This window comes from Bufo gargarizans, chromosome 4 (assembly GCF_014858855.1).
Source record: "Bufo gargarizans isolate SCDJY-AF-19 chromosome 4, ASM1485885v1, whole genome shotgun sequence".
NCBI lineage: Eukaryota > Metazoa > Chordata > Amphibia > Anura > Bufonidae > Bufo > Bufo gargarizans.
The window spans coordinates 404,315,778-404,387,866 of record NC_058083.1 but is presented as its reverse complement, the minus strand read 5'-3'; the positions used below and the strand labels follow the sequence as shown (position 1 = coordinate 404,387,866).

General features: G+C 43.7%; 1 protein-coding gene across 1 annotated transcript; it reads left to right on the top strand.

Annotated features, from left to right (window-relative positions):
- The first annotated feature begins 15,509 nt into the window (after positions 1–15,509).
- PPP1R14C (protein phosphatase 1 regulatory inhibitor subunit 14C) lies at positions 15,510–59,820 on the top strand. The gene is made up of 4 exons (XM_044290249.1): positions 15,510–15,958; positions 50,492–50,575; positions 53,823–53,855; positions 58,644–59,820. The coding sequence occupies exons 1-4, from the start codon at positions 15,707–15,709 to the stop codon at positions 58,716–58,718; spliced, it is 444 nt and encodes a 147-aa protein (XP_044146184.1). The 5' UTR covers positions 15,510–15,706; the 3' UTR covers positions 58,719–59,820.
- Positions 59,821–72,089: the final 12,269 nt, after the last annotated feature.

Below are 72,089 nucleotides of genomic sequence, written 5' to 3'. Positions count from 1 at the left end.
ATGTTTTAGTGTTTCCATAGTCTAAGAGCCATAGTTTTTTCAGTTTTTGGGCGATTATCTTGAGTAGGGTCTCATTTTTTGCGGGATGAGATGACGGTTTGATTGGTACTATTTTGGCGTACATGCGACTTTTTTGATCACTTTTATTACCTTTTTTGGGAAGTAAGGTGGGCAAAATTTCAATTTTCTCATAGTTTTTATTTTTTTATTTTTATGGCGTTCACCGTGCGGGTGAATTTTATAGATCAGGTCGTTACGGACGCGGCGATACCTAATATGTGTAGTGTATTTTATTTTTTTAATTTTTATTCAGTGATAAATGTTTTTTTTTTTTATCTTAACTTTTTTCACTTTTTTTTTTATTTTTTTGACCCAGACCCACTTGGTTCTTGAAGATCCAGTGGGTCTGATGTCTGTATAATACAGTACAGAACCTATATAGGGTTCTGCACTGTATTTTACTTACACTGAACAGATCTATGCTTTCAGCACAGATCTGTTCAGCACCATGGACAGCAGGACGCCTGAGCAGGCGTCCTGTTGCCATGGGAACCTTCCCCGTCTGCCACAACTTCGCAGACGGGGAAGGGTAAGGACGGGGCTCTCGGGGGGATGCCTGGGGGCTCTCTCCCTCTCCCATCGGGGGGCTGCAAAGGCACAGCAGCCCCCCGATGGGAGAGGGAGGGAGCTCCATGCACTGTTAACCTTTTCCATACAGCGGTCCATACGGACCGCTGTATGGAAAGGGTTAAACGGCTGACATCGCATCAACGATGTCAGCCGTTTATACCAGGGTGCCAGCAATGTGCTGGCACCCTGGTATATCCACTAGAAACCAACGATTATTCAAGGGGAGGCGGGCGGGGGATCGCGATCCCGCCTGCCGCACCGCCCGCCTCCCGCAATGCCCCCACTGCCTGCGACACCCCAAATCGTGCAGGGGTGCAGGGGGAAGGTGAAATCTTGATTTTAGGCACTCTGAAGTTTCTGATTCAGAAACTGCAAAAAGCGCAGCAAACCGCAGGTCTGAATTGACCTGCGGTTTGCTGCGATCGCCGACACGGGGGGGTCAAATGACCCCCCCCTGCGTTGTTACGGGATGCCGGCTGAATGATTTCAGCCGAAATCCCGTTCCGATTAACCCCCGCGGCGCCGGAATTCAGATTTTAAGTCAGGACGTACCGGTACGTCCTCGGTCCTTAAGGACTCGGGAAATAGGGCGTACCGGTACGTCCTCGGTCCTTAAGGGGTTAAAATCAGATACACTCCCCTCTAACCAATTACTCATTCTGAGTAAACAAGATGGCGAAACGCGCGTCGAGGAGCCAGCGACCACCTTTCTAACCATATAATAGGTACCATCACTTTCTGACATATTTAGCAGTCATTTAGATCAGTAAACTTTTAGATCCATCCAGGGGCTGATCCCATAAGTGAGGATGTTTTTCTCTAGGTGTTACTTCAGCTTGCATTGATTATACTTTTCATATATTATCTAGGACTGCTTGCAAACATTTATTAATTGTAATTTAAGGTGACGTTGTTTATTACATATCTCTACAGGTGTTGATATTGACCATATATTTATTGCTAAAAATGTTATGTGATTTTATTGGCATTATTTAATAAACAGTACATTTTATGGGAATTTAGTTTAGGCTACTTTCACACTTGCGTTTGGGGTTCCGCTTGTGAGATCTGTTTAAGGGCTCTCACAAGCGGCCCCGAACGGATCCGTTCATCCCCAATGCATTCTGAATGGATAAGGATCCGTTCAGAATGCATCAGTTTGGCTCCGTTCCGCCTCCATTCTGCTCTGGAGGTGGACACCAAAACACAGCTTGCAGCGTTTGTGTCCGCCTGGCTGTGCTGAGCCAAACGGATCTGTCCTGACTTTCAATGCAAGTCAATGGGGACAGATCCGTTTGACGTTGACACATTATGGCACAATTGCAAACGGATCCATCCCCCATTGACTTTCAATGTAAAGTCAGGAGTCCCTATTAATATACCATCGGATCAGAGTTTTCTCCAATCCGATAGTATATTTTAACTTGAAGCGTCCCCATCACCATGGGAACGCCTCTATGTTGGAATATACCATCAGATTTGAGTTAGATCGTGAAAACTCAGATCCGACAGTATATTCTAACACCGAGGAGTTCCCATAGTGATGGGGACGCTTCAAGTTAGAATATACTAAGAACTGTGTACATCACTGCCCCCTGCTGCCTGGCACCACCCGATCTCTTACAGGGGGCTGTGATCCGCACAATAAACCCCTCAGGTGCCGCCAGACCCCCCTCCCTTCCTCCCCAGTATTAAAAGCATTGGTGGCCAGTGCGCCCCGCCCCCTCCCTCCCTCCCCAGTATTAAAAGCATTGGTGGCCAGCAGTAGCGTCCTGGCTGCCATGGTAACCGATCAAAGCCACTGGCCTCCAATGCTTTTAATACTGGAGAGGGTGGGGGGGGGGCACACTGGCCACCAATGCTTTTAATGCTGGGGAGGGAGGGGGGGGGGGGCGCACTGGTCACCATTGCTTTTAATACTGGGGAGGGAGGGGGGTTTGGCCCCTGGTGCCTGCCAATTAATTGTGCGGATCACATCCCCCTGTAAGAGATCGGGTGCTGCCAGGCAGCAGGGGGCAGTTATGTACACAGTTCTTAGTATATTCTAACTTGAAGCGTCCCCATCACTATGGGAACGCCTCTGTTAGAATATACTGTCGGATCCGAGAAAACTCAGATCTGAAAAAGCTTTTATGCAGACGGATCCGCACTGAACGGATACCACAGTTTGCATTTATAGGTGCTGATCCGTCTGTGCAGATACCAGACGGATCCGCACCTAACGCAAGTGTGAAAGTAGCCTTACTTATTCTTTGTTGCGTTCAGATATTAGTTTTTGAGTATCCCAGTTACTGCGGTAATTGCAGATTTAGACCTTATGGTGTTATATTAATTGTTGTCACTAGTGTTGATCGAGCAACCGCAGTGCTCGGGCCAAACACATCGGGAAATTGATGGAAACACCACCGAAATGGTTCTGAAACAGCATGGGGAGGATGTCTGGATGCATCTTGTACTCACAGGTCGCTGCTGGGAATGATGTTGTCCGAATAGTACGGCACTTTTACAGACTGACAATAATACGCACAAAACTGAAGAAAAAAAAAATCGATTTTAGAGGAAAAATTGTTAGGAAACGTTTTTTCCTGTATATTTACTTGTATATAAAGTGCAAGTGCTGCCAAAAATTACAAGGAAGAGGCACTCCGATACAACCTGTATATCACATAAAGGAGGGCCTCATTCACATTGTGGTACAATTTTTCAAGTAGTGGGATTACTACACTCATAAAGCCTATGCACTAAGTGAAAGGGCTGCCAAAAATTACAAGGAACCGGCAACAACACATTTAAAGTGCCTTTATGTTCAGCCGCTTTCGTCTGGTGGAGTCAAGAAGTCATAGTGAATCCAGGCCTTGTTCATTTTTATAGGAGTCAATCTGTCAGCATTTTCAGTTGACAGGCGGATACGCTTATCTGTTATAATGCCACCAGCAGCACTAAATACCCGCTCAGACAAAACGGTGGTGGCAGGGCAGGCCAGCACCTCCAAGGGGTAGAGTGCCAGTTTGTGCCACGTGTCCAGCTTGGACACCCAATAGTTGGAGGGGGGATCACTGAGGACTCTGACACGGTCTGCTATGTACTCCTTCACCATCTTTCAAAATTGTTCCCTCCTTGTGACACTAGGCCATGCATCAGGTTGAGGGTGCTGGCAGGATGTCATAAAACTGTCCCAGGCCTTGGAGAGTGTTCCCCTGCCTCTGTTGGAACTGCTATGTGTTCCCCTCGTTTCCCCTCCTCGGTTGCCCAAGGAACTACATACTCTGCAGCCAGCGTTGTCAGCTGGAAATTTTTGGAGTAATTTTTCCACAAGGACCTTCTGATATTGCACCATTTTGCTCGTCCTCTCCACCACAGGAATGAGAGATGAAAAATTATCTTTGTAGTGGGGGTCGAGAAGGGTGAACAACCAGTAATCAGTGTTAGCTAAAATTCGTACAACGCAAGGGTCACGGAAAAGGCAGCCGAACATAAAGTCAGCCATGTGTACCAGAGTCCCAACAGACAAGACTTCGCTGTCCTCATTAGGAGGAAAACTCTCAATCTCCTCATCCTCTTCTTCCTCTTCTACCCATCCACGCTGAACAGATGGAATAAAACTTCCATAGCTATCACCCTGTGTACTGTCTTCCCCTTTTCCACCTCTTCCACATGCAAAGCGTCTGCCTTAATTGTGAGCAGCGAGCATTTGAGTAGACACAGAAGTGGGATGGTTACGCTGATAATAGCATTTTCGCTGCTCACAATCTGTGTTGATTCCTCAAAGTTGCATAAAACCTCAGAGGTCAGACATCAATGCCCACTCATCGCTCTGGAAGAGCAGAAGCTGAATAGAAAGGCGACGACCATGTTGCAGCTGGTATTCCACTACTGCCGTCTGCTGCTCACAAAGCCTGGCCAACATGTGGAACGTGGAGTTCCATCGCGTGCTCACGTCGCACAACAGTCGGTGAGCTGGCAATTGCAAGCGCTGCTGCAGCATTGCCAGACTGGCGGAAGCTGTCGATGACTTGCAGAAATGGGCACACACGTGGCGCACCTTCACCAGTAGCTCAGGCAAATTGGGGTATGTTTTAAGAAACCTCTGAACCACTAGGTTGAACACGTGGGCTAGGCATGGTATGTGTGTGAGCTTGCTGAGCTTCAAAGCCGCCACCAAGTTATGGCCATTATCAGATACAACCATGCCTGGTTGTAGGTCGAGTTTCGAGAGCCACAGCTCAGTCTGGTCCCTTATGTCCTGCCACAGTGCTACACTGCTTCCAGCTACTGACTGATGTCTGACTGGTGCTGCAAGAGGATAATTCAGTGGTAGAAGTGGAGGAGGAGGCGGAGGAGGAGAAAGGGGGTTGCAGCCACTATCGTAGGTGCTGGCGGAAACCCTGATCGACGTAGGGCCCGCAATCCTTGGCGTCCGTAGCACCTGTGCCATCCCAGGGTACGACTCGCTCCCGGCCTCCACAATGTTCACCCAGTGTGCTGTCAGAGAAATGTAGCGTCCCTGGCTAAAAGCACTTGTTCATGTGTCAGTCGTTAAGTGGACCTTTCTGAATAACTGCGTTGGTTAGGGCACGGGTGATGTTAAGGACACATGCTGGTGTAAGGCTGGGACTGCACACCATGAAAAATATCAGCGGCTGCGGACAGAGTAACACGGGACAGCCACCGCCATCAGGCTGCAGAAAGATTCAGTGTCCACAATCCTAAATGGCAACAATTCCAGGGCCAGCAATTTGGAAAGGTGTGCATTTAGTGCTATGGCCTGTGGGTGGGTGGCTGGGTATTTGCGCTTTCATTCAAAGGCCTGGGATACAGACATCTGTACGCTGCACTGGGACACAGAAGTGGATGTGCTAGCTGATAATGCTTGCGAAGGTCCAGGTGCATGGCGGGAGGCATACGGGCCTGCGTCTTAGACAGGGGATTGGCCAGCACGTAACACAGGGGAAGAGAAGGCATTGTTGTGACCCGCAGACACTGATTGTGGACCCAGGCGTTCGGCCCACCTATTATGGTGCTTTGATGCCATGTGGCGGATCATGCTTGTGGTGGTGAGGTTGCAAGTGTTCATGCCCCTGCTCATTTTGTTATGGCACAGGTTGCAAATGAAAATTATTTTATCATCCTCACTTTCCTCAAAAAAGTGCCAGACGGTGGAACACCTACCCCATGGCAAGGGAGATTGCCGCAAGGGGGTGCTCCGGGGAACAGTTGCGGGCCTGTTTGGCCTTCTTCCTTTTGCCACCCCACTGCCTCTTCCAGCCTGTTGCAGTGCTGCAGATCCCTCCCTCTCTGTACTGCTGTCCTCGCTTCCCTTGCCACCTTCCCAGGTTGGGTCAGAGACTTCATCGTCCACCACCTCCTCTTCCACTTCCTCACCCTGGTTATCCACCTGACTTGTTGATCTAACAACAACCTCAGTTATTGACAACTGTGTCTCATCCTCATCATCAACCTCTTGAGTCACTAATTGCGGTTGACTTATTGGAAACTGTGTCTTACAATCATCATCCACCTCGTGAAACACTAATTACTGTTCCCCACCGTCATCTTCTTGAAGAGTTTGGGAATCAGTGCACAATATCTTCTCATGTCCCTCTTCAAGCGGGCTTGTCAAGAGGCCCAAATCAAGGAATGGCGATGAAAAGAGCTCCTCGGAATATGGGATCACTTGTTTGCCAAGACTCTCCATGGTGGGAGGAAGGAGGATCAGGGTGAGGATTCTGTTGACCAGACTCTTGGCTACTGAAACTGGACTTTGTGGAAGAGAGGGTGGTGCTTAACCGACTGGAAGCATTATCTGCTGCAATCCAACCGACTACCTGGTCGCACTGGTCTGACTTCGAGAGTGGTGTCCTGCGCCACCCTGCAAACTGGGATATGAAGCTAGGTATCGTGGATGAGTGCGTTTGTTGTGCTCTGGCAGCAGGCACAATTTCACCGCACCCAGGGTCAAGGCCTCTGCGTGCACCATTAGCATCACGGCCACTTCACTGTCCCTTACTGCTTGCCTTGCGCATATTAAATGGTTAATATGCTTGCAAGTATGTCACACGTACAGTAGCGCAGGTTTTGTAAGTGTATGCGTAAATAAAGTACACAGAATGTCACAGATATTAATAGGATGCGCAAACGTTAAAGAGGAGATGTAACACAGATAATGCCACTGTCCGCAGCATCTATGAAAAAAGTACACTGATAATTTTAGGATGCGCAAAAGTTATACAGGAGGTATAGCGCAAGTAATGTCGCTGTCACCATCGCCTAATAAAAAATTAACATTTGCCCATCCTAAATATCAGTGACATTAATTCAGTGTAATTTTTTATTAGGTGTTGGTGACAGCGACATTACTTGTGCTATACCTCCTGTATAACATTTGAATTAATGTCACTGACATTAATTAAAACGTTATACAGGAGGTATAGCACAAGTAATGTCGCTGTCACCAACGCCTAATAAAAAATTACACTGAATTAATGTCACTGATATTTAGGATGGGCAAATGTTATACAGGAGATGTAGCGCAGGTGATGTAACTGTCCGCAGCGGACACGTCTACAGATATTTTTAGGCTACGCATACGTTAGACAGGAGATGTAGCGCAGATAATGTCGCTGTCTGCAGCGGCCAAACAATTGCAAGCTATTTAGCGCAGGTTGCGCTTAAAAAGTATATTGCTGCCAGATAAAACTATAGTCCTTAAAAGGACTTTTGGGTCTCTAACAATTCCACGCAATTTAGCGCAGGTTGCGCTAATAATTATATTGCTGCCAGATACAACAATAGTCCTGTCACGACAGAGGGGAGGGATAAGTGCTGCCCTGAACTCCACCCCACCTCTGTTCCTGCCTACTTGCCTAACCGACGGCGTATAACTTGGCGGCAGTCCCTCGCTTAGATATGTGCAGGGGCCTAAGAAGGTAAGAGGAATACCGTAGCAAAGTCAGGCAAGTCAAAGCCAGGAGGACACGCAGGTACACAGGCAGCAGTACAATAATGAGGTCAAAACACAATCCAGAGTCAGAAGCCAAAAGGTCATGTCAAACCAAGGAGGTCACAAGGTCGAGGTCAAACACAGTGCCGAGGTCAAAACACAGAGTACACAATATACACAATGCAAGTAAGGGTAGCAAGACCAATCACAGGCAACCTTTGGCCAGCAGGCTGCCTGTTTAAATAATCCCTACAGGTGAGTCACGTGACGTGGCCAGCGTCACGTGACTCTGATTGCTCCTAACACAGCTGAGCGCCGATTCATTAATATCGGCGCTCGGATCCCCTGCTGCTTGTTGTCTAGGGGACGGAGGACGCCAGCCACGCTGAGGAGTTCTGCGTGGCCGGGTTCTCCCCGCTCCCTGGAGCTGAGGACGCCGACCGTGTCCTTGCTCTGCTGTATGCACGAGATGCCGGCGGCGCGCTCTTCATTCGCAGCGCTGCCTGCATCCCTTAAAAGGACTTTTAGGTCTCTAATATGTTTTTTTCAATAAAAATATTAGCATTTGACTCCCTACACTATCTGTCCCTTCTTCAGCACAGCTCTCCCTGACTAAGACTGAGCCGAACACGTGTCATCGGGTGCTATATAGTACCTGATGACGCGTTCCGGCCAGCCAATCACTGTAATGCCAGTAGCCAACATGGCTAAGATATTACAGTGAATGGCAGTACTTACCTGCACGTGTGGGGAGCAGACTCGAGCACACGCAGTGTTCGGCTCGAGTAAAATTAGTGTTCAGGCGAGCATGCTCACCCAACACTAGGACTCAGTACTTGGTTTAGGCCCTTTTGTATCAATTACTGCCTCAATGCAGCGTGGCATGGATGCTATCACCCTATGGCACTGCTGAGGTGTTATGGAAGACCAGGATGCTTCAATAGCAGTCTTCAGCTGTTCTGCATTGTTCGGTCTCATGTCTCTCAGCTTTCTCTTGGCAATGCCCAATAGATTCTCTATAGGGTTCAGGTCAGGCGAGTTTGCTGGCCAATCAAGCACAGTAATCCCATGGTCATTGAACCAGGTTTAGGTACTTTTGGCAGTGTGGGCAGGTGCTATGTCCTGCTGGAAAATTAAGTCACCATCTCCCTTAAGCTTGTCGGCGGAGGAAGCATGAAGTGCTGGTAGACGGCTGCATTGACTCTGGATTTAATGAAGCACAGTGGACCAACACCAGCAGATGACATGGCTCCCCAAATCAACACAGACTGTGGAAACTTCACACTGGATTTTAAGCATCTTGCATTGTGTGCCTTTCCATTCTTCCTCCAGACTCTGGGTCCTTGGTTTCCAAATGAGATGCAAAAGTTGCTCTCATCCGAAAAGAGGACTTTGGACCACTGAGCAACAGACCAGTTATTTTTTTCTTTAGCCCAGGTAAGACGCTTCTGACGTTGTTTGTTGTTCAGGAGAGGCTTGACGAAAGGAATACGACATTTGAAGCCCATGTCCAGGATACGTCTGTGTGTGGTGGCTCTTGATGCACTAACTCCAGCCTCAGTCTACTCCTTGTCAAAGTCCCCAACTTTTGAATGGCCTTTTCCTGACAATCCTCTTCAGGATACGGTCATCCCTGCTGCTTGCACACCTTTTTCTTCCACACTTGTCCCTTCCAGATAACTTTATATTAATGTGCTTTGATACAGCACTTTGGGAAAATCCAACTTCTTTTGAAATTACCTCTTGAGGCTTTCTCTCCTTATGGAGGCTGTCAATGATGGTTTTCTGCACAAATGTCAGATCAGCAGTCTTTCCCATGATTGTGATTCCTACTGAACTTGACTGAGAGACAATTTAAAGGATCAGGAACCCTTTGCTTAGGTGTTATGGATTAATTAGCTAGTGCATGACTTTGAGCCTAGAATCTTGAACCTTTTCACAATATTCAAATCTTCTGAGATTGTGACTTTGGGGTTTTCATATGCTGTAAGCCATAATCATCCAAATTATAACAAATAAAGGCTTGAAATATCTAGCTTTGCATTAGATGAGTCTATCTTATATATTAGTTTTACCTTTTAAATTGCATTGCTGAAATAAATAAACTTTTGCACAATTTTCAAATTTTTCGAGTTTCACCTGTATACAGTTGCAAGAAAAAGTATGTGAACCCTTTGGAATTATATGGATTTCTGCACAAATTGGTCATAAAATGTGATCTGATCTTCATCTAGCAATAGACAATCACAGTCTGCTTAAACTAATAACACACAAATAATTAAATGTTACCATGTTTTTATTGAACACACCATGTAAACATTCACAGTGCAGGTGGAAAAAGTATGTGAACCCCTAGACTAATGACATCTTCAAGAGCTAATTGGAGTGAGGTGTCAGCCAAATGGAGTCCAATCAATGAGATGAGATTGGAGGTGTTGGTTACAACTGCCCTGCCCTATAAAAAACACACACCAGTTCTGGGTTTGCTTTTCACAAGAAGCATTGCCTGATGTGAATGATGCCTCGCACAAAGGAGCTCTCAGAAGACCTTCGATTAAGAATTGTTGACTTGCATAAAGCTGAAAAGGGTTATAAAAGTATCTCCAAAAGCCTTGCTGTTCATCAGTCCACGGTAAGACAAATTGTGAATAATAAAAGCAAAGAAGGGGCACACTCAAAAGGGCTCACTTGAAAGAACAATGATGCACAATTTATTTAACCTAAAAACATATCCCCTAAAATAAAATGTACATAAAATGCAGGCTATATACAGATATATGACCTCTATATAGATAGGAATGAGTCCGGTATATCAATACACCCATCCCAGGGCGATTCCTATAGCATGTATGCCGGCTGTGACAAAAGTCACCTGGTACATTCATAATGCCATAATGGGTGCTCCCCAGGAGCTGGGTCTTACCCGTCTTCACTGCCTCTTTTGCAGCGCTGATTCCAGGCAGCCGCACACCAGCAGCATCCCATGTGGTGTGCTAGACCTCAGCGTGGCGTCCCACGTGACCTGGTTACTTAGGAGACCGGGTAAAGCTGAGATGACGTCTCTAATAGGCGACCGCTTGCTCAGAATCCGGACAAAGTTGGACTTTAACTGTGAACGACCAGAAGTCATTGGCATTAAGTGCTACACAGCTTTTACCATCACACCTGTACATGTGCTGTATGTCCATTGATTTACATCTGGCTGCGGTATACTGACACATGTGCCACATTCCCAGTGCTATATAGCCGGCATATATGGACCATCTTTTCTATTGATCAGCACGGGCCTCATTTCAACGGTATACAGCCGGCATACATGCTATAGGAATCACCCTGGGATGGGTGCATTAATATACGGGACTCATTCCTATCTATATAGAGGTCATATATCTGTATATAGCCTGCATTTTATGTACATTTTATTTTAGGGGATATGTTTTTAGGTTAAATAAATTGTGCATCATTGTTCTTTCAAGTGAACCCTTTTGATTGTGCCCCTTCTTTGCTTTTATTATTCACGTTTTCACTTTGGTCCTTAGGGTGGGACTTGTAGGTGAGCACCTTTTTTATATGGTGAGAGGTTGAGCCGCTGAGCTTTCTGGTATGACAAATTGTCTATAAATGGAGAAAGTTCAGCACTGCTGCTACTTTCCCTAGGAGTGGCCGTCCTGTAAAGATGACTGCAAGAGCACAGTGCAGACTGCTTAATGAGGTGGAGAAGAAGAATAGAGAGTCAGCTAAAGACTTACAAAAGTCTCTGGCATATGCTAACATCCCTGTTAGCGAATCTACGATACGTAAAACACTAAACAATAATGGATTTCATGGGAGGATACCACAGAGGAAGCCACTGCTGTCCCAAAAAAAACATTGCTGCACGTTTACAGTTTGCACAAGAGCACCTGGATGTTCTACAGCAGTACTGGCAAAATATTCTGTGGACAGTTGAAACCAAAGTTAAATTGTTTGGAAGAAACACACAACACTATGTTGCTGCTTTGATGCATCAGGGCCTGGACGGATTGCTATCATCAAAGGAAAACTGAATTCCCAAGTTTATCAAGACATTTTGCAGGAGAACTTAAGGCCATCTGTCCACAAGCTGAAGCTCAACAGAAGATGGGTGTTGCAACAGGACAACGACCCAAAGCATAGAAGTGAATCAACAACAGAATGGCTTAAACAGAAGAAAATACGCCTTCTGGAGTGGCCCAGTCAGAGTCCTGACCTCAACCCGATTGAGATGCTGAGGCATGACCTCAAGAAAGCAATTCACACCAGACATCCCAAGAATATTGCTGAACTGAAACAGTTCTGTAAAGAGGAATGGTCAAGAATTTCTCCTGACCGTTGTGCACGTCTGATCTGCAACTACAGGAAACGTTTGGTTGAAGTTATTGCTGCCAAAGGAGGTTCAACCAGCTATTAAATCCAAGGGTTCACATACTTTTTCCACCTGCACTGTGAATGTTTACATGGTGTGTTCAATAAAAAACATGGTAACATTTAATTCTTTGTGTGTTATTAGTTTAAGCAGACTGTGATTGTCTATTGTTGTGACTTAGATGAAGATCAGATCACATTTTATGACCAATTTGTGCAGAAATCCATATTATTCCAAAGGGTTCATATACTTTTTCTTGCAACTGTATGTGTGTATATATATAATATATATATATATATATATATATATATATATTTTATATATACACACACAACTTTATTTATTATACGGTATAATAGATGCAGTGGTTACAGATATATAGTATAGCAGCAGTGTGGGGAGGGTAACAAATATCCCTGACCAAGTGATTAGGCATTTTTGTGATCCACTTTTATTGCCTCTTGTATTAATGGTGTACATAGGGGCATGACCAAGTAGAGCAAAATTTACTTTGGCAGTGTGCATTGTGCACCATTATTGTTATGCATTGTCATATGTGGCTGGTGGGGTTTGTGTTCCAGGGCTGTTTAGTAATCCCAGATCATCCCTAATGGCACACAATATAATACGCAGCAGCAAACACAGTTCATGGAGCAAGTGGAGGGGCTATGAATGGGTAGTGGGACAGGCCATGAATGGGGCATGGGGGCCCAATTTAGATTATTTCTATGGGGCCCAATGATTTCTATGTACCCCCTACTCATGAAGTATATCCATACAGACAACCAAGGTTCCTGTTCCTGGCTGCCAGAGGAAGAAAGACAGTGGCTAGTACACAGCACTGATTTGTTGGATTTCGGGTATTTCTTTCTTTCAATACCATCAGGAAAGGACAGGTTAGTAAAGATAAGCAAATTTATTTCTCCCTCTTAGAAGTTTTCTCTTAAGGGAGATTCAATCCAAACGTTTTCTATGTCATTGGTGACGTCTGTGAGTTCAGCTCTTCATTTATTTTCAAAACTACAGGGTGGGTCCTCGAAATCTAGAACCGGTGGAGGTGAATAAAACACTGAAGTTTGAGAAGTATTTAACTACCCATTAACACTTCCACAATCAGAGCACCAGGGTTGTATCCATAACCCTTCACTACTTTAGACCACCAAAGATGTTCCCACAAACTCCTTCACCGGGAATGTGACCATTAAAGGGATTGCTCATATTGGACGGTGGGGACATATGGCTAGGATATGCCCCCAATGTCTGACAGGTGAGGGTCCCATCTCTGGGATCCGCACCAATCTTTAGAACGAGACCTTAATTGGGTTATATAATATCATAAACTTCCCCCCCATATGTCGGGCCCCTCACATGGAATATACTTACCCCGCTCTCTGCGCCACTCCTGGTGCCCGCACTGCTGCTTCTCCCCGTGCGCTGATAAAAACATCCGGTGTTTAGCCAAGGGGGAAGCAGCCAATGGAAGGTGGGGACGAGCCTTCCTAGTGTCATACGTGATGCTAGGGAGGCTTGTTCCCGTCCCTGCTTGCCTCCCCCCCCCCCCCCTGTATGTTTTCATCCGCGCATGGGGAGATGCAGCAGCGGCGGTGCGGGGACCAGGAGCGGGGTAAGTATATTCATTGTGAGGGGCCCGGCACATGGGGGGTAATTTATGGTATTGAATAACCCCTTTAAAGTGACGTAGGGTGCACCTCGCATGCGTGGCCGCTCTCCATTTACTCCTAAGGGAGTGCTGAAAACAGCCGAGCAGTGCGGAAGTCCCATTGAAATGGATGGGAAGTGCACCACGCAATCGCAGCCACCACTCCATTCACTTTTAGCCCCCCTCCCCCAGTAATTTTTTCGCAACCCCTTCCTTTCATGCCGCCCCCATTCCTGTGGCTAGCAAAGATCGCTCTCTCAGACCAGGCCCGGCAGCTGTTCCATCCGTTTCCTACACTGTGCAACGAGCAGGACACTGGTACAATGCAGTGGGTCAGGATTGATATGTGTATAAGTTTATAGTTTGTTTGTGGCGCCAATTGCAGCTTGCGCAGGTACTGTAGCAGGGCCCTTTAAGATATTATAACTCACGTACCAGGTGAGGAATGCCACAGGGGGGTAATGTCTCTGTATAGCAGATATGGTAGTGTCAACGGTGTCTCCTACCTTGGTATGGCTGGACTCCTGAATCCTGGCTCACTTGCAATAAAATTGAGTGTGGTCAGTAGGAGTAATTGAGGAATGATGGAAATCCAGACAGCAGATATAATCCAACTTATCTTTACTGAATGGCTACAGATATCCATACGAGTTACAGCTTTAGTCTTTAGGTCCCAGCAGGTATTGGCAATATGTGGCAGGAATCTATATATATTCTGCTTCTTGTCATATGCCTAGAGAATCTGGCAGGTATCTATCTTCTGCTCTATCTTCTGCTTAGTATGGGCCTGATTAACTGAGGAGGAATTTGGCTTCTCCTGGACTCTGGATAAGTACTCACAGGACTGCTCGCAGGGAATGGCTTCCTGAAGATCTATAGTTCTGGAGGTTGTTGCTTGCTTGTCACCAGCTGAGGTAGATGACTCAGGCTTGGAAGAGTGATCCTTGCCTCAGCCGAGGCTGGATCCTAGGTTGGTATCCTTGGTTCTGGGAGCTCCTACTAACACAGCCTGCCCCTGGCAAGGGTGGCTGGTACACTAACTTAACTTCCTTCTCCTCCTCATGAGACAGGACATGGGAACAGCCCACTTCTGCTCAGACAGGTGAGACTAAACTGGAATGAACTATTCCAGGCCTAGATATACTAAACTGGCTATATACCTGATCACACATTGCCGCCACCTGCTGGTGTACAGGGAAATTACAGCATGGTATATGAAACAGGCATAGAAAAAAATAAATAAATATATCTATCTATATATATATATACACACACACAGGGAAATGCAATGTTAGATTACACAAGATGACAATAAATATACACCTGACATGTTGTAGCAGGGAGACAGAGTTTAGTGTCATACTCTGGGATGTTACAACTGTCTATACTGTCACTGTATATCATTTCATTATGTAATACTGTTGAGGGGGCCCTGACAAAGTCTTTTAGTCCTCCTCCTGGATGGGCCCCTTCTGGGTCAGGGCCCCAGAGCAGCCTCTTCCCCTATAGTTATACCCCTGAACACGACCCCATTCCCTCAGTACAGTATCACAATGCTATATAGGGGCAGTGTGACACATGTATGGGGTTTGCAGTGCTATGTACCATGTCAGACACTCTGCAGTGCTATAGGGTTGAGTTAAATCTGTGACTTTACTCCCCCTATACATAAGGCTCCACACTCAGGTAATGAAGCCTATAGGAGTTGCATGACAGCTGAGCCCCCGTCCGCCATTATCCAGTAATACACTGCCCCCTGTATCTTCAGGTCGGCTAGCGGATACATTGGTCTCCAGGTCTCGTCTCCTCCCATGTCGCTAGTTTTTTGGGAAGCAAGGACCTCCCCTTGAAATAACAGCGAACCAGAAGCGAGCGGTGCGCGGGAGGAGGGAAGACAGGTGCGAGGTGAGCAGACGGCGGATGACAGGCTGAACACAGACGACGAGCCGCGACCGTGCGTTATATAGAGAGGGCGGACTAATACACGGGCTGTGGTGATGAGGCAGTAGAGCGCTGCGGTATCAGCACACAAGTCCTGCGGGGATTACTGCGCGGTCCTCGCATCCTAGCGTACCCGGCTCCACTCAGGGAGATGTCGGCAGTGAGCGGCGCGGAGCCCAGCCCTGCTGCAGCCGCGGGCAGGGTGTTCTTTCAGACCCCGCTGCCTTCCCCTGGAACCCGGGAGGACTCCCCGCAGGTGTCGGCTCAGCAGCACAAGCAGCAGCAGCAGAGGAGGCAGCAGCAGGGGAAAGTGACTGTGAAATACGACAGGAAGGAGCTGAGGAAGCGGCTGATACTGGAGGAGTGGATTGTGGAGCAGCTCAGCGAGCTCTATGGCTGTGAGGTACCGTCTGCATCCATTACCGGCCGCATCGTGTGCACTGTGGCATAGCTTTCCATACCTGCCTAGATGTATAGTGACGTCACCTACTTGCTGTAGTTAAAGGGACACCAAACCTAAACTCTCCATTTCCGACAAGATCTATAGGGATCCCTGTCATCAACCATCACAGACAGCGGAGAGCAATGGGGGAAGTCCTGCAAAATGTCTGCCCCATGATTACTACTTTACCCCCCCCCCCCCCCCCATCTACATATGTGACTGATACCTGCAGCTATTAACCTTGTCTAAGTTGGGGGGTCCTATATTTTGTGCCCCTTTTAAATGTCTAGTTTTGTAGCCGTTCTGTCTGGTTTCTCAGTGATTGGCGTCTCATCTGTAAGCGGTGGTGTGCTGTATAGGGTTTATTGGGGTGTGTGTTCACTATGTTCCTGGTGATACGCTGCGTCTGGGTCACCTTCATGTAATCCCATTACTGTCTGGCTATTGTGTCTGCTCCTCCAGGAGCCTTCTGTGCATCAGATGTAGGAAGCCAGAAGTTATTTCTTAAGACCCACTTGTGTTTGTATTATGAAACTGTATCTAATTCTTCTTATTTACCAAACTGACTGTGGAAGTGAATAGGGAGTGAGGGGCTGGGGAGGAGGTTGTTATATACCATGGTCTTCTACTCCAGTGGCATAGTAATCAGGATTGCAGAGGTGGTGGTCACACTTGTGCCTGGGCCTTCCTGCCACATCAGTACTGGGCACAGTGATATAACACTACTATCATCTATAACTCCTGTATAGTTTATTAGAGGGACTGAACAAATCTCAGGATCTAGATATCCAGTCGGCGATAAAATCATCTGCGTATCCCAGGGTTTTCACCCGGACCTGTTCTAGGGTTAGATAAACCATGAGCAGGATCCCCCTCTATGGGTTTGTGAGAGGTCCGTGCGGTAACCATGCCAAGAGTGGAAATTCTTCCAGCAGAGGTGGCCGTGCTTGCACACTATAGAAAAAAAGTATAGGCCCTTGTACGCTCCTACGGTTCTGGCCACCAGAAAGGCCAGTGCTTTTTTTCTATAGTGTGCAAGCATGGCCTCTGCTGCTGGATTACAGGGTGGTGGTAACCATGGAAACAAGCAGTGTATAATGCAATAAAAAAATTAATCCAGCCAGCAAAGGAGGCAATATGGACAATCACAATACTTTAGTAAGTGGCTTGTATTCACTTTCTCTACATAGAAAGACCCTTTAAAGATGGCATTTATTATCTCTTAGCTCTTTTCCATATGTTCGGTGCGGTATCTGGAAGTCATGGACGCGGCTTGCTTTGGTCTAGTAACTGGAGTGGAGAACAGATCCAGAGACTGGTGGTTACATTTGTGAAAGGGTCAGGCTTACTATGGCACAGTTTTGATGGATCTCAAAGGACTCTTGTTAGATCTTTCTTCTGGGCTCCTTACCTTAGTGTAGTACTGCCTTTCTTTTTGTGTATTAATCCAAGGAGTCATATATGTAAATTTCCCAGCTTTGACATACAGTACAGACCAAAAGTTTGGGGACACCTTCTCATTCAAAGAGTTTTTTTCTTTATTTTCATGACTATGAAGATTGTAGATTCACACTGAAGGCATCAAAACTATGAATTAACACATGTGGAATTATATACATAACAAAAAAGTGTGAAACAACTGAAAATGTCATATTCTAGGTTCTTCAAAGTAGCCACCTTTTGCTTTGATTACTGCTTTGCACACTCTTCGCATTCTCTTGATGAGCTTCAAGAGGTAGTCACCTGAAATGGCTTTCACTTCACAGGTGTGCCCTGTCAGGTTTAATAAGTAGGATTTATTGCCTTATAAATGGGGTTGGGACCATCAGTTGTGTTGTGGAGAAGTCAGGTGGATACACAGCTGATAGTCCTACTAAATAGACTGTTAGAATTTGTATTATGGCCAGAATAAAGCAGCTAAGTAAAGAAAAATGAGTGGCCATCATTACTTTAAGAAATAAAGGTCAGTCCGAAAAATTGGGAAAACTTTGAAAGTGTCCCCAAGTGCAGTCACAAAAACCATCAAGCGCTACAAAGAAACTGGCTCACATGCGGACCGCCCGAGGAAAGGAAGACCAAGAGTCACCTCTGCTGCGGGGATAAGTTCATCCGAGTCACCAGCCTCAGAAATTGCAGGTTAACAGCAGCTCAGATTAGAGACCAGGTCAATGCCACACAGAGTTCTAGCAGCAGACACATCTCTAGAACAACTGTAAAGAGGTTAAGAGGAGACTGTGTGAATCAGACCTTCATGGTAGAATATCTGCTAGGAAACCACTGCTAAGGACAGGCAAGAAGCAGAAGAGACTTGTTTGGGCTAAAGAACACAAGGAATGGACATTCAGACCAAAGCACAGATTTCCACTGGTCTAGTCAAAATTTGAGATTTGGTTCCAACCACTGTGTATTTGTGCGATGCAGAAAAGGTGAACGGATGGACTCTACATGCCTGGTTCCCACCGTGAAGCATGGAGGAGGAGGTGTGATGGTGTGGGGGTGCTTTGCTGGTGACACTGTTGGGGATTTATTCAAAATTGAAGGCATACTGAACCAGCATGGCTACCACAGCATCTTGCAGCGGCATGCTATTCCATCCGGTTTGCGTTTAGTTAGACCATCGTTGATTTCTTTCAACAGGACAATGACCCCAAACACACCTCCAGGCTGTGTAAGGGCTATTTGACCATGAAGGAGAGTGATGGGGTGCTGCGCCAGATGACCTGGCCTCCAGTCACCGGACCTGAACACAATCGAGATGGTTTGGGGTAAGCTGGACCGCATAGTGAAGGCAAAAGGGCCAACAAGTGCTAAGCATCTCTGGGAACTCCTTCAAGACTGTTGGAAGACCATTTCAGGTGACTACCTCTTGAAGCTCATCAAGAGAATGCCAAGAGTGTGCAAAGCTGTAATCAAAGCCTAGAATATGACATATTTTCAGTTGTTTCATACTTTTTTGATAAGTATATAATTCCACATGTGTTAATTCATAGTTTTGATGCCTTCAGTGTGAATCTACACAGGGCCGGCCTTTGGGGTGTGCGGGCTGTGCGGCCGCACAGGGCGCCATAGCAACAGGGGCGCCGGGCGGCCGACAGCCCGCAATGTAATATGGGCAGGCGAGGCGGCACTTATGTTTTCCCAGGGGGCGCCCGGCGCCCGTTGCGGTAAAAAAAAAAGTTGCTTATATAAGTTGGGGGCGGCTGGCGGCGCCCCTCATTCTGCGCCGCCTGAGTGGCTTGCCGCTCTAAAGAATCCTGCCTGCGCCTGTTAATGTAGCGTGGCCGAGCTCTGTTAGGTCCGCGGTACAGAAGCTTTTGTTTCCTGTACCCGGCCGGACTGACAGGAAGTGCTCACTTAGTGTGCACTTCCTGTCAGTCCGGCCGGGTACAGGAAACAAATGCTCCTGTACCGCGGATCGAACAGAGCTCGGCCACGCTACACTAGAGGTACACTAGAGTGACAAGGGGGGAGGAAAGAAAGAGAGAGAGAGTGACAAGGGGGGAGGAAAGAAAGAGAGAGAGTGACAAGGGGGGAGGGGGGAGGAAATAATGAGAGTGATGGGGGGGGGGGGAGGAAATAATGAGTGATGGGGGGGGGAGGAAATAATGAGAGTGATGGGGGGGGGGAAATAATGAGAGTGATGGGGGGGGGGGAAATAATGAGAGTGATGGGGGGGGGGAAATAATGAGAGTGATGGGGGGGGGGGAAATAATGAGAGTGATGGGGGGGGGGGAAATAATGAGAGTGATGGGGGGGGGGGGGGAAATAATGAGAGTGATGGGGGGGGGGGGGAAATAATGAGAGTGATGGGGGGGGGGGAAATAATGAGAGTGATGGGGGGGGGGAAATAATGAGTGATGGGGGGGGGGGAAATAATGAGAGTGATGGGGGGGGGGGAATAATGAGAGTGATGGGGGGGGGGGAAATAATGAGAGTGATGGGGGGGGGGGGAAATAATGAGAGTGATGGGGGGGGGGGGAAATAATGAGAGTGATGGGGGGGGGGAAATAATGAGTGATGGGGGGGGGGGAAATAATGAGTGATGGGGGGGGGGGAAATAATGAGAGTGATGGGGGGGGGGGAAATAATGAGAGTGATGGGGGGGGGGGAAATAATGAGAGTGATGGGGGGGGGGGAAATAATGAGAGTGATGGGGGGGGGGAAATAATGAGAGTGATGGGGGGGGGGGAAATAATGAGAGTGATGGGGGGGGGGGGAAATAATGAGAGTGATGGGGGGGGGGAAATAATGAGAGTGATGGGGGGGGGAAATAATGAGAGTGATGGGGGGGGGAAATAATGAGAGTGATGGGGGGGGGAAATAATGAGAGTGATGGGGGGGGGGAAATAATGAGAGTGATGGGGGGGGGAAATAATGAGAGTGATGGGGGGGGGGAAATAATGAGAGTGATGGGGGGGGGGGGAATAATGAGAGTGATGGGGGGGGGGAATAATGAGAGTGATGGGGGGGGAATAATGAGAGTGATGGGGGGGGAAATAATGAGAGTGATGGGGGGGGAATAGTGAGAGTGATGGGGGGGGGGATAATGAGCGTGACAAGGGAGGGCGGGTGGAATAATGAGTGACAAGGGAGAGGGGGGATAATGAGAGTGACAAGGGAAGGGGGGGGGGGGGGAGAATGACAATGGAGTCCCCAGAGCCAGACTGCAGCCAGAGTCCAGATCATCTTATTGTCCTGGTGGTAAGTAGACAATGCAATATGTTTATTATTTAATTGTTTAGTTATTAATACTACATTGGAAACAAATTTTCTCAGCTGGACACCGGCCGACACTGTGCATGCGCTGGGAGCCTCACCAGCGTTTAGGGTAGGGAAAAAGCACTGGCCCGTACGTAATTTTTCCCTTCCCTAACCGCTGGTGAGGCTCCCGGTGCATGCGCAGTGTCGGCCGGTGTTCAGCTGAAAACATCCATCCGATCACTGCGCATTGGCCCATAGTTTTTCCCTACCCTAACCGCCGGCGAGGCTCCTGGCGCATGCGCACTCTGCTGTGAAATTTCCCTAACCTGTCGTTGTGCGCCTGCGCGGCGCTGCACACCTCCTCACGTCATGTCCGGTGCGACCGGAAGTGACGAGGGTAGGGAAATCTCACGAACTAGGGAAGTATAACATTACACCGGCCTTTGGGGTGTGAGGGCTGGTAACTACTTGGTTGGATAGTCAGCCAGCCTATGCCATGATGCCAGCAACAAGCAGTGTTTTTTTGTTTTTTTGGGGGGGGGGGGGGCGCGCCACAAGGTTAGCTCGCACAGGGCGCCTGAACACCTAAGGCCGGCCCTGAATCTACAATTTTCATAGTCATGAAAATAAAGAAAACTCTTTGAATGAGAAGGGGTGTCCAAACTTTTGGTCTGTACTGTATATGAAAATAGGAAGTAACGAGCAAAAAAAAGTGGTTGTGTACTACATGGGTCCACTGGATATGTCCGGGCATGGTGCCCCTGAGGCATCTAAAGGAGGATATGTATAAAGTTGTCTTGATAACTCTTTGATTTGTGTACTCTTAGGTGGACACACTAGCCCTGTGATGGCTAACCTCCAGCTGTGGTATAACTGACTCCAAAGATGAACACATGGCTGTTCTCAAAACTCCATAGAAATGAATAGAGCATGCTGGGAGTCGTAGTTTCACCACAGCTGGAGGTTAGCCATCACTGCTCTAGGGCCTTTTACTATTACTGTTACTTTTAAAAATACTTTGAAGCTCAGCACCTTCTGTATATAACAAACATTTAATTTGATGAATCGGGAAGAATGTAATTCATAGTAAATTTAGGAGTTGACAATTGACAGACTGGTATCCAGCTTTGTGGTTTAGTACGAGATGGAAGTTGCGGTCTTCTGTTTCTTAAAGCTATGTTCAGACAGAGTATTTTGAAGCGTGAGTTTCAGTGCATATTTGGTATTTAGTGTTTTAAACAGACCAGGTAGATTACACATGGATGCTTCTTGACCAGACGTTTTTATAAACAGTGTGGTGGCACAAAAGCATTATTCCTGTATGTGTGGAGGTGCTCAGAGTACCCAGTGCGGCCTGAACGGTGTGCTGTCTGTACAGGCTTCTAATCGGGACAGAATGACCTGGTCTAAACTGGAGGAAAGAACTTCACTTCTGCTCCTTTTTAGATGCTGGTCCTATTCTTTAATTTGTTAAGGCCTCCTACACACTACCGTATTTAGCGGTATGCAAAAAATACAGATGACGTCCGTGTGCATTCCGTATTTTTTGGAACAGAACAGCTAGCCCCTAATAGAACAGTCCTATCCTTGTCCATAATGCGGACAATAAAAAGACATGTTTTATTTTAATGTTTGTTTTTATTTATTTATTTATTTATTTTTTTATTTTTTGCGGAAAGAAATGTGGACAAACGGAATGCATACCGAGTAACTTCCGTGGTTTTTTGTTTTGCGGACCCATTGAAATTAATGGTTCCGTATAGGGTCTGGGGAAAAAAAAAACAGGACGCACATGGAAAGAAAATACGTTTGTGTGCATGAGCCCTAAGTGTTTATCCAGAAAAATTGACACTCTGTGTGTGTGTGTGTGTGTGTGTGTGTGTGTGTGTGTGTGTGTTCTCATCTATGTGCGAGAATTAACAGGTTATTCCTGGCTTGTTGAGAACATGATTGAAATACAATAAAAATTTTGGTTAAAAAGAAACGGAATCATGACTAGCAGCAGGCTCTGCCCCAGAAGTGACCATCCAGGACCTCCTTTTTCTAGTACAACTTGGTCTTCTATAGAGATTAGGGATGAGCAAATCAACTTCGGATGAAACATCTGGTACCTTGGAACCGAACCAGAGTTCGATAAAAGATTTGTAACAGTAGAAATTAATTTCTAAAGTTATTACCCGAAGTCTCACGAGACTTTGAAGTAATAACTTTGGCTCATCTGAGCCAATACATTCTAATACTGTACGGAGCGCTCGCTAATGAAGTTTTATGCGAATCAACTTCGGATGTTTCATCCGAAGTCTATTCGCTCATCCCTAATAGAGATGTTTGAGTATTGGGGGCACCCCACAATAACTAACACTTTCTTGACTATATTTATGGACAGAGATGGTGTCTGGGAGGACATGCGATAAAGGCATGATCCCACCTCGAGGTCTTTCCCTTCTGCAGAAATGGGTTCCAGTGACCCTATTCGCCAACTCTGTTTCGCTGCTTTCCCCATTGTGTCAAATGGAAGAGGTGCAGATGCCTTGTATAAGTGACCAAAAAAAATGAGTGATAAGGCCTCGTTTGCATTTCTTTTTTTTTTTTTTACAGATTAAATTTTTTTTTGTTTGTTCGCACATCAGTAGTGACTGAGTCAGTTGAAAAATCGGAGACCTGTACTATTTTAGTTTGCGATTTGGACCAAACATGCCCATTGCATGATGGCTTCCATATTCTGTCAGTTTCACCAACCACTGGTAGGAGATTCTCTGGAAATGTTAATTTTCAGCTGAGCAGTGCCCATAGAATATGGATGAGACACGGAAGGCAAAAAAACAGACACTTAAATCAAACGTGGATAACTTCATGGACAAAACGTGTATGGATTTTCGTCAAATGGACATAGAAATGTGAACAAGGCCTGGCATTTTGAACAATTTGGGGTCTGTTGATGAGTGTGCTAATAGTCTTACTTGCATCAGTGCCATTTTCAGTGAAGCTTATCTAGAAGCACACCCAGTGTTTATCAGGGAAGAACACAATTTGGAAACCACCCTTCTAGTTTTTTGCTTAGGTTGCAAGCTGCTTTTCGTCTTGCTCGTGGACAAAGTTGATGTCATGTATTGTTCATGATATTATTCACACACCTGCTCAGTTCAGGAAAAGGGGAGCCCCTCCTAGACACCTCTGGCAGGGTCTTGTATCTTGTGAGAACAAAAGCATAGGACATGTCGAAATCCAACTACTGGATCCTTCTTTACCCTAACATTTGGTGACAATGGCAGCTTCCAATCAGAGCCCCAGCAGTGTAATATACCATGGCAGCCAGGACACTACTGAAGCCTTCAGATCTCTATTAGGGTGAATAGGACAAGGGTTCTAACGCCTAGGGGGTTAATCGTTATTAAATAAAAAAGTAAAAAAAAAGTTTTGAAAAACACCAATACGAAGTCTAAATCCCCGCTTTCCCAAGTTTACATATAAAATATATGAACAATAAAAAAATAAAAAAACATTAGGTATCACCATGTCCAAACTATTAAAATCTAAAAAATTTCCTATGCGGGGAACGTCGTAACGAAAAGGTGTGTGGTTTTTTTTACCTTGTCCCCCAAGAAAATGGATAGGACTGTTCTGTTATTGGTCAGATGTTCCATAAAATGCAGAATGTACTTTTTTATTTCACTGCCGCTGGGGACATGGCACTGAAGTGGGACAGCCCGCAATGGATGGCGTGGAGGGGCTGATCAGATGGCACTGGCCCGACCGAAGCTGATGGCACTGGCCCGACCGAAGCGTGTTGGAGACTGATACGTTTTTATAAAGGAAAACTGTCTAATTATTTCTTATTAGAGTACTCGATTAATTGTAAAAAATTATCAATAGAATACTCTATTACTGAAATAATCGTTTACTGCAGACCTACAAGTAATTTAAAATTTAGTATGGCCACTGATACATTTTATTGACTAGATCTGTAGAGCGCCACCTGCTGTTTTATTTATGTTTTTTATTTTTTGCTTTATGTTCTTTTAGAAGCTGTGGCAGTTACAGGGAGTTTAATGCAGCAGAAAGGACACGCCCCCTACTACCAGCTGCCAGGCTGAAGATAATTTAGCAGAGCAATTGGAGTAGTGAATGTGGAGAGCTCTGCACCCATGTGAGGTGCAGGGCTGGTTTTAGATTTGTTAAAAAGCTATTGTCCATGTTTTATATCAATCATGGCACAACCCCTTTTAATGAATACACCGTATATCTGTTTCTTTAGTGACCCCCCCCCCCCCCTCGTCATGTGACTGTACCCTAATGCAGGTTACTCGGTGCGGTTTTTGCATCCATGAGAACCCTAACCTGAAGCCGAGTTTTCAGTCTTGATTGGGCTCGGTCAGTGACTAGTGATTCTGCATTGTATGCGGTGAGCGTGCCGAGAAAAATGTTAATCTCCCAAGCACCATGTAATTTTCCTATTGTTTCTCCACAAACCTCTGCGCTGTTTCAGATCATAGGGTGCAGAACAGAGGACATTGTTTCATCCTATGTGTCATAGGGCAGTCTCTGATTTCCTCCCGGTACCTTCTTGCAAGGCATGTATTTAATTTACATATCCATATGCTTTATGCACTATAAATGTATACATTGTGTTGCCCAAACCCCCCCCCCCCCCCCCCCCTTCCCCAATGTACATAATTATCCTTTCCTCCAAGGAAATCAAGACCAGTGGTTTTCACATCTTGTATGAAACTACCCAGAGTGACATATTAGGCGGCTTTCCCACCACATTATAGAAAAACTGATGCATTTAAGGTACCCGATACATATGCAAAAGCGCATGTTTTCTTTATTGTGTTTCCCCTCAATATTTTAATTATATTTTTGTGTGTGTGGGGCGAAAAATGCAGGCGTCTCATATTTCTTCCAGCAAAAAAAAACCTTTATTTTCCAAACTGATCTAAATGGTTTCAAGGGGGGGTTTGTAATGGTCATAATTTTGCATCCGTTTTTGGGTTAATCCTTTTAAAAAAAAAAAAAAAAAAAAAAAAAAAAAGAAAATGATTACGGTAATTCCTTACCTCAAACTAAAAAGTGTTTTGAAAGACCTTTTTGTTCACAGTTCAGTGAATAGCCACAGACGGCACACGTACCCATTGGCTTTTAATGGGTTTGTTCACAACATCAGTGGTTTTCCATGATTCTTCCCATTAAAGTCTGTGGAAAAACACTGACCTAACAGGGATGGCATCTTTGCTCTGTCAGTGGTTTTCATGGACCATTGATGAAGATTCTATGGAAGTTAATTATCAACTGAGCAGTGGAATATAAATGATACATGGACGGGTTTTCCATGGATGTCAAACGGCCATGGAAATGTGGCCTTACAAATGCTCACATGCTTAAGTACCCATAAAAAAATCTGACGTGTTTGCCACAGCAGAAGAAATCCAAGACTGACCCCAGATTTCTGCAGCAGATCTGTAATTTGAATGCTGGGTTTCCGACTGCAGATAAGCTCCATTGTTTAGGGCTAATCCCGAGTGGGCGCCCACCGCACCAAGGCTTTCAGTATTATGGGTGGTGCAGGAAGGATAAATTTATTTAAATTATAATTAACAGCATTTCCATTTATAAGGTCTGCAGTTAGCAGTACCTCTTGCTTCAGCCTTTCTCCTAAATTTAGAGCCAGTTATAACTTCTGCCGCTCCTACTTTGTCTATTCTTGTACTGAATGTCATTTGGAATTTATTGACGTTGCAGTGCATATGTGTCGCTTTCCTTTTGATTTTTCTAGACTGCTGTTTTCACGCTAAAGGTTATTTGCTTTCTCACTTTTGACTTTCCCTTGTTATGTTTACTATGCTCCATCTTTTATTGTTCAGGTTGGCTTTTATGTAATACAATGCAAGAAAATTAAAGGTTTTGTCTACTTTCAACAAGTAACTGGACAAGGCTGCCTAAGGGCCCTTGCAGACGAGCGTTCCTCCCGCGGCGAGTCTGCAGCACAGCTCCGGCCTGACCTCCCAGCACTGATGGGGTCACATAGCATTATATTGACTTTTAATGCTATGTAACCCTTACAGTTCTGGAATGTATTAGATGACACTGACCTCATGCTGCCAGTGTTATCCAATACATTCCAGAACTGTAAGGGTCCATTCACACGTCCGCATCCGTTCGGCAATATCAGGGATGGGTGCGGCCCCATTCATTCTCAATGGGCAGGAAAGGATGCGGAGAGCACACTATGTGCTCTCCACATTCGCATTTCCGGAGTGCGTCCCCGAACTTGCGGGCCGTGGCTCCGCAAAAAAAAAATAGAACATGTCCTATTCTTGTCTGCAATTGCGGACAAGAATAGGCAGTTCTATGGAGGGTGCCGGACAGTTGTATTGCGGAGCTGCAATACACTATGGATGTGTGAATGGACCCTAAGGGTTACATATCATCATAAATTAATATAATGCTATGTGACCCCTGTCAGTGCTGGGAGGTCAGGCCGGGAGCTGCACTGCGGACTCGCAGCGTGACACATGCTCGTCTGCAAGGGGCCTAACTGATCCAGTACTCGGGTTTAACTTGACCAGCCGCAGTGGTGGACGTTATGTTAACACGTGACAACACAAGCCTCATTTTTGTTGTATTTGTCTGTGCACTAACAAAAACCACTCCAGTAGTTTCTGGCACCAATTATAGTATCTGTCGAGCTGCAGAACACGATGCACCTCCTCTTAAGCCCCACACCCTATTACAAAAAAAAAAACTTTCAGGCTTTCATGCCCAGAAGCCATTTCTGACTTAATGCCTGCAGAGACTTGTGCCATGCAATAAACCAGTAAGCACATTCCCTTAGGGAGCATTCATATTTGTATTTTTGGTCTGTCATTATTTTGCTATGATAGGCCTTGAGCCTTCAGACTGCCACAGGCTGCCATAGAAATCGGACTGCTCCCGCGATGTGTGGAAGTTGTTCAGTCCCCGGAAACACAGCGCTTCTGGGAAAAGCTCTTGAGCGGGTGCCATCTTTAAAGGGAACCTGTCACCTGGATTTTGGGTATAGAGCTGAGGACATGGGTTGCTAGGTGGCCGCTAGCACATCATCAATACACAGTTCCCATAGCTCTGTGTGCTTTCATTGTGTAAAAAAAAATAAAAAAAAATTTGATACATATGCAAATTAACCTGAGATGAGTCAGAGCTTGAAAATATGACTCTGGTCACACAAGTAAGATATGACTCTTTTATGTTAATTTGCATATGTATCAAATCGTTTTTTTTTACACAAAAACACACAGAGCTATGGGGACTGGGTATTGCGGATGAGCTAGTAGCCATCTAGTAACCCATGTCGTCAGCTCTATACACAAAATCCAGGTGACAGGTTCCCTTTTAACTTCCAACTTGCATGTACGGTGCATGTCATAAAGGAGTTAAAAGGCCTCTGTGGGACAGTGACTTAATTTGCACTTTTCTACTGTAACTATGGCACCCAAAGGAACCCCAGTTACTGAGGAAAGAGCCCCCTATTGGTCTGCTCTAAACTCCTAATCTTCTCAACTGGGAACTCGATGTGCCCCTGATAAATTGCAGGAGCTTTCATCCTGTGCAGGATGTCAATGTCACTGCGGTCAGAAACACAGCTGATCACACAGGCAGACGATCAGTTGTGTTCTTCTCCAGCAGGATGGGGTATGCTGGCGGATTGTGCATTCCTGCCTTAAGTTGTACCTAAACTTTCCAACAATTTTATTAAAACCTATTCTAAATGTCATGAAATTGATTTTTGTAATATATTTTATTACAAAAGCCCTGTACAGATGTGTCCGTGAAGGTTCTCATTCACCTCGGTCATGGAAACGGTAGTAATACGTCAGAGCAACTGGACGTGTGTTTTTTTTTTTTTTTTTTTTTTTTTTTGTCTTGAAGACATTTCACTTGTCGTCATACTGGCTTTCTCACTTAGGATGGCTTGTATGAGCAATCTCCAGCATAAATACTGGTGACTTGTGCTTCAGTCATGGAGGTAAGATGTTGATTGCATTTGCATGACTGAAGCTATTAGGTATAAATTGCCTCGGGAGAGGTGTTAGAACAGCTTTGTAATTGGCAGACAATAGATGGATAGAGGATAACTATCAGATCTGTGGAGATCCAACCTCTGGGACCTCCACCGATCATGAGAACAGGGACTCCGTACTCCCTGCAGACCCCTTGCTGTTCCCTTAAAATGACCAAAGTGGCCAGTCGCACATGTGCGCGGTCGCTCCATTTCTATGGGAGTTCTGGAGATATCTGAGTACCTGTAATCACCGAGAACATTAGGACATGCTCCCATGGTGTCACCACAGATGTGTGTGTAATAAATGGCTGTGTGCTGTATGTAGAGACCATGGACAGCACATGATTCACTGATATGTGAACTCTGCCTTACTAGTCTGGAGACTGAAGGGCGTTTTTCTTCCCAGGCAGAAGAACAGCTTGTGGTGTGTGTGTGTGTGGTCTTATCTCCACTGCTTATACAATATGTCACACTCGAGTGAAGAGATAACTTGCTCTTGGTTCTGCTGCTTCCTTTTGCATGAGTTGCTATATCGAAACCCAGCTCGTAGAGCGGAGTCATCTTTTCTTTCAGTACAGCTTTACTACTTTCCACCCTCCTAGTTTGTGCGGCCCCAGGCCATTGTGTAAATCTGGCATTAGGTTGACAACTAGAATTTGGTTTCTGTTGCCTCATTGTGTAATATTAAGCTTATTTTAGTTTTATGATGCATTTTATTAGAGGCTAAGCATGTGCTCACATTAGCGTTGCATTGTATATGGATTTCTACAGAGTGAAAGTCAACAGATTTGTTCGGGATTCACTTTTGCTCCATTAACAAAATCTCCCTTTGCCCCTTGGTTTTCAGCCCTGAGGATGGTGATCACGCACATGAAACCTAAACACTATTATTGATTAGATTTTATTTATTTAATAAGCCATATAACGTATTGGGCTTCCTTTTAATTGTTACAACCCTTAAAAAAAAAAATCAAACTATAATTAAAGATGTAGGTTAAATGAAAAAAAAAAACTATGCACATTCACCCCACAATTTTTACCTAGGAGCATTACTGAGCTAAAGGTCAAAATTGCACATCTTTAGGGCTCATACACATTACCCTCGTTTTTAATAAACGTGGATTGGATGCAGACCCATTCATCTCAAAGGGGTTGCAAAAGATTATTTGTACAGGTTCATGAGGGTGGTGGTGTTGTAATCCCGCTCCATGGCATCTGTGCATAAGATGTTGTCTTCATGAGACAAGCCTTTTTAAGGCTGTGATTTCATGTCCTGGTACAGCAGCTAATGGTACTGTTTAAGGGGTTGTGCAGCGACGTGATATTTATGACCTGTCCTCAGAATAGGCCATCAATATCAGATCAGTGGGGGTCCAACTTCCGGCACACTAGCCGATCAGCTGGTTGAGGAGGCCGCTGTGCTTGTACATGTTTTGTGTCTTCTTCAGTGTTCACCGGTGCACTGTCTATACAATAGCAGTGGGGTGCAGTATAAGTATATCTTCTCCTGGTCACTGGAATGGGCCGAACAGCTGTAATTACATTACATCGCCTCCTAGATGGTGAGTAGTTAAACACTGGAGAAGATGCAGTGCGCGCATAAGAGCTGTGACCCCTTCAAACAGCTGATCAGCGGGGGTGCCTGGAGTTGGACCACCGAAAATCTGATATTGGTGAACTATCCTGTGGATAGGTCATCCATATCCTTACACTGCAAAATCCCTTTAATAGCATGAACCCAAAACACTCATGTTGTATGGGTGTAGGCTTTGTGTAAAAACAAATGAATAACCGCATAGTAATCTGCACTGATTCTTCTCTCCGATGTCCGAGCCTGTTTTCTTAGATTCCCCATGAGCAGCTGTTTTTGTCTGACTTCATTGCCCTGGATAGTTAAATGTCAGATACAGAAATGGAAGCCTTTAGTCATCGATCTGAATGACGGGTTCAATCACAGTATGTGAGTTTTGATTTTCTCCGGGAGCTTCTTGCATAGGTCATGTCATTAGTAGTAGACTTGTGTATTGGCTCATTGACTCACTAGTCAGGTTTTGCGTGTCTATGAATGTGAATGAGTAATTAGATGCAAATTAATTTACTCTTCAGATAACCTTAAATTTTAGAATGACTTTTATATGCCTTCGTAGCCTATACATCTTTATTTATTCTTTTTCAGGGCACACTTCATATTGTCTCAGTTTGTGATCCTGAACTACAACATGACAGTACGGCAAATATTCCACTGGCTAGTGACCCTGCCTATGTGCCTTTTTAGGATACTGTGGGGGCCCCCTCCTTTGCAGTCAATTACAGCCTGAAGTGTAGAACGCATAGACCTCACCAGACGCTGGGTTTCATCCCTGGTGATGCTCTGCCATGCCTCTACTGCATCTGTCTTCAGTTCCTGCTTGATCTTGGGGGCATTTTCTCTTCAGTTTTGTCTTCAGCAAGTAACAAGCATGCTCAATCGGATTCAGGTCAGGTGGTTGACTTTCCACTTTTCCTTAAACTCTAGTTACTTTTGCAGTATGCTTTGGGTCATTGTCCATCTGCACTGTGAAGCGCCATCCAATGAGTTCTGAAACATTTGGCTGAATATGAGCAGATAATATTGCCCGAAACACTTCAGAATTCATCCTGCTGCTTTTGGCAGCAGTCACATCATCAATAAATACAAGAGAACCAGTTCCACTGGCAGCCATACATTCCCACGCCATGACACTACCACCACCATGCTTCACTGATGAGGTGGTATGCTTAGGATCATGAGCAGTTCCTTTCCTTCTCTATACTCTTCTCTTCCCATCACTCTGGTACACGTGGATCTTGGTCTCATCTGTCCATAGGATGTTGTTCCATAACTGTGAAGGCTTTTTTAGATGTCGTTTGGCAAACTCTAATCTGGCCTTCCTGTTTTTTGAGGCTCATCAATGGTTTATATTTTGTGAAGTCTTCACTCTAGTGAAGTCTTCTCTTGATTGTTGACTTTGACGCACATACACCTACCTTCTGAAGAGTGTTCTTGATCTGGCCAACTGTTGTGAAGGATGTTTTCTTCACCAGGTAAAGAATTCTTTGGTCATCCACCAGTTTTGTTTTTAAAGAATGTTTCAAACAGTTTGATTTGGCCACGCCTAATGTTTTTGATATCTCTCCGATAGTTTTTTTTAGTTTTTTTTCAGCCTAATGATGGCTTGCTTCACTGATGGTGACAGCTCTTTGGATCTCATCTTGTGATTTGACAGCAACAGATTCCAAATGCAAATAGCACACTTGAAATGAACTCTGGACTTTTTATCTGCTCATTGTAATTGGGATAATGAGGGAATAACACACACCTGGCCATGGAACAGCTGAGAAGCCAATTGTCCCATTACTTTTGGTCCCTTAACAAGTGGGAGGCACATATGCAAACTACTGTAATTCCTACACCGTTCCCCTGATTTGGATGTAAATACCCTCAAATTAAAGCTGACAGTCTGCAGTTAAAGCACATCTTGTTAGTTTCATTTCAAATCTATTGTGGTGTATGGAGCAAAAAATGTTAGAATTGTCGCTGTCCCAATAAGTATGAATGGTGCCACACGTCTTAGCAAAGTGTCTTTTTATAAGGAGGTTTATGCTGTGCACAGAGGACTGAATAGACCAGGGTTCAGCAATCTTCGGCACTTCAGCTGTTCTGAAACGCCAAATTCCAGAATCCTCCTTTCATTACTAAGGGAGCCGAGCAAGTGTGCTCACTGGGAGTTGTAGTTTAACAGCAGCTGGAGTGCCGGAGGTTGCGGATCGCTGATCTAGTACAGTTGTATTCCATATGAAGTAATTTTGGGATTTCTCTTAGAGCTCTGAATTGTGCCTTTTTTCTACTGTTATTTCTGCTAAAAACTTAAAGGGAACCTGTCACCGCGAATTTGGGTATAGAGCTGCGGACATGGGTTGCTAGATGGCCGCTAGCACATCCGCAATACCCAGTCCCCATAGCTCTGTGTGCTTTTATGGTGTCAAAAAAACGATTTGATACATATGCAAATTAACCTGAGATGAGTCAGAACTTGAAAATATGACTCTGGTCACACACGCAAGATGACTCTTATGTTAATTTGCATATGCATCAAATCTGTTTTTTTTTTACACAATAAAAGCAGAGAGCTATGGGGACTGGGTATTGCGGATGAGCTAGCGGCTTTCTAGCAACCCATGTCCTCAGCTCTATACCCTAAATCCCGGGGACAGGTTCCCTTTTATTTCTGCTAAAAACTTAAAGGGAACCTGTCACCGGGATTTTGGGTATAGAGCTGAGGACATGGGTTGCTAGAAGTCCACTAGCTCATCCGCAATACCCAGTCCCCATAGCTCTCTGCTTTTATTGTGTAAAAAAAATAAAAAATAAAAATAAATATTGATACATATGCAAATTAACATAAGTCATATCTTGCGTGTGTGACCAGAGTCATATTTTCAAGCTCTGACTCATCTCAGGTTAATTTGCATATGTATCAAATGGTTTTTTTTTGACACCATAAAAGCACACAGAGCTATGGGGACTGGGTATTGCAGATGTGCTAGCGGCCATCTAGCAACCCATGTCCTCAGCTCTATACCCAAAATCCCGGTGACAGGTTCCCTTTAAATTGACACTCGAGGGTGTGTCCCTACTTAGTCTTACATTGTCCAGTCAGTGCTGACTGTAGGGACCCTTTTGACTGACAATGGTAAGGGTATGACAACATGGTTATAAGGGAAAATAGCAGTCTTAATACAAAATGCTTACTAAAATGTTGATTAAGGGGTTAAAAAATAAAATTACTCGCATCATCCACTTATTCGCACTGCCGGCATTGTCTTAAGTAAGCCTTCTGTATTAAGAATGCTATTATTTTCCCTTATAACCATGTTATAAGGTTAAAATAATATCTACAGAACACCAAACCCGAACTTCAGTGAAGAAGTCCGGGTCTGGGTACCACATTCAGCTTTTTTACCACGCGCGTGTAAAAAACGCATTGCACCCGCGAGATAAAAACTGAATATCGCAGTCAAAAACTGACAAATTGCGTGCATGCACACGCGACTCATCCGGAGCAAATCTGGGACGCTCGTGTAAAAGAGGCCTAAGAGGTCTGCTGTGACCTACTGAAAGCCTAAGCTGATACTAGTCACACATGCATAGCAGTCCTTAGTGACCGATACACTACACGCATTAAATGGGTTATACCATTTATTAATGAAAAAATGAGACATACATAATCTAGTACATGGCAATCTTTCTAACAAAGCTAGAACCAGCCCTGTACGCGACATGAATCCAGCAATCTCCTCATTCATTGCTCCAATTTTTCTGCTAGATTTAATTTCCATCTGTAAGCCTAGGCCCTAGGGGCGTGTCCTTTCTCAGGGATTTGTCCTTTCTGCTGCAGCTGGTAGGATTTGAGTAGCAGTTGAAGGATGGAACTGAGCACGTGCTTCCGTCTCAGTGAGCAGGACAGAGAAATGAGAGGGTGAACATCAGGTTCCCCCCTGTGTAATAAGCCTAAGTGCATCAGTTTCCCCCCCAGTGCCATCAGCTTGCTCCCCTAAGGGCCAGTCCGAGTGATGAACCAGGTGGCAGCGGTCCAGAGTGCCCCGGACAGCAGGAGGTAAGTCATCCAGCCATATTACAGAGAAAAAGCGGTGAACCCCCCCCCCCCCCCCCCCCCCCGACAGGTGTCAGTCTCTACTGTAGTTCTAGCATTCTGTTCATGAAGGCAATCTCTCTCAGGTTCAGTCACAATCCGCCTGTGATGAGGATCTCACCCCTGAGCACTGATTTATGGGGGGCTCCCTATAGTAGTTTCCATTCATATTATTGCTGGGCCAGCAGCTCACACCCCAGTGTTTTACATATGCCTCCTCCATGCTGACTGTGGCCCTCTCCAGACTCTTCAGCTTCTTGCTAATTGTCCCATTGACTGCGGAGTGTTAGTGCCGCTCGTTCGCAATCCCGCCACCCAGTCAGGATGCTTTTCATAAATTGTCTGTCCAGGCTCTGGAAGCCCTGAGCTCAGCAGTAATGAAGCTCAAAAGTGCGCATCACCTGCAGTCCCCGGCCGCCCGGATCCTCCTTACCCGCACCATGTCACCCCAGATATCTGTAGTGTGCTCATGGCAGCGTGCGCACTCCTACTGTGCTGTTTCTTGCAGTGAGGTTGTGGACATGGAGTGGGTAGTACTTGACTTTCCTGTAGGGGCTTCACTCCACAGCTCCTCCGTCTTATTCTCTGCGCACTGCACTGATGTCACACCCATCATCAAAAACCTTCCCTTGGCCCATCTTCTTTGTCCAGTTACCGCCCCATATCACTTCTACCATATGCCTCAAAGCTACTTGATTAACATATCCATTCTAAGTTGTCCTGGCACCTCTCTTCCTGCTCCTTCTTTAACCGGCTACAAATCTGCTTCTGACCACTCCACTCGACTAAAACTGCTCTTAACAAAGTCACCAACAACCTGCTAATGACCGAAGCCAAACATAAGGTTACTTTCACACTAGCGGCAGCACGGATCCGACAGACTGTTCACCCTGTTGGATCCGTCCTGCTGCTATTTTGCCGGACTGCCGCTCCGTCCCCATTGAACAGCCTGTCGGATCCGTCCTGCCGCTAGTGTGAAAGTAGCCCTACTCTGTCCTCTAACTTGACCTGTCTTCTGCCTTTGACACCGTAGACCATTCCCTTCTGTTACAAAGTCGCTCATATCTTAGCATTCCTCACAGACCGGACATTAGTGTCTATTCTGACACCACTTCCTAATTTCATTCCCTCTGTTGGTGTTCGGCAAGACTCTGTCCTAGGATCTCTGCTCTTCTCAATCTATGCCTTTGTCCTGGGACAGCTCATAGTCCCATGGCTTTTAGTATAACTTTTATGTTGACTACACACAAATCTACCTCTCTGGTCCAGACTTTGCCACCTTACTATCCTACAATGCCTATCTTCTATATGTAGAATATGTAAAGGCTGTAAAATATCTCATGATAAAAAAATAATAATTAAACTCTGATAATACTGAGGAATAATACAAGCAAACCATAATATTTTATAACCTGTAATAGCAGGGGAGTAATATATAAAATAACGTTCCCCTGCAGAAAGGTGTATGTCTGCTGCACTAAGAGACCCCTAAAAAAGAGGATAGGGGAACATATATGCAATATAGAAAGAAAACATGATGGTCATCCATTGTCCCGTCATTATAATATGAAACATGGAGGGAGTTTTGCTGGTTCCATTTTATGTGCGATGGCAATAATACAGAGAAATAAAAGGGGTGGCGATTACATAAAAGAAATGTCTAGAGCAGAGGCAAAATGGATATTTAATATGGATACATTAATGCTGAATGGTCTGAACGCTGAAATAGAGCTATTCGCTTTTGAATGATGGCCACATTGGTAGATCCGTATAGCAGAGGCACAGAAGGGGTTACTATTAGTAGTTGAGCAATGAGCACATAAATAGAGAGCGTTGGTAGCCATGTAACACTCCCTGATGAACAGCGTCTGTTTGAAACTCGTTGGGGAGCTTTCCTTGGTACCTGTGGTCACTAACTACCACGGAAGTGATGGCACTCGCTGCTCCTAGTGAGCGCAAAAAATTGCCTAACCCCTTCATGCTGCAGCATTGCGCCACGCCAGCCACAACAGAACACTGACAGGCCCACATCCCAGACTCCGGCATCAGTGAATCGGCAATCCCTGACTCCAGGAAGGTGCGACATCCGCATCGAGCAGGAATCCACATACCCAGATACAGGTTCACTGCTTGTTTTAGGAGATAACCGGGTTGGTGCATACTTGTGTGCTACACTACAGGTAGTACAAGTTTTAACCCTGCCGTTCCTCATAACATTTAACTATATCTAGTCCCAGAGTGCGGTATAATTATCTTTAATATTATCTTCTATATCCTCCTTCTCCTCTTTCTTTCTAAAACACGGATAAAACAATATAATCTTTCACCCATCTTACTCCTCCCCCTCTCGCATCTGCCCCATTTCTCAACCAGGAGTCTGCAAAAAATGCTTGTACATGTACTCATCTCTCGCCTAGATTACTGCAACATCCTCCCCTGTTGCCTTCCATTTAGCACTCTCGCACAGCTTAAAGGGACACTGACAGGGCCAATAAGCATATTGAGGTATATATATGGCAGTACAGGTCTTATAATGGGTATTACAATCATATAAGTATCCCCCCTGTCCACATTATATATACAGTAAACTTTAAGTTTTATAACCTGCTCCAACGGTCTTCAATCTGCCCAAGGGGCGGCGTTTCACCTCTTGCGCCCAGCCAGCCTCCCCAACTGCCGCTTTGAAGCGCCGCCCAGCTCATCAATATTCAGTTTGCTAGGCGGCTTCTGCGGTCCCCGCTCTGAAGCGCTGCGCTGAACAGTGCCATGCGCATGCGCCGGATCTTGTGAAGTCGGGGACAGTAAGCGCCGCCCAGCAAAGTGAATATTGATGAGCTGGGCGGCGCTTACTGTACCGGACTGAACAAGATCCGGCGCATGTGCCGGGCACTGTTAAGCGAAGCGCTTCAGAGCGGGGACCGCAGAAGCCGCCTAGAAAACTGAATATTGATGAGCTGGGCGGCGCTTCAAAGCGGCAGTTGGGCGCAAGAGAGGTGAAACGCCGCCCCTTGGGCAGATTGAAGACCGTTGGAGCAGGTTATAAAACTTAAAGTTTACTGTATGTATAATGTGGACAGGGGGGGATACTTATATGATTGTAATACCCATTATAAGACCTGTACTGCCATATATATACCTCAATATGCTTATTGGCCCTGTCAGTGTCCCTTTAAATCTATCCTCAGCTCTGCTGCCCCACTAATCCACCTCTCGCCCCTCTGCCAATCTCTTCACTGGCTCCCCATTGCCCAGCAAATTCAGTTTTAAAATGCTAACAAATACATATAAGGCCGTCCCATCCATACATTTCGGCGTTACTTTCCCAATACATCCCCAAACATAATTCTTTCCTCTGCTCTGATCACCTCTTCCCACAATTGCCTCCAAGATTTCTCCCGTGCATCCCCCATACACTGGAACTCGCTACCCCAACATATCAGACTCGCACCTACAGTGAAATCTTTCAAGAGAAACCTGAAAACCCACCTCTTCAGACAAGCCTACAACCAGTGACCCTGCTGCTGCAACACGCCAGACCTGCAGGGTATAGCGAAGTGAGGTCACGGTTATGGGCAATCGAGGGTTGCTCACTGTATTGGAGAACCCTGGGCAGGCATGTGGCAGTGAAGGAGAGGTAGACACGGTTCCTCTGGGGCACACTCTGTATGTAGGGACCAGGCCTGATGGTGGATGAGGTGCCCTGGATGTTACGGGTATTTTGAGTGCCTGGGGCAAGGTCCCTTTTAAGGTTCGTGACGCCAGTGCCTTTGACGGTGGCACACCGGTTGATAGTTGGAATAAGTGAGGTACACAGGTGGTATAGTGAACCAAACATTGCTTTACTTAACAGTCCAACTTTGTACATACCGATGGTAACAGTCTTTTAGATCACAGCTTTACAAGCAGGCTTATTCCACAAGATGGCAGGTATTAATTATGCAAGATACTCAGAGGGTAAATCCACAATGCACGCAGAAGCAGGTTGTACCTTTCCTCAGAAATAGTGTACACTGTTCTTTCTAGAACTCCTGTCTGGCTTTCTATCCCAAGGCCCGGATGCCTAAATGGTGGCTTAAATCCTTGGTATATCTATATATCTTCCTCTCGTATTAAATCCTTGCTTTGCTTTTCTAAGGCATCTGCCCATCAGTGTTACTTATCTTTGCTTGTAATATCCTGACTGTTCTGGTGAAGGACTGTGGGTTTCTCCCAGGAGGTTCTGTCCTGCTACTGGGGTATCTCAACTGAGCTAAGCTTAGCCTCAGGAGCTTCAGGCTGACGAGGTAACTCCTCTAGTCCCCTGGAATGAACTAACTCTCCCCTGTCTGGGCCTTCCTATATATATCTAGGGCTCCCTAGCTCCCTCTAACGTCTGGGAGGCTAAACTACACCCTGACAGGCCTGACACCCAGATAACACAGGGAAAAACATGCACATGACATTCAATGCAATGAAACACATTAACCTGTGTAGTGCCCACCTTTACCTAGTGGGACACTACACTGCCTCTATACCGCCATGACCAACTTAACCCGCACCTACTGTATCCTTCTCCCATACCTAGTAGACTGTAAGCCCTCGCGGGTGGGGAGCCCTCTCTTTGTACCAGTTTGTATCGCATCTAGTTCATGCTTATTACAATTGTCCGTATTATGTATGTATACCCCTTTTCATTTGTACAGCGCCATGGAATGAATGGCGTAATACTAAAAATAAAAATAATAAAAATAAAATCTGTATGTCCGTATGTGTACACAGTGACTGCCTCAGGTGAGTTTTTGTAAAACAAAACAATTTATCCAATAAATGAGAATTTCTTATTTAGGCTTGGGTTGCTTGAGTGCCAATACATAATTCTCTGGTTTGGTGTTTTTTAAATCCTGTTTGGCAGAGACTGGATACTCTGTGGTATAGATGTACTTGCTACCCAGCATATCCTGTTCCATCTAGTGAGCCATCCATTTTTTATGTATAATTACTGTATTTTGTATAATTATTGGTGTTCTGACTCTTTACACTGTTATAATCAGTGGCGGTCCAACATCCAGGGTTTGCACGGAAAGGAAGAAAGATCCAGCACCTTGTTTTTCTTGCTTGACATTTATTCCACAAACCAAATGTACAGCGGTGATAGAAACCTCCAAAAATAAGCCCCAGTACGGTCTACATGTTTCGAACCAGATGGTTCTTAATCATGAGGCCATGATTAAGAACCATCTGGTTCGAAACATGTAGACCGTACTGGGGCTTATTTTTGGAGGTTTCTATCACCGCTGTACATTTGGTTTGTGGCATAAATGTCAAGCAAGAAAAACAAGGTGCTGGATCTTTCTTCCTTTCCGTTCAAGTTTATATGCTTGGGTCTCATCCCATCCGTGCACTCTTAAAACTGTTGATGCAGGTGAGCTGGACTTTTACTATTATCCAGGGTTTGCACCCATCAACTGTTTGAGGAGGCTGTGGTGTTCAGATGAACGTGGCGTAACGTACAGCTCAGTCTCATTCAAGTGAATAGGTAGTAGTAGTCTTTGTCTTGTTGTTGTGTGAGTGAACATCGCTATTTCAGCACCAGACTTTTTAGCCTATAGAGCTGCGGACATGCACGGCTAGATCGCCGCTAGCATGTCTGCAGTATACCGGTCGCATAGGGCTGTGTGCTTTTTATTGTGTTTAAAATTTGTATAGATATGTAAATGAGCCTGGTAAGGAGCCGAGGGGGCTATACTAACCTTCTTGGAGCCCAGCACCGCCTGCGTCCTCCGAATCTCCTCCTTGCTCACGGTTAGATCGCCGTAATCTCGCAATGCAAGTGCCGGCATAATGTTCCTTCCCTGTGCTAGCATCGGCCTCAGGGAAGGAACCGCACATGTGTGAGCTTGCGCATCGCAAGATTGCGGCGATCTAACTGTGAGCAAGGAGGAGATTTGGAGGACGAAGGCGGTGCTGGGCTTCTTCACAGGGGGCATGGCTGGGCTCCAGGAAGGTTAGTACAGCCCCTTGGGCTCCTTACCAGGCTCATTTACATATTTATAAAATCTTTTTTTAAACACAAAGGCACACAGCTCTATGGGACCAGTATATTGCGGACATGCTAGCGGCGATCTAGCCGTCCATGTCCGCAGCTCTATAGGCTAAAACGAGGTGACAGAATCCCTTTAAGGTGGAGGTTAAAGCCATCGGGTCACCAATCAGACAAATTTCGGAAAGTTAACTAAACATTTAGCCATTGATTCTAATATGGGACACGGCCAGGGTAAATTTTAGTTGTTGACTTTAAGTACATAAGTGTTATACGATCTGCAGCACGGTGTCTGACCGAGCGGTTTACCTTTATAGCTTTATCAGATCTCTGCTGCCGTCTGCTTTTATATCTGTGTGGAAGAACAGATTTAACTAAACACGGATGGTGGCTTAATCTATTCTTGTGTCACTATTTAAGAATTGCTGATGTGTGTAGGTTGCACATAATGCCATGTAAATGTACAAAGGCTTACATGGCAAATAATTTAGACAGTGGATGTAAGACTGCATAATCTGCATATTATACAAATACAATATATTCATATTTGCCATCATTTAGACCATAAAGGGTATGGTGTGGCAGTTCAACGTTTTAAATTGCACTTTACTTTGCAGTTGTCTTCAGTTAATACCAACGTGTGTGTGTGTGTGTGTGTCCAAAAGCAGAGTATCTTCATGATGTGGCTTGCCCATGGCACGGTATGGCTGATCTGTACAGCGAACCTGTAATATGGTTGGGTTTGTGAGCCTTTAAAGTTGTATTTCGGTTAAACAGGCTATGGACTATTAGATCTCCAGGGTTTCTAGCCAGTCATTGGCAGTAGTTGTGACCACATCTGTCCAGAAGTTTGGCCAGGGATTGGAAGACCATAGACAGAGTGGCAAGGGGCAGATGAGTTGTGCGTTTTTTTTATTTTTTTTATTAACCATAAGGTACAGCAGGCTGGTATTCAAATTTAAAGTGCACAAAGCTTGAAAAAGTAAGATGCACTTTTATTTAGTATTTTTGGAATAGTCATGCTTAACATTATTTTTGTTAAACAGAATCAATTTATTGATAATTAGAATATTGTGTTAGTATACTGTTGTACATTTTCTTTTTGCTTTAAATACACTTAGAGGTTTCCTTTTTTGAGTAAGAATTTGGCAAAGAGCAGTTAGTTGATAAAAAAAAAAAAAAAAAAGGCACCAGTGCAATCCTCGACGGAAACGGCTCTTCTCCTCCAGTTGTCCCCACTGGTCACTACTTCTCTGCAGTGATGATGTACTGTACGTGTGGCAGATCACTGACCTGTACAGCTCATGAATGCTTGTATCAGTCACGTCTAAGTTCATGATATCGTCAATTAGCTCGCCGATTTAATCTGTCCATTAAAAGGTACTGCAGATCACCTGATGAAAGAGCAAATTGCTCTTTCATCCGGTGAATTAATCTTCAACGCAGACACTTCCATAGTTTCTAGGCAGCAAATTGCGCTGTAAGAACAGAACTCTGCTGCCAAGAGTTTGTATGAGGACAGTAAGTGTCAGAAGCCTTTGCTTACCCTTATACAGTGAAGGTGATTGCTGCTTATGAATGCAGCTCTTCATCTCCACTGGCAAGCAGTGCGTTATTGGGAAGAAACAGTCCATTCCTAATTTTCTGCTCATTGAGGCAGTGTAAATGCACTTTTACTTTTAACACAATTTGCTTAAATCAGTAGTACAAGTGACCACCACAAACTTTGCAATATATCTGATCAGTGAAGTCCAGTTATCAGCTGCTCCCCCTTGCTAATTGCTTTTCACTTTTAAAAATGACTTAAAACCCTTCAAAGACTGGAGCAGCTCCACAGGAGGCTCATTTTAAACAGGTCAATACAAGTCTATGGAGGGGGAAGAGGGAGTAGGAGCACAGAGACAAGCAGACTGCTGGAGCTAAATGGACTGAGATATAAACTTCCTAAGTGCTATATTAACCAACACACAAGACAGTAATGTCCATTTTCTTGGAGCTGCTTCTGATTAAGAGCATGTTATGACACAGATTCTCCTCTACGTTGTGTCCACTGGATGGCAGGTAGTCTCCACCCACACTGTGAAAGAATTGTAAACTAGACCTTTAGCAAGCGCAGAAGAAAACTGCTAAAATGCCAATTAATTCCTCATGTACACGCACTGTACTATTGATTAATGCAAAGTTTGGTTTTAAAGGTTGTGTATGCTATAAATATTGCTCTTGTAGTCATGTAGGCAGTCTGATTCAATGACTGACAACTATCTCTGTATTCATACTTGCACAGGAAAGGTGAGTCATTAAGCTTGCCTAAATGAGGTTATTGGAGCACAGAGAGGCTGGCTGAGCCCTCGGAGCACCAGTTCGACACTCCCGCCTCCGCCATGATTGACAGGGCATCTTGCCTCGCCCATTGTTCCTGCATTTTTGCCATTGGTCTGATTATCAATGCATGCACAGAGTATCTGCTGCAGCGCGAATGCCCACTGCATGTGTCAGTGACGTCGGCATACACCCGGAAGTGGAGGTGGCTGCTTTGGACGGCGAGTCAAGCAGAACCTCTGTCTAAAGCTGCCACTTTTGGGTATCCATTGATGTAATCGACCCCATGTGCAAGCAGGTATCTGCACTGCTCAGGGAGCAGCAGCAGATCCTCAACATGTGCGCCGATAATTGGACCAACGGCAAAAGTGCAGGAACATAGGGCCAGGCAAGATGTCTGGAACTGCAGGGTGGTGACTGACTAGTGCTCCGAGTGCTTGCGCCAGCCCCTCAGTGCTCCAGCAACGTCATTTGCATATCAAAAAGTTAATTTTCCTGGGAATGGGGCAACACTGCAGCATATAAGGCATTGTTTAAATCGGCATGGTCAACTCTACCAGACACTATGCCAGGTTTAATAAGTTTGACTGTATTGACAGATCCTCTTTATCTGGATATAAGTCTGCTCGCCTCCTTCTGTCTGCAGATCAAATGTTTAACGTGATGGGTTCCATTGACTACGTTGAGGTCATCGTGTGTGTGTATATGGCACTTCATGACGTCTAGACCTGTGGGAACTTGAACCAGTTTACTGCAGCTGAGCTCTTTCATGACACACAAATGTAACCCTCTGCTTCTCGATCCATACACTTCATAGTTATCGGTGCATGTAGTTAACTGAGGGGGGTGACTTGTTGTCTTCCTTTTGGCCTCATGCACACGACCTTATGAATTTTGTGGACCGCAAAAGACTGATCTGCAAAAAATACGGATGACATCTGTGTGCACTCCATATTTTGCAGTATGGCCCGTAATAGACAGTGCTATCCTTGTCTGTTATGCGGACAATAATAGGACATGTTCTATTTTTTTGCGTAACGGAAATGCGGACATACGGAATGCACATGGAGTAACTTTCTCATATATATATATATATATATATATATATATATATATATATATATATATATATATATATATATATATATATATATATATATATATATATATATATATATATATATATATATATTTGGGGGGACCCATTGAAATGAATGGTTCCATATATGGCTAAATGGTACCAATAAAACTGCCAACACCAGCCGTGTAATTCATGCTGGGGGTGGGGGTCTGACACCCGGGACCGTCGCCGATCAGCTGTTTGAGAAGGCACCAGCGTTTTTGTGAGTGCCGTGGCAGTCTCGCAGCTTACCAAACACTGCGCTGTACGCTGTATAGTGACTGTGCTTTGTATCGTGCTCAGCCCCATTTAGTGTCCTTTTTAAAGGGATTCTGTCACCTGGATTTTGATAGAGCTGTGGACATGCGCTGCCAGATCACCGCTAACACGTCTGCAATATACAGTCCCCATATCTGTGAGTGTTATTTTAGGCAAAAAAAGATTTAATATATACAGGTCCTTCTAAAAAAAATTGGCATATTGTGATAAAGTTCATTATTTTCTGTAATGTACTGATAAACATTAGACTTTCATATATTTTAGATTCATTACACACAACTGAAGTTGTTCAAGCCTTTTATTGTTTTAATATTGATGATTTTGGCACTACAGCTCATGAAAACCCCAAATTCCTATCTAAAAAAATTAACATATCATGAAAAGGTTCTCTAAACGAGCTATTAACCTAATCATCTGAATTAACTAATTAACTCTAAATACCTGCAAAAGATTCCTGAGGCTTTTAAAAACGCCCAGCCTGGTTCATTACTCCAAACCGCAATCATGGGTAAGACTGCCGACCTGACTGCTGTCCAGAAGGCCATCATTGACACCCTCAAGCAAGAGGGTAAGACACAGAAAGAAATTTCTGAACGAATAGGCTGTTCCCAGAGTACTGTATCAAGGCACTTCAGTGGGAAGTCTGTGGGAAGGAAAAAGTCTGGCAGAAAACGCTGCACAACGAGAAGCGGTGACCGGACCCTGAGGAAGATTGTGGAGAAGGACCGATTCCAGACCTTGGGGGACCTGCGGAAGCAGTGGACTGAGTCTGGAGTAGAAACATCCAGAGCCACCGTGTACAGGCGTGTGCAGGAAATGGGCTACAGGTGCTGCATTCCCCAGGTCAAGCCACTTTTGAACCAGAAACAGCGGCAGAAGCGCCTGACCTGGGCTACAGAGAAGCAGCACTGGACTGTTGCATGTCATTCGGAAATCAAGGTGCCAAAGTCTGGAGGAAGACTGGGGAGAGGGAAATGCCAAAATGCCTGAAGTCCAGTGTCAAGTACCCACAGTCAGTGATGATCTGGGGTGCCATGTCAGCTGCTGGTGTTGGTCCACTGTGTTTTATCAAGGGCAGGGTCAATGCAGCTAGCTATCGGGAGATTTTGGAGCACTTCATGCTGCCATCTGCTGAAAAGCTTTATGGAGATGAAGATTTCATTTTTCAGCACGACCTGGCACCTGCTCACAGTGCCAAAACCACTGGTAAATGGTTTACTGACCATGGTATTACTGTGCTCAATTGGCCTGCCAACTCTCCTGACCTGAACCCCATAGAGAATATTTGGGCTATTGGCAAGAGAAAGTTGAGACGCAAGACCCAACACTCTGGATGAGCTAAAGGCCGCTATCGAAGCATCCTGGGCCTCCATAACACCTCAGCAGTGCCACCGGCTGATTGCCTCCATGCCACGCCGCATTGAAGCAGTCATTTCTGCAAAAGGATTCCCGACCAAGTATTGAGTGCATAACTGAACATAATTATTTGAAGGTTGACTCTTTTTGTATTAAACACTTTTCTTTTATTGGTCGGATGAAATATGCTAATGTTTTTAGATAGGAAATTTGGGTTTTCATGAGCTGTATGCCAAAATCATCAATATTAAAACAATAAAAGGCTTGAACTACTTCAGTTGGTGTGTAATGAATCTAAAATATATGAAAGTCTAATGTTTATCAGTACATTACAGAAAATAATGAACTTTATCACAATATGCTAATTTTTTTAGAAGGACCTGTATATAAATGAGGCACGCAAGGAGCCAAAGGGGCTGTTACTAATGTTTCTGGAGCCCAGCACCGCCCGCATCCGCCAAATCTCCTCCTTGCTCCCGGACGTCACAAAGTTAGTGCACTGTAATCTCGCAGCTAGTGCATGCACATGCGCAGTTCGTTCCCTGAGGCCGATGCCAGCCGAGGGAAGGAACACCATGCCGGCACTGACATGCCGCATACTCGTGCATGCGCGAGATTATGGCGCTCTAACTTGCGGAGCAAGTAGGAGATTCAGAGGATGCGGGACAGTGCTGGGCTCCAGAAACGTTAGTAACAGCCTCTTGGGCTCCTTACTTGCATAAATATAATATATATATTATATTATATTTATGCATGCGCATCACTCACAGCTATGAGGAATGTATAGTGCGGATGTGCTAGCAGCACATGTCCAAAATCCAGGTGACAGAATCCCTTTCACTTAGATTGTGAGCCCCATTGGGGACATCCTTGATGCGAATGTCTGTAAAGTGCTACAGAATATACTGTAGTAGTGCTATAGAAGTGCATCAAATAAATAAATTAAGAATATTATTTAGTGTCATGGCTTCTATTTTTAAGTGAGGTCTCTTACATCCTAAACATAAGAGACCTTAGTTTTAGTCAAGGTCACCTACATTTGAGAAAATTAATTGTCAATTTCCCCGTAATTACCAGTATTTCGACTAGCGACACCTGTTGATTTTCTTAGGGGTCAATGGCTAGAGTGATCCTGTCCCAAGGCATACTTATAAGGTCCTCCAATGAGGCTTATAAGGACACACTTGAGGAATCTTTCATTGGCATGCAATTTAGGATACTTTCACACTAGCGTTAAAGTTTCCCGGTATTGAGTTCCGTTCTAGGGGCTCAATACCGGAAAAAAACGCATCAGGATGTCTTCAGTTCAGTCACTTTTACGGTATTTGGCCAGAGAAAATACTGGGTCATGCTGCGGTATTTTCTCTGGCCAAAATTCTGGAACACTTGCCTGATTGGCGGACCCGGCATTAATTTCCATTTAAATGTATTAAGGCCGGGTCTGGTACTAAGTGGATCCGGTTTCCTGGTCTGCACATGTGCAGACCTTTAAAAATGTGAGAAAAATTAAATGCCGGATCCGTTTTTCCAGATTAGAGAGATGGATCCAGTATTTCAATGAATTTGTCAGACGGATCCGGAAACACATGGTATCCATTTGCGCACGGATTTCCGGATCCGGTGGAACTGCCAGCCAAATTCCTTTAATGCAAGTGTGACAGCACCCTTAGGGCTGTTTCACACGAGCAAGTCCATTGCGGGAATTGCGCTCCATGTGCGAGTGTGATCCTCCGCTCTGGACACTGAGCGTGATTCCCGCAATGGACTCGCTCGTGTGAAACAGCCCTTAGAAGGACTAATTTCTGAACAATTCCTCCTCAGACAGATACTGATCCTTTTGGGATACCTCTAAGTCTGCTAGTGGCAGTTCTCCCTTTTGAGGAAGCTGTTCTTAGAAGTTGGCCTTCTGAAGTCCCTGGTACTGATAGCACCTTCAGCCCCCTTCTGGTCAAGGACATCCAGAAACTGTAAGGACAGGTCCTGTATTTCACAGGTAAATCAAAACATTGAACCTTGATGAAACTAAACAGGCTTTGCACAATAGAGATGATATAAAACAGTGCGCTACCTGACAAACTCCATAGTGTGCATTTATTGTTTGGTTTTCCGAGGTTCCCTTTTTTTTATTCCTAGTGAACACACATTAAGTAAGTTGGCTAAAGGTCATTGACCTCATTCTTGCAGTACAGGTTGCTTTAGATAGCCAAGCCAACAGAAGGCAACACTTGATACCATCCAGGTCTCCTGCTGCTCTGTACGTGTTTATTTGTTCACATACTGTAGGTGGTGGTGAAATGTGTGAAGCTTCTCAAAACGAATGCAGTGTAAATTGGGGGGATCTTGACGTTAACTTTTTATGTATGGATTGGTCAGGGATGGATCTTACTACTGTCTGGATCCAGCCTATGTGTCCTTCTATTGATGGAGTGATCATGGGGAGTTGTCTGAAGTCTTCAGTTGTGTACACAAGACCAGCCCTCAAGGCAACACTGTCATACAGTTTTAAGACGTTCCTCGCAGTGATAGTGTTACTTCTGATTATATTCTGGGCCAACTGGATTTTCCTCAAGTGTTAATTTCCGAATCCAACCATCAATTGTCCTCAAAGCTCCTTTATGTCCTAGAATACAGACTAAAGACTCATGCACATGAACGTTTCCTGTTTTGTGGTCCACAAACTGCGCGTCTACAAAACGCTGATACCGGCTGTGTGCAATTTTGTGGAACGGAATTTCTGGGCCATAATAGAACAGTCCTGTCCTTGTCCATAATGCTGATAAGAATAGGACATGTTCTATATTTTTGCGGATGCCACAGAATGGAAGTATGGATGCGGACAGCGCACGGTGTGCTGTCCACATCTTTTGCGGCCCTGATGAAATTAATGGGTCTGCACCCGATCCGCAAAAAATGTGGCTAGGATGCAGACCAAAAAATGTTTGTATGAGCCCTAAACCTACCAAAGACAATTTGGCTTTACTATGGCGGCAGACACACTGGTACTGTGCTGTTGGGAACCTCAGAGCAGCTTGTCGTGAATTTCCCTCTGCACACTGCTATTTATAATTTTAAGTGGTTGTACTTCTACATTCTGCACGCAGTCTGCTCACTTGTAATTTTAAATACAATACAAAGCTATGCGAACCAGTGTTTTCTGCCATTGCGTCAAGCAGTGCCTATTAGCCTACATGTTCAGCATTTGGATGGTCTGCTTCTTAGGTTGAATCTCAGTCCTAGTAAAGGAAATCTCTGATGGCGCCTGAATTTTGTATTGACTAGGAAATGTAGTTATATTTCTCCCGGGAAAGGAGTTTCTATATATCAATATGAATAACAATTGAAAAAAAAATAAAAAATTTCCCCACCGTGTATTTAGTTAGTTGGGTGAATGGCTCCTTTGTCCATCTCTCGGCCTTCATTCTCCCTCTTTGGAAATGGAATAAGAGCTTTTCCCTGTATCTGATCTATTTTAACGTAGGCATACTTGAGAATTTGCTTCTGTTCAGCCTCCCCAGCCACGCTGGTTCCCATGTAGTCCAGAGAATGAATCTGTTGTGTGTAGCTATGCCATTGTTCTTAGTTATGCTAGTATTTTTTTGTTTTTATGGCATTCAGTAATGACCGTGCTAAAAGATTCCCTGGCCCACCAGAAGGAAAATATATAAATGGTTTGACATACCGGTAACCATAGTGTGATGCTTAAAATGGCTTTCGAGCTCTAGAACACTTTTTTACAATTGGATTTCTGCACCATTAATGTGCCGTTGGTCACGTCTTCGTGCTTGCATTGCAAGGTAATGGTGACACTTTTTAGATCTCTGTAGGCCATGGCCAGGGTTCCACCACAAAAGTTCAGATATTTGGTTCAATACAGCACTTCTGGAAAATCTATGTATGAACACTACCTTATTTCATGTAAAAAAAAAAATGTGTTCTGTACTTTGAGGGAGAGTTATCAAACTGGTTTAAAGGAAAACTGTCTTAGTTGCCCAAAGCAACCAATCAGACTGTACTTTCATTTTTCAGAGCATCTTTGGAAAGTGAAAAGGTGGAATCTGATTGGATGCTTTGTGCAACTAAGCCAGTTTTACTTTAGAACAGCTTTGATAGGTCTACCCCATTGTGCTTATAATAATTGTGGTATTCAGGGCTGAGGTAATAGGTATTTTTATGCCATATCCCTCCTCCCCTTCTTTGGGATCATCTTCCTTCTTCCTTCTTTTTTTTTTTTTTTCTGAAAGCCTTTTTAGGTCCATGATGATGTACCATAGTTTTGAGCTAACACAACCCAGATGAGCAGGACAAACATTATTTTTGTGATAACTTTTTACCAGAAATGGCATGCATATGCCTTTTTACTCTGCCGGACACCAGAACGTGCAGCTCTTTACTGAGCGGTTTACAGCCCCTCCCCCTCACTTGTTAGTGACAGCACTAGCATCCAACCAGGAGCCCACCACATCTGACCCTCAGAGCATGGTGGTGGTTCACACTACTCTTGATAACAAAGCTCCACAAAATATTTTTGTCTTGCTCTTCCCATCCCCTGCTTAGTGCGGTCATCAGTTTAACATGGGTGAAACTGCTGGCAGAAAGAATCAGATGGAAGAGCGACACAAAGGACATGTTTATAGTATACCTCTTACCTTTTTAGGTCCAGTTTTAAAGTTACGAAAAGAGGAAGGGCGGGGGAAGAGTTCAGAAAAATACATGGGGATTTGTGTCCGTTGGCATAGAAGCTATTTGAGGTTTTGACTTTCCACAGTAGTGACGGCAGGACTCCTACTTCACAGTAAATGGTCACAATTGGACTCTCCTCTTCCCCTATATACTTGCCTTATAATCTGTGTGAAAGTGTGTAACCGGTTGCTGTCTGAAGAATGTTTTATTATATAATCCATCAGATGGACATTATTAGATGTCAATTATCAGAATTGCACTCCTGGGCTGTACGTGGTTTCACACTTTTTTTTTATTTTTTTCCTCTTAGGAAGAAGAAATGCCAGAAGTAGAAATAGATATAGACGATCTTCTAGATGCAGCTAGTGAAGAAGAACGTGTTGTCAAATTACAGGTACCTCTTTTATGTTACACTAGTAAGCAAGGCTACTAAGTACGATACAGAGGTGTCCTGTGGGAAAAAAGTAGCATACGCTGCAAATTTTCTTTATTATGGAAGCCCATGGGCAACTTGCATTTACAGCAGCATGTGCGGAGCAATACATGTACCGCATTTGGTAGACTGATGTCTTCACATATAGTTTAATGTTCAGCTTTTGGATACTGCTATAGCGGTCATGAGTATTTCTGCAGCCCTGCTTTGTTTTTGGATCTTAAAGGGAACCTGTCACCAGTTTTATGGTGTCCTAACTAAGGGCAACATAAATAAGGGACTGATTCTCTTAGCAAAATGCTGGGTCATTTTCTTTAATTGACCCAGTCAGTCTGCCCACTTCTTGTATTTAAAAGTCCTGAATATTCATGAGCTCCTGACTCTCCCCGCCCACATGCTGCTGAGTGACAGTTATTTTCCATATGGATCAGCAGCAGGTGGGCAGGGGCGTGGCTATAGCTCTGAATAAAAAAAAGCTGGACTAAATGACCTCACCCTGGACTCAAATCGGCTCATTAGCATGCAGCATCTTTGTGTGTATATTTGAGGTAACATCTGTCACGCCAGTAAGTGAATACATCTAAGGTACTTTTTGGTAGTTAATGATTGTATATAACTAGTTAGATTATAATCGAATATCCACATGACAGGTTCCCTTTTAAGGGGAATCTGTCACCAGTTTTATGGTGTCCTCACTGGGACAGGTTCACTTAGCAAAATGGGGGGTCACTTTCTTGAATTGCCCCAGCAGTTTGGCATAAAATTAAACAGCTCCAGGGCATGCCATCTAGTCCTGACATGCATGAGCCCATGCCTCTCCCTGCCCATCTGCTGATGTCAGTCAGGAGCTGGTGGGCAGAGAGCTGGGCTCTCATGAATATCAGGACTCTATGGCATGTGCTGAAGCTGTTGGGAGTTGGCGGTAGGGCAGCATAAAATTGTACATATTATAAACTAAAAATATTCTCTTACTGCTCATTCTCCATCCCTACTCTGACATCTCCAGAATGATCTTAGCTGATTTAAGCCCAAATCAAAGTTGAAGTTCATTCAGTAGAGGAGGGGGGGCAGAGACAGATTCACAGATGGTGTAAAACCAAAACTGTGGACTCCAAACAGTGCAACATTTTTTATGAAAAATTTTATGCCCACAAAAAATGTAAAAATAATGTTTTTGTTTTCTACTGGTTAAAACCAAATAACGACACGCATCCATTTAATGAACATGATTGAGGGCTGCCATCTTACCTGAGCTGCTGTTAACAGCATTTAGAGAGATGCTTTACAGCAGACACAGTGGATAGGAGGGGACCTCAGTGACTTCTATGGGAGAGTTTTTTTCTAGGCAGAGGTCAGGAGGGAGCTAATGAGCGTTCACAATCGCCTGTTATGAATAGCTGATTCTGTATTATCTATATATAGGTGATGGTCTACTTTCACACTCGCGTTTTGGCTTTGTTTGTGAGATCTGTTCAGGGCTCTCACAAGCGGTCCAAAACGGAACAGTATGCATTCTGAATGGAAAAGGATCCGCTCAGAATACATCGCTTTGCATCAGTTCAGTCTCCATTCCGTCTGAAACTGAGTCAAACGGATCCGTCCTGGCCCACAATGTAAATCAACGGGGACTGATCCGTTTTTCTATGACACAATCTGGCACAATAGAAAACTGATCTGTCTTGTCTATGTTAAAGATGATACAAACTGATCCGTTCAGAACGGATGCAGACGGTTGTATTATCTGAACGGATCCATCTATGACTGATCCGCACAAAACACAAGTGTGAAAGTAGCCTTAGGCCTAGTTCACACGAACGTATGTCTTTTATAGTTTTTTGCGGTCCGTTTTTCACGGATCCATTATTCCGTTGTGTTTCCGTTCTGTTTTTCCATTCCGTTTTTTTCTTTATGGCATATACAGTAATTACATGGGCATAACAATTAAATGGGCATAACATTTTCAATAGATGGTTCTGCAAAAAACGGAACGGATACGGAAGACTTTTCCGTATGTGTTCCGTTTTTTTTTGCGGACCCATTGACTTGAATGGAGCCACGGAACGTGATTTGCGGGCAATAATAGGACATGTTCTATCTTTCAATGGAAATACTGAAACGGAATGCTTACGGAACACATTCCGTTTTTAATGCGGAACCATTGAAATGAATGGGTCCGTAGACGGAACAGAAAAAAACAACTTTAAATTATTTTTTTTTTTAAATCGTGTGAACTAGGCCTTAGGCCTCTTTCATACGGGCGTCAGTTTTTTTTGCCCGGATAAGAGGCGGGTGCGTTGCGGGAAAATGCGTGATTTTTCCGCGCGAGTGCAAAACATTGTCATGCGTTGCACTCGCGTGAGAAAAATCGCACATGTTTAGTACCCAAACCCGAACTTCTTCACAGAAGTTCGGGCTTGGGATTGATGTTCTGAAGATTGTATTTTCCCTTATAACATGGTTATAAGGGAAAATAGCATTCTGAATACAGAATGCATAGTAAAACAGCGCTAGAGGGGTTAATTTTTTTTTTTTGAACTCACCTTAGTCCACTTGATCGCGAAGCCGGTATCTCAGTGTCTCCTCTGCTGAACAGGACCTGGGGTGAGCTGCTGCATTAAATAGAGGTTAAGGACCTTTGATGACGTCACTCTGGTCGTCACATGGTACGTCACATGATCTTTTACCATGGTGATTCACCATGGTAAAAGACCATGTGATGACCGGAGTGACGTCATCAAAGGTCCTTAACCTCTATTTAATGCAGCAGCTCACCCCAGGTCCTGTTGAGCAGAGGAGACACAAGGAGATGCCGGGCTTCGTGATCAAGTGGACTAAGGTGAGTTTAATATAGAGCATGCTGCGATTTTCACTCAACGCACAAGTGATGCGTGAAAATCACCGCTCATGTGCACAGCCCCATAGAAATGAATGGGTCAGGATTCAGTGCGGGTGCAATACGTTCACCGCACGCATCGCACCCGCACGGAAAACTCGCCCGTGTGAAAGGGGCCTTAGGGTCATCATCCCTCACTTTCTTTCATTGACTGGTCCCATGTTTTTATGGGCAGTACTGATAACTGTTGAATGGGGAACATACACTAACCTAATAAGTTTAGCTTTAATGTGTTTCTGGTCTTTTGAACTCTTCTTTATAGTCCATTTCCTTTTTAATCACTTTTTTTTTTTTTTTTTTTTTTTTTTTTTTCAGGAATCATTAGTAGACTGCTACAAACCAACAGAGGTAATAAATCGTTCTTTACATATCCACTTTTTGATTCATATTATGGTGCCACACATTAGCACGAGTTGAGCAAGGTGAACCACCAAATATCCACCGAGGCTTTTATAGGACATCATACAGATTATTTTGTAGAACATGGTTTCATATATCCCAACAAATGGGTTCTCAGAAATGAGACCTTTCTGCATTTGGAGGTGTTCTAAGGCAAAGGGTTTCTGAATTTTGGGTCTCGTGCACATATACTTTTTCGGGTCGGATGCGGACCAACATGCAGACTGCACAAATGGCTACGGCCGTGTGCATGCTTAGTATGATATCAAGCAGAGTTGTCCTGGTGACCGTTTCTCTTTAGAAACTCAGTGTTATTGAAGCTTTTATCTTGAAATGCCTCATAATGGGTTCTTGGCCATTTGTTCCCAATTCTTTCTGTTTTAGCTTCACATACTGTAAAATCTAATCTAAGATCCTACATGTCCTGCAAAAATAAATACTTCAAAATAGTTTTCCAAGACTTTGAGCCATAGTTTGTTAGGCTGGGAATAAACAGAGTAAAAAGTAAGTCACCTGCTCAGAGTGTTCCAGGCCCAGCGCCTGTCTTGGCCACTTCTGTTCCCTGCTGGACGGAGAGTGTTACATGCCATTCCTGCTCAGGTCATTGATTGTAGATCAGTGATGGCATGACATCCTGCATAGTCCAGCAGAGACCAGCTCAGCACTGGACATGGATTGCTCTGAGCAGGCGTGTTTTATTTTTTTTTTATTTTTTTTTTTTTATTTTTTTGCAACATGCGCAGCCCTCTGTCTTGGAGGACCCCTTTGGGGTGAATGTTTTCCCACCCTTTTTGCCGTTGTTGTGATTAGTTGCTAGTTTAAACTGCTTTTCTGAGATTTTAATTTCAGCATCTGATCAGTGTGCATCCGACACCCAGGAGCTCCACCGACCAGCTGTTTGAGAAGGCATCGGTGCTCCTGTAAGTGCTGTGGCCTTTGCTGTGCTCTCTAAGCACAGTGCCATATTGCATGATGGCTGTGCTTGGTATCGCAGCTTGGCACCAGTCATTTAAATAGAGCTGAGCTGTGCCTAGGCCATGTGACTGTCTAGGGAAGCAGCGAGAAGACCACATTGGTACTGCGAAGGCCACTGCCTTCTCAACCAGCTGATCAGCGGGGGTCCCGGGTTTCGGACCCCCACCGATAAGACGCTGAATTAGTATTAACATTTTGGAAAACCCCTTTAAAAGGTTTAGCCCATCATTGCCTTTCATGGCTTTATATAGTAATAACCCACAGTAAGTTCTGGCTTTAGGAGGCGGAGTTACGGCAGGCGCTTCCCGGGGCTTGTTACTTTGATAAACTACGAATTGAAGATGTCAAAACAGCCAGCTATGCTATTTCAGTAACTCCAGAATTACAGAAACAGTGTGGCTTGCTGTGGTGTGCGGTTTGTGTAGCTACCATTCACTGTAATGGAACCAGCAGAGCGCCTGCCACTCCAGTAACCCCGCCTTCTCAGGCTAGCGCTTACAGTGGGTTATTCTCATCTTGGCCAGGGAAGGCAAAGATAGGACAACCCCTTGAACTTTGCATTCTTACTTTTTTTTTATTTTTATCTGAAATATTTACACTTTTTTTTTTCCAGGATCTATAGATGGTGAGCCAATCCTCTATTCAGTTTTCTGTACTTCTCAGGATGCAATATGCCCCACCAGTTGCCACATGTCTGTATTCTCTGTGCTAAAGTCAATGGAGCCTGAGTAGACTAGATCTTTAGTACAGATCCATAGTCTTACATTTGTATGATGATTGTTGAAGGTCAAAGTCATGCATTCCGAAGCGCACTATATAAGTAAACCACTTGCATGATCACCTCCTCACCTCCTGCTTATGTCAAGCCACTTGATAGGAGGGCTGGTTTTAATCAAACTGATATGAAGGTTTTTATTTTCTCAAACATAAAGAAGCAAGTAGAGTTTGTAGTTCAAACATTAAAGAGGCCAGGCAATGACAATCCAATTTCTCAAACGGCATAACTGTTTGTAGAGAATTATTTTTTATTTTTTAATACTGTATTCTATAAATATAGTATTTTAAAAGTTTATAGTAATATACTTTTGGTTTATCGCTATTTATAATTATAATATTTTTTTTTTTTTGTGTCAGCAGATTTGTACCTTTTTAAAACTGGCTGACCTGGCAGCAGAAGGCATCTGTGTTGGTCCCATGTTTAATATGGGCCAGCATTGAGAGAAATTATGTTTTAATATATGCTAATGAGCCTCTAGGAGCAACTGGGGCATTACCGTTACACGTGACGCTGGGTTCAGACCTGAGCGTTCGCAATGGAGCGCTCTGTATGCGCGATTCTCCGGGCATCTCACATGCGCGGCTCCGGAACAAGCGAACGCCCATTGTCGCTCGTTCCGCTAAAGTCTATGTACAGGAACGCGCGACAAGACGCCCCAAAGAAGCTCATGTACTTCTTGGGGCGTCGGACGTTTTACAGCGCGATCGTACGCGCTGTAAAACGCTCAGGTGTGAACCATTCCCATAGGGAATCATTGGTTCTTGCCTGCTAAGCGTTTTACAGCGCGTAGGAACGCGCTGTAAAACGCTCAGGTGTGAACCCAGCCTAAAGGCTCTTCTCTCTGCAACTGCCGCACCCTCTCCACTTTACACTGCCTGGTCTTGTCAATCAAACGTGATCACTGCCTGTCCCTGACTTCTCTAAGTCAATGAAAGTGCAGTGGGCACAGCAGTTGTAGAGAGAGCAGAGCCTATTGGTGTAATGGCAACGCCCCTATTGCTCCTAGAGACTCTCTTACATATATTAAAAGTTCATTCTGCTCAGCAATCTGGGCACATACGAACATGGGACCAAAACAGATGTCTTCAGCTGCCAAGTGCACATGAAACTGGTCTACCAGTTTCATTGGTACAAATCTTTTGACAGATGCCATTTAATTGATGAGCTCTCTACCATTTGTGAGATACTACAATTTAATTTAATTTACTAGGGTGTAAATAGTTAATGGATGACACAATCTTATTGTAATTATTTTAGAAATGTTTTAAGTAAAATATAACCTGCACAATATTCCCTATATATTTTTGACCTATAAGGAAAAACATAGAAGCCCAATCTTGTATAAACCAGTGACAATATATTATACAATGTAAAGGGAAAATGAACTGACGCCAGTTATGTATATTGCAGAATAGAATATTGTATTGATCCGTCTGTTGGGTGGTGGCTAGAAGAATGTGTACTTCCTGTATGGGATCTTTCCCTCCTCCACTAATCATAAGAGAACTCTGCTGACACTGTCTCAGTCTATACAGCAAAGCTGAAATACTAAAATGAAGCCTGTCGTGTGGTCGTTTTAGTGGCTAGTGTAACCACCTGGAATTTTACAGGATTTTATGCATAAATAGTCAAAAGCCAACCAAAATGCTTAGAAACACTTTTATAACCTAGTTAAATAATAATAAAGGCATCTACACATATCTACAACTTTATTTAGCTGGTCAGCATAGTGGAGTTTTACACTTCAAACTCGCAGCCTGTTCTTTCCTTACTATATATTACTACTGTATGCTTTTTTTGTAGTGATGGATACATAATTGGTACTTTGGTAGGAAATATGGAATTTCCAATTTTCTTGTTGGCTCTGAATAAAGCTTTACTATTGACCTATACATCCTGGGTTATGCAAAGCCTACCTGCTGTGGTATATGTAGTGCAGGCCACTGGCTGTCGAGTATCTAGCTTTTGCTTTTCATAATTCATATGGGATTCTCTATATAAAACCGTATCTGTTTGGAGACTTGTTAAATAGGTTATTTTTGTTCTGAGCTTCTGTACATAGCAGATTTCCATCTGTCATTAAAATTGTTTCCCGTTGTAATAGTATTCTGGTATGAAGAGGGAATTCTCTGTATGTTCTACTTTAACTAATTTGAAGTACATGAGAATTGCCTTCTGCAAATATGATTACTTACTGACTGGCTATATTTTCCATTTTGAAAATTAAAAAAAATAACTTGGCTTAATATGGAAATAAATAACTTAATCCAGTCTAATGGTGCGTAGTGTAACTCAAATTAATCGCTTTCTAATCTTTCTGAGAAAACAGGATATAAATCTGTCGCATTAGGATTGGTTGTCATGACGTAGACAATGGTGTGGAGACCATTGTGCAGAGAGGTGAAAGAATGGAATTTATGCTCCCTGGGACAAAAGTTTGAAAACGTGATCATATGTGCTGGAAGATCTTGTGGGAATAAGGCTTCATTCACACATCTGTGACATCAGTGACAAGATAGTTCATCTGGATTCCACAGACACTGCTCAGCTGAAAATTCAATTCAAGGGCAGCATCTAGTAATAATCCGTGAAACATGGATGCAGTTTTTTTTTTTTTTCCCTTCAGACCCAGACTATAATGAGCATGATGGATCCGTAAACACTGATTAAAAAAAAAAAAGGCATTCTTCCGTAGTGTAACCCTGCACCTTGGTAAATCAGATGTGTGAATACACACCTTAACATTGACGGGTATGTGATTTACTGACATCTGAATAAGCCTAACGGTGCCATGGACATTACACAGTGCTCTAAAGGTCACTTATGACATCCAATTAATGGAAAAAGGTTCTAATGACAGACATGGGAGGTTAGGTTGGTCTTGTGGACAAAGCTATGATTTTTGATCCCTGTACAGTTCTACTGATGTATATGAAGATGCTGACATAGTATTGAGTCATTGACGTTTCTGTTTTACCTTGTAGGAATTTATCAACCAACTGTTGTCTCGAATACAAGGCATGCGAAAACTAAGTCCTCCTCAAAAAAAGGATATATAAATTTGCCATGACCCCCGTCTGTCTCGAGATACAGCAAGAGAATCAAGACCACAAGACTTTTCACTTTCTTTCTGACGAACTCTCTATATTGCTGTTTTAAGGAGGTTGGGATATACAAAGATGTAGTTCTTAACTAAATACTAGTTGTGTTTTTTTTTGTTTTGTTTTTTGTGGTAGTTAATAAAGTTTTTTTTTATGACTTTTTTTTTTTTTTTTACTACTTATATAATAGTGAGCAAAACCTCATGTTTTGGAGATTTTTAGTTAAAATTTAAAAGGTTTTTGGATGTTCATTTATGTTAAGTTTGTGACAGGATTGGGGTTACAATATATCTGCTGCTTTGTCTCTGCTTCATGAGTACATTTCCAATCTTAGACCCAGATTTACAACCTTAAGCTCTGTTCACTTTGTCGGATCCCGTTGATTTTTTTTTTTATGGGTCCATTGGGGTTCTGGTGTTTCTTGAAGACAGGAGTAGTGCTGCAGTCTACATTTTTCTCACCATAAAACTACCGAATTGGACCTATTAGTGCATATGGACATATTTTATTATAATACTGCAAAAAAAAAAGGCTTCCCTCGTCAAAAACAATTAGCCATTTCTGGGAGCCCGCATTTTTTTTTATTTTAATGTACCCTTGTATTAGCATAGCACAAAAATTGCAACCACACTGCAGTACCTTAAACAAATGCAAGAAAAGATTTGCTCCTTACCTTACACTGGTCACACAAATTAGATGGAAGTTGGTTGATTGAACAGCAGTTGAACAATCATCTGGTGAATGTTCGTTTCACAGACATGGCCTTACACATTTTAGTCCATATTGGCTATTCAAGTTCATCAAACTGGTCATACATGTTCAATAAAACCGGGCGATTGATTAAAGATCCTTCTGGGAACGTTCTTTCAAAGCAAGATCTTTGTCTCACGTACGAGCTTTCTTTGAACAAAACTTCTTTCATCTGACCAACAGATAAAAATATTAAACATGGCCAACTTATGTATATATATTTTTTTCATTGGTCAGCTAAGGGCTCTTTCACACTTGCGTTTTTTTTCTTCCGGTATAGAGTTCCGTCGTTGGGGCTCTATGCCGGAAGAATCCTGATCAGTTTTATCCTAATGCATTCTGAATGGCGAGAAATCCGTTCAGGATGTCTTCAGTTCAGGACCGGAATGTTTTTTGGCCGGAGAAAATACCTTGCTGCATCCTGTGATTTTTGCTCCGGCCAAAAATCCTGAAGACTTGCCGCAAGGCCGGATCCGGAATGAATGCCCATTGAAAGGCATTAATCCGGATCCAGCCTTAAGCTAAACGTAGTTTCGGCGCATTGCCGGATCCGACGTTTAGCTTTTTCTGAATGGTTACCATGGCTTCCAGGACGCTAAAGTCCTGGCAGCCATGGTAAAGTGTAGTGGGGAGCGGGGGAGCAGTAAACTTACCATCCGTGTGGCTCCCGGGGCGCTCCAGAGTGACCTCAGGGCGCCCCACGTGCATGGATGACGTGATCGCATGGGGCGCTCTGACGTCATTCTGGAGCGCCCCGGGAGCCGCACGGACTGTAAGTATGCTGCTCACCCGCTCCCCACTACTACTATGGCATACAGGACTTTAATAGCGTCCTGGCTGCCATAGTAACACTGAGCGCATTTTGAAGACGGATCTGTCTTCAAATGCTGTCAGTTCACTTGCGTTTTTCCGGATCCGGCATGTAATTCCGGCAAGTGGAGTACACGCCGGATCCGGACAACCCAAGTGTGAAAGAGCCCTCAAACTATCTTCATAGTTAAAGTTCATCCGAGGAACGATCGTTTTGGTAGAATTTGTCCATTTTGATCAACTTTAATGTATATGGGCATTTTTACATTTGACTTTAGTCATCCAATTTTATGCAAAAAAAAAATCACACAAAAACAGATGCACACTAAAGAGCTAAACAATACAAAAATCCAGTCTGCCTAATATGTAATTGCATTATTTCTAAATAAACTCTAGAATAAGTTATATTAAACTTGCTAGACTACGTGTCAGATCTGACTCCTGACATCAGTGTTTGTTTGGCCGTTGTAGACTAATTTGTTCTGCTTTCATAAAGATAAATTTGTAGGCCAAACACTGTAATGGGTTTACTACCACTCCAATACCTCTAAAACCCTTTTTTTATTTCTTTAGTTACAGATAAGTGTTTCAAATTTTAGAAGTAAGTAGTTGTAGAGGCAGATGTTTCCGGTTGTTTAAATTTTCCATTTTTACCTGACGTTTATGTTGCCAAAGGGGTTACCTTTTCTCCGGAGTCATAAGGACCTTCTGAGGTTTACAATTCATTTCATCTTTAACATAGGGTAAGGTTATTACCAGCACTTTATTGAAGATATTAGAAATTATGTTGAAGAGGATGTATCACAAGTTCTGTATAGTTGAGGTTAAGATGACATATATACTCTATAATACATATCTAAATACACTTTAGACACTTTCATTGTCTCAGAATGGCTGATACACCCTCTTTAACTGCTTTAAAGCACTGCGTTTCAAAATGAGCTTGTTCTGTAATGCTTTTTATGGTTCTGCCAAAGTTAGAATGATTTTATAGCAATATTTGCAAGGTTGACCCGTAGTACGACTTCTTTTTTTCTTTTTCTTGTGTGTGCGTGTGATACGATGGTAGTACAATCATTTATTTTCCTTGTGCATAGGAATATAGCACAGAAGCAATTGCCGATAAAGCGTTATATGTAAACGGTGCTCTTAACATGTTGTTTTTCTCAAACAGATACATTTCCAGTGTTCTTTACGGGCAAGGTTTATTTTGTTTTTATTTTGTATTGTCAGCCATTTTCTTTATAAGACATTTGCTGAAATAAAACACTGGCTATGTCAAAGTGTCAGCTGTTTGTGCTTTTTTGGGGGCCCACCCCATGTAAAATGGTCCTCTAAAGTCAGTCTGTCTCTGCATTTTTATAAGTTCCTGGTTCTAAAAAAATTGTTTTCTTGGGACAGTGAGCAAAAAAATAAAGGCCACGGTCACAAAGAATTGTTTAGAAAATGTTTTACAGATAATGCATATACGTAAATGAATGTGAGCCTACAGCATCTAAAGAGAAACCCCAGCCAAGTAAAACAGCAAGGGCAATGTAAGAAGACAACTATATGCCTAGACAATAAAACTAAAGGCATGAGGTGAACTAATATAAAAACATGCCTCTTATTAAATCACAAAGGAGACAACCAATCATACACAAAGTAAGGCTCTGTTCACATCTCAACATGCCTTTGTGTCAGAAGTATTCCCCAATATATCGGATGTTTGCCACTGTAAAACCATACAGTGCCATACGTTTACAATAATATAGATAGCATACTGCTCTTTCATATACAGTAAGTCTATGCTTCCATATACATGTATGTCAATGCATATCACCCTAACAGACCAAAAGACACTCTCCATTTCATCCACCATGATGGCTACACATGAGATTGACCCCTTGACCTCTGTAGGGGCAGGAACACAGAGTTTAAAAGGCCATCACCCACTCGCCCTCAGTGTTTCGTGTCCCTACGGGGCAACTTGGAGAGACCTCCCTACGGGCAGTGAAGATTTTTATGCAATTTTTATATTTTTAGGTACCTTTAAGAAACGGGGGTTGGTTTTTAGCCCTCCTTTACTTCTGCCCTCCTGCGGTGGCTACTAAAGCTGGGCAGAGAAAAATTATAGGAGTAGATTCTCGTCCCTGAGAGCACAACGATGGGTCTTCCTTACCTTCTGTGAGGAAGCAGACCAGAGGAAAAGAGCACGTTGTTCAGCTGGTACGAGCCGCAGTCTGTGCTCTATTGCCGGAGGGGTCGGAGCTTGGGAACACATGGGGGAGAGCACGCATGGGTGACGTCAGATACTGCACTGGGTGAAAAGAGCAGGCGATTCAACCTGCTGTTGCCTCCACTGTGTTCCTGCTCTCGAAGTTACAATGTCAGCTCCTGATGCCCCTGCAAGCCAGATGGAAACTGCAGACCCACCTTCGGCTACTCCTACAGTGAGTTTCCCCTGTGGAGAAAATATCTGCTCCTTTTTGTGTTTTTCATATGCTTCTAAAATCCTGATACCTGGTTGCTCCTCTTTTTATAGGGAGTGAAAGAGCCCAAAGTTAAATCCAAATATGCAAGATGCACAACTTGGGCAAAAATACTACCTAAAAAATAACAAAAAAACTTTGCCAATCTTGCATTAATGAGCTTGTAAAGGAAGAGCAACCATCTATAATTATGGAGGTTAAATCAATGATTCAAAATGAAATTAAATCCCCCCTGGCCTTTAAGTCAGTCCCTTCTGCCAAAAAAAATCCAGGTTGTCGGTTCCATCCTCCTCTGATGCAGAGGACATGGATGAGGAGGCTTCCACCTCTAGACAAGTTATTGAAGGGACTGATCCAAAAAGAAGGCTGGGGGTCTCTAAGGAGTTTAAGAATAGGCTATTATTTGACCAGGCTGAAGTTAAAATCTTTAATGAAACCCCAAAGATTGATCTTCATGTGGCAAAAGTTGTAAAAAAAAAAAAACTTCCCTGCCATTTGAGCATTTGTCGCAATTAAAGGATCCAATGGAGAGGAAGACAGATTGCTCTACTGAGGAAATGCTGGGAAGCCGCCATGTTCAGAGTGAAGACAAACATAGCGGCAACCTCTGTGGCCAGGGCCATTTATTTTTGGCTTAACGGATTAGAGAACCACTTAAAGAACAAGTGGTCCTAGAAAAGAAATCCTAAACTCCATCCCCCATAGGTCTGCCACAGCTTTTCTGGCCGATGCTTCTGCAGAATTGGTCAGAGTGCTGCATCCTTAGCAGCAAATATCAAATTCGTCAAGAAGGGTACTTTGGATGAAGTCTTGAGGAGGTGACAGGACCTCCAAAGCTAAATTGTGCTCTATTGCGTTTTCTGGAGAATACGTTTTTGGGCCTGTACTAGATTCAATCCTAGAGAATGCGGCCGACAAAAAGAAAGGGTTTCCAGAGGAGAGCAAGAGAAAACCCTTTCGTCCCTTTAGCTCACAATCAAAGTACTACAGAGGAAAAGGAAAAACGGGACGATGGAGCTATCAGAAATGGGGGGGGGGGGAAGGCAGGTGGTTCCTTCTTAATCCCTAAAACAAACCGAAAAGCAATGACGCCAGGGTAGGAGGAAGGTTGAGGAATTTTCTCGCTCTGTGGGAAACTGTAACCCAGAATCCCTTGGACATTCCAATCTCTGAAACAGTGCTCTATCAGAGGGGCCATGAGCATCCTGGGAATGTTGACATCATGCATTACAGGAGTAGCATGGTGTCAGGCTCACACCAGAGTAACACAATCCTGGATTCTAGGAAAATGGGGCAAAAAACTGTCCTCCCTAGACAAAAAGATAAACGTCCCTTACCATGTAAAGTTAGATTTCGACTGTTGGAAGGAAAGGGAGAATCTGTCAAAAGGTGAAGCCTAGCTAACAGTTCCAGAAATTAAAATTATGACAGAGGCAAGTGGTTTTGGATGGGGGCAAAAGTGGCCTCCTCAAGCTGGCAGGGCAAGTGGTCAGACTAAGTAAAGAACAGATCCTCAAACTACAGAGAACTGCAAGTGGTCTGGGAGACCCTAAAAGTATCTCAAAACATGTTGCGCCAAAAGCATCTAAAGCTATTTTCTGACAATACCACGACTGTGGCCTATTTAAAACACCAGGGAGGAACAAGATCTCCAAGCTTGAGAGGGCTAGCAGAAAAAATATTGTCCTTTCGGTTACAGCAATCTATCTCAAAGGTTCAGAAAACCATAGAAGCAGATTCTCTGAGCAGAAAAACATTAGACCCAGGGAAGTGGCCATAAAGCCAAGAAATCTTTCAGAAGATCTCCGAAAGATGGGAAGTACCACAAATAGACTTGTTCGCTTCAAAAACAAATGTGAAAGTAAGGCATTTCTGTTCCTTAAATCCCAGAGAAGAACCGTGGGCAGTAGACGCCTTCTCAGTCAAGTGGACTTGGGACCTAGCATACGCTTTTTCTCCCTGAACCCTAATCCCTTGGGTCCTGCCGAAGATATTAACGGACCCAGTAACCGTGCTACTAATAGTCCCCCACTGGCCCAAGAGAAGCTGGTTCTCCACCCTAAAGGATATGGCTCTGGAAGAACCTTGGAAAATACAGTTGCAAAAGGACATTCGTCACAGGGCCCAATTCTTCATCAGGACCCCAGCCTGTTCAAGCTATCAGTCTGGATCCTAAAAGCAAGTCTTGAAAAGATGGGGGCTCTCGGCTAAAGTCATTAATACTTAAAATCTGGAAGAGATGCTGTAGTTGGCTGGGGGATGTCTCTTCCCGAATATGTCACCCCCATGTATCAAAGCAAATTTTTGATTTTCTCCAGACCGGGTTGGATATCTGCCTTGGGTTCAAATCTCCGCCTTTGGGGCCTTCTACGATATGGGCTTAGCCAACCATAGATGGATAAAAAGATTTTGAAGAGCCGCTTCCAGACTGAGACCATCCCTAACCCCAAAGGTTCCTCAATGGGATTTAAACCTAGTTTTGAGAGGATTAATGAAGTCTCCATTTACTCCTATATCGGACATTTCAATTAAACACCTTTTAATTTAAAACAGCGTTTTTAATAGCTATAACATCAGCTAGACTCCTGGGGAAAATTCAGGCCCTCTCCTGCCGAGATCCCTACCTTTCAATATTTCCTGACAAAATAGTACTGAGATTAGATCCGGGTTTTCTTCCAAAAGTGGTTTCCAATTTCCATAGAGACCAGGAAATCATCTTACCTTCTTTTTGTACAGACCTGCAAAATTCAAAAGAACAATTCCATCTCCTGGATGTAAGGGAGACCATTATCCAGTACCTGGCAACTACTAAAGAATTTAGAAAGGACAACAATCTTTATTCAGTTTGCAGGTCAAAATAAAGGGAAAAAAGCTTCCATAGGCCATTGTATAAAAAACACTATCCTGCTGTTACTCTATAATGGTTCTTACTAGTCCCGCTAACATTACAGCCCATTCCACCAGGGCAGTGGCATCTTCTTGGGCGGAAAAATCTGGCGTTTCCCTTGACAGGATTTGTAGAGCTGCTACCTGGTCAAGTATAAATACATTCATAAAGCATTATCGTCTAAATGTCTCTGCTCCCCCCCCCCCCCCACCATGTAATCTGGTAGTTCTCATGTGTAGCCACTAGCTGTCTTGGTAGATGAAATGGTAAATCGTAATTAGACTTACCGGTAATTCTGTTTCCTTGAATTCACCATGACTGCTCGTATATTCCCTCCCTTGGTTTATCAAATTTTGAATACTCCGAAAAAAAAAAAAAGTTTTGTACCCACTTTGGTAATTTGTAAACACTTAGGGTGAGAGTGGGTGGTGGCCTTTTAAACTCTGTGTGTTCCTGCTCTTACAGAGTTCAAGGGGCCAATCTCATGTATAGCCTTCATGGTGGATTCAAGGAAACAGAATTACCGGTAAGTCTAATGACCTCTGTTGGGTGAACCCATGATAATGTTTGGTGTATGCACATTGCGTTTTCCTGGCTCATGTACATTGAACGTGTTCACACGATAGCACTTCCATTATAGTAGGTCAAAACGCTGTGGTTTTCCTGTATGTTGCTGGGCACAATAAAAATGGAATCTTGAAATGAATGAAGACCCCCTATGCTTATTGCTCTCACATGCCATACTTATGAGATCCATGACCATGGTTTGGAAGGAACCTATTAATCTGATATTTGTTGAAGGGCTTGAACGCAATTAGAAAAACACGGCTATCCCCAGGTCGTGTGTTATTACATCTCATTCCCTTCAATTAAGCTAAGCAGTACCAGACACAACCAATAGGTGGTGTTTTTTTGGAAGAAAGCAGCCTTTTTTTTTTTCTAGTCTTGTTCAAACCCTTTAAATAAATATATTGTATTTTTCGCCCTACAGGACTCGTCAGTGTGTCTTATGGGGTAAATATTAATGAGAACTTCCATTGGAACAGTAAGATCGGAGAGTGGTAAATACAGCGCTCACTGTGCTGGTTCTGTACGCACCTCTTCCTGGTCTTCTTTTGCAGGCACTGCACACTTTGCTGTCCCTTGTGCACATAGTATGGATCTAGCGAGCATACAGATGATCGGCGAGGGTGACGGGTATCTGATCCCCGCTGATCTGATACTAAGGACCTATTTGGCGTATAGGTCATTAATAATAATAGTCTGGAAAACCCCTTTTTTTTTTTTAAAAAAAAAAGCATACTGGAGCAGTTGGCGTGGTAAAGGGATTTTCACATTGCTTCTATAGGGGGGTGTTGCACTAAAAATCATAGTGTTAGACAAATGTATTATTCTGGTGCATGAGCCTTTGTAAATGTGGAGATTTATGCCCAAAAAACTGCCTTAACACCACAATTCTGTCCAAGTTACAAAACTGGCTTTTTTTTGCCTCTGACGAGACAGCAGGGAAACAAATTGCTAATACTGTCTTTTAACTAACACATTGTAAACTTAGAGTCTTAAACTGTGCTTGATTTACCACAGCGGGTGATGCTTGATGATAAAATCTGGCACATCTTTAGACTATCTAAGTTTACGCCACCTATAAGTTGACATAGTTTTATTCCCAAAATTTTCAAAAAAAGTGTTTAGAACAGTTAATAACCCTGCTTTACATCACATTTTTAATAGTAAATCTGCTTCACTTGTTGCCAAAAATGCCGGGGGGGGGGGGGAAGCATGTAAATATTCTGGCCACTTTTTTCTTTGATGAAGGAAAAAGACAAAATTCATGTGTGTAAGGATCCTTACACTAAAACAACACATTGTAGAAATGATATCCAGAATACAGTGAAGTAGTTCAAAACTCGATAAACAGTCTTTCAAGTAAACAAAACAGTCTTAACTCTTCACTCGAAAAGCATAAGCAAAGGTTTTTATAGTCTTTTACTGAAAATCAGACATTGCTTTTGAATTGTGGTTTATAAAACAAATTAATGAATCTGGCCTGGGAAAAAATTAGGGTACCCATAACTTAATATTTTTTATTGCACAACCTATTTGAGATGTGTAAATGGGAGAAAAATAGAACTGGATCGCATATCCACAATGATATGATTTGATCTAATTAAACTCTCTTCTCAGTGCTATATTAAAGTGTACAGCCCCCCATACATGCTGTACAAGAGGCATTAGTGTACGTTTTGATCAAAAGGCATAAGCCCACTCACCATGCCAAGGTCAACTCTTTGAGTGGGGCCTACTCTGACAAAAAGGTGCAGCACAAAGCGGCACTGCCCTACTAGGAGGCAGGACCCAGGAGTGAAACAGCAACTCTGCTGTCTGACAATGCCACCCATGGCACTGGGCCCCACCAGCACAGCTCCACAAAAACAAAGGCCACCACGCAGTACTGCACCATGTGAACAGTTGTCTAACACAACATGTCCATTACTATCAGGAGCTACAGGTCAATTAACACTTATATGCAGACTTCTGGGAAATTAAAACCACCTGTGCCGAATAGAAGTGCTGATACCAGTAATAAAGAAGAAAGATTCAAATAACATATATCAAGGGGAGAAAAACAGAACTAGATCGCAAATCCACAATGCTATGCTTTGATCTAACAACCTTATTTGAGGCCATCCCTGCAATCAAGTCTCAATAAGACTTCTTCACCTCTCCACAGGTATTATGTCCCACTTCTTGTGCACAAACTGCTTCACCTGTCTCAGGATTGAAGGATGCCTTCTCCAGACTGCATGTTTTAGGTCCTTCCACAGATGTTCAATAGGATTTTGATCAAGGCTCATAGACTATCTCAGAATAGTCAAATGTTTTGCTCTTAGCCATTCTTGGATGTTTTAGCTGTGTTTAGGGTCATTATCCTGTTAGAGGACCAATCATTTCTTTAATAGTCTGAACCCTGCACAGATTCAAAACACCCTGTGCCAGATGCAGCAAAGCAGCCCCAAAACATAATCGAGCTTCCTCCATTTTTCATAGTATGTACATCTATCATTTCTTTGTATGCTTCATTTTTGCATCTGTGAATATAGAGCTGACGCTCCAGTTTTTTTCTCATCTGTTCAAATGACATTCTCCCAGAAGCTGTGTGGCATGTTAATATGCATTTGGGCAACTTCCATTTTTTTTTTTTTTTTTGCCTTCAACAGTGGTTTCCTTCTCGGTCATCTTCTATTAAGTCCACTTTGGCTAAGACAGCAATAGATGTGATCTGACACTGATGTACCTTGACCTTGAAGTTCACCTTTTAATCTCTTTGGAAGCTGTTCTGGGCTTTTTACTTACCATCCATATTTTCCTTCTCTTGAATTTGTCATCAATTTTCCTCCCGCGGCCATGTCCATTGAGGTTGACTACAGTCCTGTAGACCTTAAATTTCTGAATAATGCAAGAGGTTTTCAAGTTATCTACCTTAAAATGAAAACAATATTTTCTGACTAAATTGAACTTACTGCTTTTTAATGTAATCCCCCTTGACTTCAACACAATTATTCCACTTCGCCTCTAGTGATCAGATGCCCTCAGAATAGGAGGAGAATTCTTGCTGCTGCAGGAACCCTTGTACCTCCTCTTTGACTGCATTATTATCAGAAAATTGTTGCCCACTGAAAATTTCTTCAGGTTCCAAAAGAGAAAATATTCACTGGGAGCCAGGGGTGAACTGTAGGGTGGGTGGTTAGGTTCCATGAAGCTGCATTCCCTGATAGCAATTTGTTATTTGAAAGATTGTCACATTGTTGTGAAACAGCAAAACACCTGCTGACAACTTCCCCGGAGTTTCTCTTTGCCTCATGTAATGCCTTCATTGTTGATACATAGGTGCCAAAAAACTGTTGCCATAATCTTTCCAGCTGACTGCTGCACACAAAATTTCTTTGGAGTTGGTTACTCCTTGTGCTTCCATTGCATGGAGTCTTGTTTGGTCTCAGGATCATGGTGATGGACCAATGTTTCATCACCCATATCATTTGAGTCTCCTGGATTATCTCTAAGCATGCCTAAATTCTCTTGGCTAAATTGCTGGCGACAAGTCTCTTGCTCAGGAGTCAACATTTGTGGCACCCATTGGGAACTGACCTTTTGACATAAAAAAAAAAAAAAATGAATGATACTGGAAACTGTGCCAACTGAAATGCCTAATTCATGAGCTATAACACTGACTTTGACCTGACTATCTTCCAAAATCATGGCAGATTTCCTCTGAAGATCTTTCCACGTGCCTCCCTGAATAAGGGCCACCTTCAATTGATTCCCTACCCAAGGTAAACTGCTCTGCCCAAAATTTTACTTGGTAGTAGAAGGGTGCATCATCACCATATACAGCAATCATTCTTTCATGGATTTATTTAGGCTTCTTTTCTCCTTTTTGTAAGGAATTTAATCACGGAACAAAACTCCAAATCCTTCACTTTGTAGACCCACACTGCACTTACCATCCAGTCACTTCCAGTGCTTTCATCAGACTGAACTGCTATTTGGAAGCCCAAATAAATCCTGCTACTAAAGGCATTCTGTTATGCATTCCATCATAGAATTGCGTTATGGTCCGTGGTAACGGAATCCATAACGCAATTCAACTTATAACCATAAACAAAGTGTGAATGAATTTCAAAATATGAAATTCGCTCAACTCTACTAATTACAGGACACACCTTAGTTTAACAGGTTCCTGTGGTCGTTATTTTCAGTCTTTTCTAGGGCAACCATTATTATTATTATTTATTTTTATTTATATATGTTTTTTTAATTCTGTTGAACCACAATTCGAAAGCAACATCTGATTTTCAGTAATTTTTTTACAAGATAGATGGATAACATATACAAACAAACAAACCATAAGCTTTGCTGTTGTAATAAATCTCTTGCATACCTACACTGCTAATTTTCGCACACTTTACCTATGAGTACGTATAGTAAAAGTGTAACAGGTGGTTTGAGTGTTTTTTTTCTAGACATTGTCAGTACATTTGCCAGAATATACAGTTCTGCAGAAGGCCTGTCATTTCTTTTTTGAGAAACTCCTTGCTTAGCAATGCCTGAAGCCTGCCCAGGTTTACAATCACTCTATTCACTATTCTTACAAGGTGTGATGAAAGACGGTGCATTGTGTTGACAGCTGTGAGTTCACTGTCTAGTTTGACACAAAGAGCATACATTACTGGCATTGCTCAAAAGAGAAGGAAATTATATTCTTGTACTGTACGTAGAGGCCAGATTTTTTTTATGCAGAGCATGAATTCTGATGTGGGAAAATATGTCTAATTATTATTGCATTACTAATGTACTTTTAAAAAGTTTTTTAAAAGTTAATGATTACCTGCCACCGCCTTACTATAACCACACATATGAATAAGCAATTAGGGTGCATTGATAAGACGCATAGTGATGAGGATGTGTTTCAATATTTCAACCATGTTAATCTGAAGTTACTATCTGGGGAGGAGAAAGACTGACTTGAATCCCCTATTACATTGGAGGAACTGAAGATGGCGGTGGGAGGCATGGCGAATGAGAAGGCATCAGGCCCAGATGGGTTGCCAGCTGAGGTGTTTAAGTCTATGGCGGAGGATTTATTACCTAGGTTATTAGAAGTATTCCAAAGGGCGCGGATATAGGTCATCTATCTGATTCTCTTTTAAGAAGTCATTATAGTTTTCCTCCCCAAGCCAGGAAAGGTTCCTACCCTACCCAAGTCTTACAGACCGATATCTCTGCTCACAGCAGATGTAAAAATCCTAGCGACAGCTCTAGCCAACAGATTGGTGGGGGACATTACGTCCGTGATACATCCGGATCAGTCAAGATTTGGACCATCCAAGTCCACGGCAAATAATCAGAGACGGTTATTTTTGAACCTGCAGGTGGTCATGGGTGGCCCTCTCGGTAAGGCTGTGATGTCACTAGATGCTGCTAAAGCATTTGATAGGGTCGAGTGGGGGTACCTGTGGGCCGTAATGCGGCGTATGGGGTTCGGACCCGTATTCCTGTCCTGGGTTTAGTTACTGTATGTTGCTCCTGTGGGAAAAATTTGAGTGAAAAATGAATTATCCGATAGCTTCAAGCTGGAAAAGAGGACCAGGCGAGGTGTCCACCATAACCCTTATTATTTTCTATTGCTATTTAACCGCTGGCAGCTCTCATTAGACAGGAACCTCAGATCCATAGTTTTAATACACAACTGTGGAGGAAAAGGTGGCACTATATGCAGACGATATGCTTCTATTTCTAGATGATGTGAACACCTCTGCGATCAGAGTAATTGAGATAATTGAGCAATTTGGGATATAATCAGGTCTAACTATTAATTGGTCTAAGTCAGCATTGATGCTGATGGCCTCTCAG

Coding starts and splice junctions, on each gene's coding strand:
- PPP1R14C (XM_044290249.1), top strand. CDS start 15,707: ATGTCGGCAGTGAGCGGCGCGGAGCCCAGCCCTGCTGCAGCCGCGGGC. Junction 50,576..53,822: donor AACGTGTTGTCAAATTACAG/GTACCTCTTTTA, acceptor TTTTTTTTTCAG/GAATCATTAGTAGACTGCTA. Junction 53,856..58,643: donor ACTGCTACAAACCAACAGAG/GTAATAAATCGT, acceptor TTTACCTTGTAG/GAATTTATCAACCAACTGTT.